Source organism: Ambystoma mexicanum, chromosome 4q, assembly GCF_040938575.1.
Source record: "Ambystoma mexicanum isolate Mex_15411 chromosome 4q, UKY_AmexF1_1, whole genome shotgun sequence".
NCBI classification, from domain to species: domain Eukaryota; kingdom Metazoa; phylum Chordata; class Amphibia; order Caudata; family Ambystomatidae; genus Ambystoma; species Ambystoma mexicanum.
Genome location: NC_090928.1, coordinates 487,824,597 through 487,896,685, shown reverse-complemented (window position 1 = coordinate 487,896,685; position 72,089 = coordinate 487,824,597).

The window sequence follows — 72,089 nt, the reverse complement described above, 5'->3', positions numbered from 1 at the left end:
AGCTTGTACACCAATCCCGACCAAATGAATGCCTTGACATCTGCTCCAGCTCCAACACGTGTCAGATTTGTGATACCTTTTAGGCCTAGCTATTTACACTGCCCAATATTTTCACAATGTTGCCTACATTACAGCACTGCTATGGTTGCTCACTCACCGAGAGACTAGAAATCATCTTCTCTACTCAATGCCATACTGCTTTTCAGGATATTACATATTGCAATGCTAGTGCAGAATCTATGCAACAAACTCATTGGTGGCAGTCAGTCCCTATTTTTTTCTTTTAAATTTAATTTATTTTTGTTGTATATTACTACTTTTCAAATTTCAAAAATATAATTTAAAAAAATACAATTCATAATTTCATGTCATTTCATTACATAAAAAATCACAAGTTAAAACACAGACTTTCCTATCGTCAAGATAAAAAGCATAATTAAGCACAAAAACATATATTATGACCAAGGAACTGGTAATTCTCCACAAATAATAATTTTAATTCTTTTCAGCAAAAAGGAGTCAAATGTTTATCTATGAAAGAGTCAAGACTGCACTAGTAATCAATTTATCTACAATCACCTAGATCAAATATAGACTTACATTTTCCATCTGATTTCAGATTTTAATTTCCTATGGCAAGCTTTCATGGATTTTCAGAGCAATAATAAAATGTATAGTTGCAATGTATATTATTATACTTTATTTGTTTAGGTTAAAAAAACTTTACATGTTAAATACACAATATTTATATGTTATACTACAAAATTATTTAAAATCTTTAAAAATCAGACATAAAATAGGTAAGGTAAAATTGCATACCTTATCTCATTGCATTACATCAAATTACACCAGTTATAATTCACATCTCATTAGCTAATTATAAGTTAACAGTCCCAACAGTACATACTAGCACTATTTTAACAATTTAATAATATGCTCTTCAAAACTTGGGACTACGCTCTTCATATTGGAGCTTTTCCATCCGTGTTCAGCTCTTATTGTTAGGCAATCCCTGTTAAAGCAATCCATTTAAAATCCATGTTTAAATCAATACCAACACATCAAATAATGAAACTAAAAATAAAACCATGGTTATTCCTTCTTACTTCTTATGAGTATTCTTAAATCTATGTAATTAGAAATAGACTCTTTTTGATGTTTGACCACAGTTGATACAAGGCTATATGGGCTCTTTGGTTCTCTGTATTCAAACAGTATTTCCAAAATTCTTCACTCTTAATACCCTCATATTCATGTGCAAATGGTCCTAGAAAGGTCATATACTCGACTCCAATGTCTGGGCATTCTGTGAATGTGTGTTGGGGAGTTTCAAGCATGTCTTTATTTTTACAAATACGACAGTATTGTTCTTCTCGTGTCAACTTGCAAGCAATGTTTAAAGAAATTAGAGTAGCATTAAAAATCATCGTCCACATTTCATCTTGATTTAATAACCTGTGTTGTTTAAAAAAAAGTATAACACATTTATTTTCTCAAGGCGCTTAGACTTTGGCATTTTACAAATAAATGTTTCAATGTTTCTTTTTTATCTTGCTCCTTGCAAAAGCGTCAACTATTGTCAAGCTCTTTATTTTTGGAATATGTAGCTTCTTGCATTATCTTTGGCCGTAAATTAAATCTAATTTGCATCAAAATGTCATTAAATATATTGGTGCCATATTCACGGGTTTCATTAAGAAATTTCTGGTTTTAAAAATGACATAGTTATTACATTGCTCCCATTTATTCATCCAATCCCATCTCCATAATTTAATTTTTGCCTTATCCGAGAAGTTATCCAATAGCTGATTGGTTATCTCAGCTTTCTTAAGTATTGCCTTACAATATGAGACTCATTTCCTTAACTGGATATGTTTTTCCCCTTCCAAAGCATTTCGCAATAAGGGTATTAAGGAATGATGGTTTCCATCTAATGTAATACATTTCCACAATAAGGACACTATTTGCCAAGCCACTATTGTTGTCAAGGATATTAGACCTAGCTTAAATCTCATGACTGAGTTTGGTATGGTCTTTGGGAGTTGGAGAACCTTTTTCCAAAAGATGCCTTCAAAAGCATTCCAATTTAGATGGCTCTCTGAGAATTTTGCTTGAACCCCATAGGTAATTGCTGAAACTATTTTTTGTTTATAAAATTGTAGTACCAGAGCATGGGTGAACTTCCCAAATTTGGCTTCTATTATCCTTCCCTGTGAATCTAAAATGTTCATATTCTGTATTAGATTCTCCCTAAATGCTGTCTCGGTTCGTGCAGTATTAATGTTGTGTCTACATTCTTAAATACTTTTACAATTGCAACTTCTATGGTTTTTTATCATTTTTTGATTAGATAAGTGATTTAGATTAGATTGATATTGAATTGATATGTTATTTATATTGTGTTCGTACACAAGTGTTTCAGAGCACGACAAGGCACGGGAGGGAAACAGAGGAGAACAAACACAGCGATCTTACTAGGCCCAGTGACACTGAGAATGCGCAAGTGCATGGAAAAGGGAAAAAGGGGAGAAGTGCATGCAAGGGGGAGAAGTGGAAAGTGCAGAGCAGAGGAGAAACAGATAAATAATAATAAATAGAATACATTTAAAAAAAGGCAATAAACAATGGGAGTGCAGCCAGCAAGTGGCAAGTGCTGGGTTAGGTTAGATAGGTGTGGGTTACCGTGGCTCAATATCAACAAGGTCCAGGCACCAATAGAAACATATATTTTAGCTGGATTTTCTACAGACACAGAACAAACGTACTAACAAGCAGAAAAGTATTTCAGGAGTGTGGTCCTGCAGACAGCATTCTCTGTTCTTATATGGTAAGAAATGTATAATTGTGACTTATCACCAGGTCCTTCACACATTGTGTGAAAATGTGAAAGTCAAAATGGCTCCTATAATTGAATTTTTGGATTGTCTTCTGCAAGACTACCACTTTGTGATTGGTCATGCGCAATGTAAAGGATTCCAATCGGCCGTCACACCGGACCAGGACTCTTGCCGTTAGCCTAAGATGTAGTGCTCAATTAGAATACTTTTTCTTTATTTTCAACAAATTCGAATTGAGCGGGCACCCAACCCCTATCACACCCCCTTTTACAAATACCCCGTGTCACAATGGATCATGAACCTGGCCTTTTAGTGGGAAAACAATATTTAATTTAAATATAAAGACAATCACACAGTTTGAATATTGGGCAGCAATCACCAATGGGGTGATAATTACAATGTAAACTAATGAAATACACTTGGTTGACCTCCTACAAGAACATATCCAAAGCACAAATGATTAGGAGCACTTTTTTTATTCTGGTAGATAGCACCTGAGTTAAGATTTCCCCGTGAAACTTTCCTCAAACCCCAATTAATTGAATTTTGATTGGGTAGGAAGGAGCGGCAAGGAGTCAGGGATACTGTGCAGCAAACAGAATCAAAATTTTAAAACGCTTTGCAATTGCATAAAATGAAACTCCGAATTGGTAATATTTAAATTAAATTGTGGTTGAATAAATGAGGTGAATATGATTTATCACAGTATCAGGGATATAATATCACTAACAACTACAAGGCAAGGGATCAACAAAGGGCATATAATTCAAAAAGCAACTTGAAAGTAGGAACACAGTGCAGCCAAATCACACGTTGAAAAGTTGCATTTTACACTTTTTCAGTTTTAAATGTCAAAATGTTTTTATTTTAAAAACAGGTAAAATAGACAGAATCGGAATGCGGTTTTTAGGCTGGGTGATAGATGCACATCACAGGGACAACATAGAAGTGAAAGCGTGGCTATAGCTGAATACATGGATGAGATTTTCAATGTGGAAAGAGATTCAAAGGCTCTGATCACAGCAAGGTGGTGGACTCTCCTAGCAGAACAACAGCTGGGCCTGTCTGGTCACCGGATCATCAGGGTACAGCTGGCATGCAGGTAGTGGGCAAAAAGCCGGTCTGGTCACAGGGTACTCACAAAAGGGTATCCCAGCTTTTCCCCCTTCTCCCTGAGTTAGTGGGATTTTGTTATGGGTTTAGATATGAAGCGTGATTCTGCCTGGATAGGAGGGCCTGAACAAACTATCCCTTTTCTGGGAGTGAAGTCTGGAATCTGCAGGGTGGATCTAGAATGTCTGGATACACAGGATCTGGAAAATTCGGAAGAGAGTTTCTCTGTCTCTGTCAGCTTCCCCTTTTTTATAAGGCGGGTGACTCACAGGATTCATTGTTGGGCAGGACTAAACTAGACCTACCCGAAGAACCAGATAGGTCAGCCTATGTTGGTCACCTCCTCCAGGAGGGGATTCTGTTTTTGGGGTTGTGTTTTATGAGGTGCAAAGTCATCCCACAGTCATATTTGCACTAAATCAATTATGGCATAAATCACATATGTATACAGTTGTGGCGCTTTTGCAAAATACATAGGCACATTGTTTATTTCATATAGAGCATGGTGTTCCCACTCCCAGGTCTGTATGACATTATTTTGCCTTTCTAATAGTTTTTCATGCTTTTTAGTGGGAACCGCTTTACCCAAAATCTCACAATTTTAGGTATGTGTACATATCATCATAGAGCATATTTCCATTCATTTTTAACATTCCATCATATGTACCTTTCCCATGATTCATGTTCTCCTGGCGTTTACGTCCCATACATGCTATGGACAGCCATGATATCTTGTTTGAAAGCCAAGGAAATTACCTTTAAACTGTAAAAATGTTACAGTACTGCATTGTCCGGTCAAGAATTAACAGTCTTTAAAGTTTATTCATAAAATAGCCTTTGAGCCAAAATGGGCTGGCCTTTGGACTCCAACTTGGACCATTTTTTTTCCAGGCTACCACCAAATGTCAGTTAAAAGTTTTCAAGAGCAGACATTAACACGTATGTATCCAAGATATCCCTTTGTGGCTCCTTTTGGGGGGAGGCCGCCCCTGTTGTCAAATGCCAATGTAAACTGAGCAGGAAATCTGTTTGACTGGTTCCCCAGTACAGACAATGCATTTAATTATTTATTTTATTTTATTTTTTCTGAATCAGAAGCAGGCTTGTTAAAATAAAACATTATCTAGATTTTACCCAAACCGCCCTTACATTTCTAGGCAAGGACAAGGCCTTAATCACATTGTACTTTTAAAACAGGCATTTTTCTCTTTTGCAAAAGCACATTTTGACAAGTGTTGCATTCTGCTGGGATGTCCCCTTCAAATTCGGTTTTCTCTCCCATCTGGATTCCAAACATTGTTTGCAGCCCTAGTCAGTTTCTCTTAAACAGCGGTATGTTCAAGGCAAATGTCCACTGAAATTGACATGCGCACAGAGAGCTAGGGTTTGTTTTGAAGGGTTTATTTTGGATACTTTATAGCAAAACACAAGCATTTTTCCATACAGCTTAGAGCAAAGTTTCTGGTGATTTCCCAGATCATGCCTGCCACAGCCTGTCATTCAGTGATAATGCTCTCTTCTGCTGGAGCACAATCTGAACATGGATGGGCATAGCAGGATCTGACTGATAAAAGCAGTGTAATGTTGAATAAATGGAAAGAGCATCAGAACGGCAGCATTTTAAATGTAAAATGTTTCCTTTTCCAATGGGAAATTTTGAGGAAGCAGCAAAGCAGCACTGCTTTTCAATTCTCTTCCTTGGTACATGTAAGACAACACACTGGCTGCCTTTCTCCGTGTGCTCCCTGCTGCATCTTGCCCAATAGGTGTTTGGCAAGACAGTGCAGCCATGATTTTGTAGCTGCAAAACCCAGTTTTGATGCGAGGCAATGGCGCTCAAAGGATCCAACACAGCCATTCTGCTGGTAACTGCTGAAATGCAGCTTGGAGATGGAGAGGAATTCTGCTGAGTGGGTAAATTTATCCAACAGCTAGAAAAATATCAAAATCTGACTGACTACTTTTCTTGACATCCACTTCCAGTGGAGTAACGTGATTGCTCAATAGCTGAAGAACACTTCTTCTGCCTTCGACACGGTCAACCATACCATCCTGCTCAACTGTCTCCATGACAACCTGTGTATCACCGATCAGGTTCTGGCCTGGTTGACCTCTTTTCTCTCTGATCAACCCTCCCAGGTCCAACTGGGGTCCTTCCTTTCAACTATCTCACTTTCTACCTGCGGTGTTCCCCAGGGGTCTAACCTCTCACCCTGGCTTTACAACCATAACCTGGCAACTCTCTCCCACCGCAAAGCCATTTTCTGCTCTAATTTTCAGTGCTATGCTGATGAATCTCAACTCCTTTTCAGGCTTCCCTCAGCCACGTCTTCCCCTTCTCTCATCTCCGATTGCCTGTCTGCCATTCAGGATTGGTGTTCAGTCAACAATCTCTGCCTGAATGGCACTAAGACGGAGACTCTCCTCATCGGCACACATTAATCCTTCTTTCTTGTCACTCTCTGGCTGGCCTCCCTTGGCCCCCCTCATGCCCCCACCTGTGAGGCCAAGAACCTCAGGCTCATCTTTGAATCCACGCTTTCCTTCTCTGCCCACATCTCGAGGTCTCTAAAAAGTCAAACTTCCTACTGCACCTCCTCAGAGGTACACTGCCTTTCCTCTCCTTCCCCCAGACACTCACTGTCTCTTAAACCCTGGTTCTCTCCATGTTGGATTATCAAGCCCTGATATCGTATCTCACCAGCCCCGAAATCTCTCCACTGGTTGCCAGTGGCTGCAAGGATTAAATTCAAGACCCTTTGTATTGTCCACAAGGCTTTCTGGGGCCTGGGTCCAAAATACCTTCAGCTGTCGCTTCGAAAATACCTTCGCTCCTCCACTTCTAACTCCCTTAGGGTCAGTCTTTTTTCTAAGAAATTAACTGGGGGTAGATCTCTGTCTTTGGCTGGGGCCTCCCTCTGGAAGAGCCTCCCTGCCAACTTCGGGAGAACCATCTTCGGTCCTGGAAGCACCTCAATACCTTCCTCTTTGCTTCTGCCTTCGCTCCTCCTCTCCCTTGCTGATCTGTCCAGTCTCAGCATTGTGCACCTGGTTAACCTCTGACTTTCAGACCCAGGTACCTGCTCATCCTGCCACCACCCGCACTGCCCCATGGCAATCCCTTGCACTGCGGTCTGAATATGTAACCCTACAGTCTCCCACCCTTTTTCTTTTTTTTCTGCTCTTAATAGACTCACCCTGTCTGTTGCCTTAAACCCAGCACTTGCCACCTGCTGGATGCACTACCACTGTTAGATGTCTTTTATTATTTTATTTATTCATTCATTATTTTATTTATTTGTATTCCTTTGCTCAGCACTTTCCATTTCTCCCCCTCCCATGCACTTTCCATTTTCCCTCTCCCATGCACTTGCACATTCTCAATGTCACTAGGCCTAGTAAGATCGTGTTTTGTTCTCCCTGGTTCCCCTCCCTTACCTTGTTGCGTTCTGAAACACTTGTGTACGAGCATGATACAAATAAAAAAACAATATCAATATCAATTAAACGATATCATACTGATCAACCATTTGCCATTGTGCTTTGCAATGTGTGGCGGGCTTCAAGGAAGTTCATGGCCACCTATGATTTGCAATTTCTTGTCCTTATATTGGATTGATGCTCCATCCACCGGATTTTCGCTTTTCTTGTGGTCGTGCCCTCTCCCTCACAGCATTACCTAACACACATGCCTCTGACATACAGCCACGAGCATAGTGGGACACTCACCATCTCGCTTCACACACCGTGATGTTAGGGCTGGAACCAGAGCTTACACGTGAGACGTTTTCATAGCAACGTTCCCACTCCGAGATAGACGCTGTGGACCAACACGCACATGCACAGGTTGTCCATGGCAACCGCCTTATACACACTAGCCCACGAGCCAGCGCCAGCGTCCTGCGATCGCGGACAAGTGCTACAGACACTCACAAGTTAAGCCTGCATTAGGGATATCCATTTGGCTGCCTGGGGTGTCCTGTTGGGCCCTGTCGCTTACACATGGATACGGATCTGCGCGGGGATGACGGGGTTCCTGGGCAGGGTGCCCTAGGTAGCAAGTGTAGCTAGATCTATATTATCTCTCAACACACACTGGGGTGTACAATACCCTCAGCAAAGCATTGCTTAGCTGTATGCCATGTCAGACGCTCCCCATCCAAGTAACAGCCCCATTTTGTTTTGGATCATTCTACCGCCCACGCAGCAGCCCAGCACTGCTGGCAGTGACTCTATTGAGATCCAGAAGCCAGCCTCAGAGCCTGGCAGCACGTTGATTGACCACACATACCGGCACGGGCCACAGACATTCTGAGGTCAGTAATATTCAAACAGCGCATATTTAGAATGCCAAGATACATAGTATAACACTACTAGGCGTTTAATTGACACTAAGACGCTTTTACAATTTATATTGTCTTTAGGTCTCAATCACAGAACACTCAAATGGCACAGGAATAGAATAGAATTCTGCAGCAAACTATAGTCATCTAGCCCTGAAGACGGATTTAGTATCCGAAATGTGTCAGCAACCATATCACATCATAAGGAGCCTATTAGATTGGAATTGAAGACTTTTGGGATGATGCAATTGTGTGAAATTTAAACACAATTGTGTATCTCATTATTTTGTTTTGTGTTCGTTATAAGATTGCTATGTGTAAAAGCCAATAGGAACAGTGTAATTTGATGCAAGTTCCTCACCTGTTATCAAAACATTTTTTGTCAATGGTTAATTGAAATTGACTTTCCTCTTTTATGTTTATGTTTACACTTACTAAAAATGATTGTACATGTATACTTTGTGGCGTCTGTTTTGTTGTGAGACACTTTGACACCCATTTAGTTACGCAGTAATTCAGTTTTATACAATTTATTGATATTTTCATTTGAAATTCAGAGCAATGACTAATGGTCACAAAAATATTATCTAAACTCAACACTTGGTTTAGGGTACACCCCTAAACCCTAGTGGGATAATTTACCTGGGATTGGTTACATCCCTATAGGAGTGCATTGTTGGGTCTCCTGTTAGTGTCTAACAGGTTATGTTCGTTTTGGTTCCATTTTACAGTCTTAGGTGGCCTTGAGACTGGTTGACCCATTTGCACCGGAAACAATACCTACACATCCAAATGTAGGAACATTTATAGACAATACTTCTATATCACGGAACTGACCGATCAACTGCGTTGTGCCCCCTTAAATCCCCCATATCTCATATTCCAATCATCTGACACTGATCCCTCATTGTCTATTGTGATTGACCTGATAAACTCCCAGCAAACGCTGCAGATGGATCATGTCAAAAGATGGTGGGAGGGTTAATTTCTTTGAGTTTAAAATGGTAATGCATGACACAAAGTTTTCAAATAAAGTCTTCTACTGTGTGGCAGCAGGATTGTGATGCGTTATTCCCCACGTAAAAAGATAATTGATACGGCTCATGTGAACTATCAATGTATTGTTGCTACACAACATCAAATAAGAGAGAAGGTCTGGTTTCCAGGTGTTATCAGAATGATAGAAGAGGAAGTGAAGCATCAAAAACATGCAAGTGACTGATCCTCTGCAGATGTAGTAATCCCATCTATCTATGGAAGATCTTTTTTTAGAGATTCATTTCACAAATGAATGCCACTAATTTAATTGCTGTATTTACTTATTTATTAGATTTTTTGTTCATCACCTGGCTTACCCCATTGTTAAGCATTCCAATCGGGCATCACACACCAGACCAGGACTCTTGCCCTTAGCCTAGGAGGTAGCACACAATTAAAACACGTTTTCTTTATTTCCTAGAATTTGGATTGAGCTGGCACCCAACCCGTCTCACACCCCCTTTTACAAATACCGTGGGTCACAATCGACCATGAACCAGGCCGGTGGGTGGTAATACAATATTTGTTTATTTTAAATTCAATAAAAATCTTACAATTTTAATATTGGGCTGCAATCACCAATAGGGTGATAATTACAAGGTAAAATGATGAAACACACTTAGTTGACCTTCTACTATAACATATCCGAAGCACAGACGAATGGGAGCAATTTTACTGTTCGATAGATTGCACCCGAGTTAAGATTTCCCCCTGTAATGCTCCCTCAAACCCTTATTAATCGATACATTTTGAGTGGATAGAAAGAAGCAGAAAGGAGTCAGGTGTACTATGGAGCAAACATAATTAAAATCCGACGTTTAATCATGAAATGGGAAGCAAAATTGGATTTGAAAACCTTTGCAATTGCATAAATAACACTTGGAATTGGCAAATAATTATTTTACATGTGTGGTTGAATAAATGGGGTAAATATGAGTTCTAAAAGTATCAGGAATGTAAGAACACCAGCAACTACAAGGCAAGGTATCAACTACGGGAATACAGTTCAAAAATCAACTTGGAAGTAAGAACACAGTGCAGCCAAATCACATGTTGGAAAATTGCATGTTCTTCTTTTACAGGTTTAAATGTCAAAACGGTTTGCAAAACGAGTGAAATAGACACTACTGGAATGTGGTTTTTAGGCTGGGTGATAGATGCACATCACAGGGATAATATGAAAGTGAAAGAGTGAATCTAGCTGAATGACTGGATGAGCTGTTCAATGTGAAAGGAAATTCGGTTTTAAAAATAAAAGCAGTGAACAGAGAAAATTGGTTTAAAAAGGAAAGGTTTCACTTAAACTAGATTTAGTGGCTAGAAAAGAGAAACGCCACCTGTGAAGTAGAAAAGTTAAGCAGCAGTTGTAACCCTTCAAGCAGTGTGCCTCTTTTCAGGGAGAGTTAATTGATGTAATCAAAATAGTACTAAGGACTTACAAATGACAGAGATGAGTGAAAGCATTGTGCTAAAACTAGAAAATCAAGGATCAGAATACACAGAGGATTCAGACTATCATAAACAAGTTATCAGAGTATAGATGGGATTGCTTAGAGAATGGACCCAAGACAAGGGGTGTCATTCCGACCCTGGCTGTAAGGGGTTAACGGCACCGGTAAAGGTGCCGGAGCCGTCAACCCCTTACCGCCTCATTACGAGTACTGTTTGCGGGACCCGCTAAGGAAGCCTGGTTTTACCAGGTGGCCTTAGCGGGTCCCGAGAGCAGACCAGCATGCTAACAATGGGCTCGTTATTAACGGGCCCAGTGTTAGCGTGCTCCCCATTCCCATTGAGCCCTATCGGGGAATAGGGACGTTTAGGGTCTGGGTTCCTTGAATGAGGAATTACAGGGCCCTCCAAGTTCGGAATGGCCTGGTAATTCAAGGAACCCGGACCTGGTACCCGGTAAGGGGATAACCATGCCATGAATAGCGGCATGGTTACCTCCTACCTCGTAATGACCCCCAAGGTATCAAATTGGGGTATATTATGTGTTGCTATGGGATGGTGGGATAGGGAGATACTCACAATCAGTGCTGGAGTTTGGGATTTGGGACAGCCAACCGGGTTTCTGGACTCAAAGGATCTGGTCATGGCACCACGGCGGGGCTCTCCTAGCAGAAAACAGCTGGGCCTGTCTGGTCACAGGACAGCAGCATGCAGGTAGTGGAGCAAAAAGCCGGTCTGGTCACAGAATACCCTGAAAAAGGGTACCACAGCTTTTCCCCCTTTATCCATGAGTTAGTGGGATTTTGTTATGGGGTTTAGTTCTGAAGGGTGGTTCTGCCTGGATAGGATCAGCCATGCTCTGGCCTGGCAGTGGATCTGGAATCTGGCAGGATGAATATGGAATATCAGGATACGCAGGAGCTGGAAAATTCAGAAGTGTGTGTGTTTTGTCTCTGTGAGCGTCCCCCTTTTATAAGGTGGGTGACATCAGAGGGTTTACCATGGGGGCACGCTTTGACTGGACATGCCTCTAAACAACTGGATTGATCAAGGTTTTTTGTTACTGCCTTCCTGTGAGATGGTTGGACTTAAAAGACATGACATGAGTTTTATGGTGTGGGTTTACTATACCCAGGCCCTCCCACAGTTAATTTTGCCAAAAATTAGTTCTGACCTAAATTGCACATTTTTACAATTGTGGCACTCTTGCAAATCACATAGACGCATGACATATTTCATACAGAGCATTGCAGTCCAACTTCCAGGTATGTATGACATTGTTTCGTCCCTCTAATAACCTTTCCCTCTTTCTGGTAGGAAATATTCCACTTACAATTCTGCAATTTTATATAGGTGTACCTATTATCACAGAGCATGTTTACATTAAATTTCGAAGTTATCCCATGAACACTTTTCCCATGAATTACATTATTCTATCGTTTGCATCCCATGCATACTAGGGAAAGCCACAATATATTGTTTTAATGCCCCCAAAATCATATTTAAACTGTTAAACCTTTGCATTACTGTGTTGTACGGTCACAGAAATAGAGTCTTAAAGTTTATTAATTCAAAACAATCTTTTGCTCCAAATGGGCTGGCCTTTGTCTTCCAAATGTGGTAATTTCTTTCCAGGCCACAACCAAATGTCAGTTTAGCCCTGTGCTGCCTTGGAGTTTGTCTTTGAAGCTCTCTAGTTTAATTTCAGGGTAGGGGCAACTTGAAATTTCAAACGTAAGTGTCCCAGAAATCCATTGTACGAGGCTTGAGCCCAGCCACAAAGTCTGACAAGCTTGTGAGATGCTTCCTCTTGGTCCATTCATAGTTTTCAAGGGGCTGGCCCCTTTGGGGGAAGGCAAATCCTGTTCCCATAAAGCAAATTTCCTTTGAAGCCAGGCCAGGGAAAACCTGTCTTTCTGGTCCAATAGTAAATTCACTTATTTATTTACTTATTTTCTTTCTGAATCAGAAGCAAGTCTGTTGAAATAAAACATCCCATACATGTTTCAAACGAAAACCCCCTTACATTTCTAGGCAAGGACAGGGCCTTATTCCACTTTACACTTTTTAAACAGACATTTTTCTTGTTTGCAAAAGCAACCCTTTTTACACGTTGTTTAATTCAGCTGGGATGTCACTTTCAAATGTGGTTTTCTCTTACATCTAGATTCTAACATTATTTGTAGACCTAGTCATATTCTCACAAACAGAAATCTGTTAAAGTCAAAAGTCCACTGAAACTACTGCCGGAATGGCCCATATGGGTGAGGTGTGATATAGGAAAAGTAGGAGAAATCGTAGAGGACGACAACATTAGACCCTATGAGGATCTGGCTTTCTCCTTTAACCTCCCAGAGTCGGAACGATACCACTACACGCAGCTACGACACGCTCTACAACAACACCTCCCTGCCCTCTCCAACATGCCGGACAGTACCCCACTGGAATGAAACATAATTGAGGATCACATCCAGGCGAAGGTCACCACAGTGATGTACAACGTTATAACCTTCTTTGCCACACCAGAATTAACACGGCTGAAAACAAAGTGGGAAGAGGACGGGAAATTATGCCAGAAGACTGGGTCCAAATCCTCATGTACCCCCGTGAAACTGCCATCTCGTCTACGCTAAGACTAGTACAGCTTAAAATACTCCGCAGGATCTATTACCCGAGAATAGACCTGTACAGCTGGGGTACAATAACAGAGCCTAACTGTTTTGGCTGCCATGAAGAAGAAGGATTTTTCTTTCACATACTGTGGGAATGCCCACACATCAGTCACTACTGGCAAAAGGGCTGCGATATCCTTACGAAGGACCTGCTACAAACAATCCCCAGAGACCCTAAACTGATGCTATTAGGATCAGACAGTGAAATAGACCTGCCCATGTATGAAAAACTATGCTTTATGACCACGACTGCGATAATCAAAAGAAATATAGCCCAGCTCTGGGGTGCAGCACAACCGCCACAGGTAAACCAGTGGATCACAGATGTACAAATTTGCATAGCCATTAAAAGAAGAGTCTATAGAGCCAGGGGATGCCCTGAAAAAGCGGACAAGATTTGGCAACGCTGGGAGGACATTGTATGATCCCTCGAACCATGCAGCCTAGCTAACAGGAGATACGAGATACGGACAATACAGCGGAGATCTCACCATGTGAAATGTTATGCAATGTATGCAATCTATGTGAGCATGTTTATCATCAAACGTTAATGTTGTTGTAATGTTATGTTCTGGCCCGCTTCGGACCAGCGGTTTTGTGTTGTAAAAACCAATAAAATATGTTATCAAAAAAAAAAAGTCCACTGAAACTGACATAAGCAAAGAGAGACAGGGCTAATTTCAAAGAGTTTATATGCAATATTTTGTAGCAAAAAGTCAAGCATTTTTCCATACGGCTGAGAAGTTTCTTTGTTATTTCACAGATCTTGCCTGACACAGCTGTCATTCAGTGAGAAGTGCTTTCTTTTGCTGGAGCACAACCTGAATATGGCTGGGAATCGCTTTGTCTCACTGGAACCAACTGTGTACTGTAGAACAGATGAAAAAGAGCATCAGGCGCAGTCACTTTAAATGTAAAATAATTCCTTTTTCAATGGGAACTTTTGATCAAGAAGCAGAGCAGCGCTGCTTTTCAATTCTTTTCTTTGGTGCACATAAGGAAAACACTGGCAGCCTTTCTCAGGGTGTTCCAGGTTCCATCTCGCTCAATAGGTGCTTGGCAAAGACAGCGCAGCTATAATTTTTGTAGCTGCAAAATGCAGTTTTGATGCACGGCAATGGTGCTCAAAGGAGCCAGCACAGCCGTTCTGCTGGTAACTGCTGAAGTGCAGATTGGTGATGGAGGGGAATTCTGCTGGGTGGGTAAATTTACCCCACAAATTACCGCCCGACTCTCCCGAGACTTCTTGTTGAGGGAGAGTAGGGCAAAAGTGGGGTTCATCAGGTGGAGGCCTTCTTCCATCAGGGAGTGGTACACAATCCTCCCGTTGTCTTTCTTTGGAGTGTGGAGCAACACTCACCGATTTTCCTTCAGTCTTTCCTTGGAATGTGGAGCGACACTCACAGATTTCCCTTCGGTCTTTTCTTTTCTAGGTCCCCGGGGAAGTCCTCTTCAGTAATCAGCAGTGGAGTCAGTACTAATCTAGTGAATAAATAAGACAGGTTACAACATTTTCCCACTGAATGTCTTCCCGGATGGTTGACAGCAGTGGGACACACATACCTCACAGTCATTCAAGCACTCGGACAATAACAACACATAATTCCTTACAAGACACAGATAACTATTGATATTTTTGCTAGGGATTTTGGTGATGCCCTTTTAGACTGCCAATGAAGGAAAGTACTCTCTGTTAGATAGAGATACCTATGGACCTACCTGTTACCTTTTGGTTCTTATTTTTCACCTGTTCCCTTCTGGTTCTTCTTTTTCTTGTTCTCATTCTCCAGATGTCTCCTCTATTTGACTTTCTCTTGGCTCCTCAATCAGCTGCGTCTGGGGTGACAACTTTTCAACTGATTAATATGGACCCATTTCTCTTCTGCCAACTCTCCTTTGGGAATGCAGATTCTGTAGGCGACAGGTGAAACTTTATCTACAATTTCAAAAGGACTGCACCAGCTAGGGAGACTTTTCCGCTCCTTGATCTGGTTCCTTTGAAAATTGTACAAGTAGACCCTTTCTCCTACTTGGTACTCCTTTCTGGTTGTTTTTAAGTTGTATTGAGTCTTTATCCCCTCTGCTGATTTGTCCAGATTCCCGCTGAGCATGCACAAAAGCATGTTGAAGATGTTTTCTTAGATTCTCGTCATACTCATGCGTTGTGGAGGCGTTCATCAGAATCTGCTCTTGTGTTCTGTAGAGCAGATGCTGAGGTAGCACCATCCTTCATTCAAGTCATTAGCTCAAATGGACACATCTTGGTCGCAGAAGACGGTGTAGATCTGATGGCCATCAGGACATGCGGTAATCGGATGTCCCAACTTGACCCAGAATCTGCCACAAACTTTTTTAGAGTGCTTAAAATTGTTTTATTTTACCTCTCAACTCCTCCACTACAGGACCCGCGGTATGCAATGTGAAGTTTACTTTTTACCGCAAGTGTCTCCTACATCTTTGTCATCACTTTCTCAGTCTGACTCAATCCTTTGGGGTAGGCCAAAACGCGAGAAGATGTGGTGGATCATCAGGCAAGCTGCTGTTTCTGCCTTGCAATTTGGGGCCGGGAAACATTCCACCCATTTGGTAAACAAGCATGTTACTGTTAACATGTACTTGTTCCCCCTAGAGGAGCGAATCACGGGCACAATGAAATCTACTTGTAAATCTGACCAAGGCAGTGTCATCCCCTCTTCTGGAGGGGAGCTCGGTGTGTGAGCTAACTTGGCTGAAATTGTGCACACACAATACACCACTTCAAATATTGGTCGAGGTCCTGCCCCATGTGTGGCCAGTATGCAACATTCCGCAAGATTTCTAGAGTAGTATGAAACCCCCAATGACCAGCGGTGGCAGCGTCATGGGCGTGACTTAGAATCAGGCTTCGGAATGAGGTAGGTACCACCCACTGGTCACAACCATTGGATCTCCTTATCAACAAACTGTCTTGAATTCAGAACATTTTGGGACATTCCATTAACACCCTGAGGTCCTCTTTCACAATGTAATCAGTATCAGAGGAAAGTTCTCAGGGTCCTCAATGTGTTGATAACATTTTCTAATAATTGGATCCCCATTTTGTGCCGTGATTAGATCAGCATCTGGGGTCTCCTTACTCCACTGGGCAGTTGAGAGTTCATTGTGAGCATTTGTCTGGGACCTAGTGACAGCAGTGACCTGGATTTCCCCCAACAGGGACTCGATCTCAAGGAGCTCCCCCTGGATGGCTCTGGTTTTGGCCAGCTGATGTGCTAGGTCATTTCCAGTTTTGTCTGGCCCCTCTATTCTGGAATGACCCTTGATCTTTTTCCAATAGATGGTCATCCCATTAGATGTGACCAGATCATCAATATTTTGTATTAGCTTGCCATGTTTAAGTGGTTTGTTATTAGCAAACAGCATGCCTCTGGTTTTCCAATTAACCAGGTGCTACACAAACCCGTTCTGGACATAATATGAATCGGTGGTTATGACAAGTTCATGGCTTTGGTGTTGGATGGCAGTGAGGATGGCCTGATGAACTGCCATCAACTCGGCCAAATGACTACTGCAGGGATTGATTTTGTTCCCAGCGGACAGTTGCGGGGCATCATTCACCCATGCAGTCTCAACGCCAGCCACCAGTTCCTTTTCCCTGTTGTTGTCAACATGGTAGGAGCACCCGTCCACATAAACTGTGGGCATCCCCTGGCACTTGTCCTCTTCATAGAATTTGTGTGGGGAATTCAGGTACACCTCCATGTTGTGCTGGGTTTTAAGACTTTCGTCCTTGAGACAGTTTTCTCTGCCACAATCATGAAAGTCAGCCAGACCTTGCGCAATGGGACTCTTCTTGTATTGGCCATATCTGACCTCCACAGGAAAGCCTTGCATTGACAGAATCCAGGAAGTAATTCTGAAATTACATTTCTGGCCCGGATTCTGTTGCTTTGGAGGTATTGCAAAGGTTGGTAGGGAGTCTCCACTATGATGTTCTCCCCCTGGATGAATGGGCAGTAATTTTGAGTGTTTTTTCAATGCCCACAGCGTTGCCAGGAGTGCCTTCTCACACTCGTTGAATTTTTCCTCCACAGAGGATAAAGTTTTGCTTGCATAGGAGATGACTTTATTGACCTTGTCATCCTTTTAACATAATACTGCATGCATTTGAGAACTCTGTCTCCAAGAAGAACTCCTTGTATTTGACAGGGTAAGCTAGAAACGGCGCTTGTGAGAGACTCTTATGAGTGTTTTACTGCCTCAGCTTGTTCTGAACCCCACTCCCACTTGACCCTCCTTCAACTGATGGATCAGGGATCTTGTAACTTCTGTGTAATCCTCAATCAACTTCCTTCTGTATTTGGTCAGTCCAAGGATGCTTCTTAGCTCACGAAGAGTCGTGGGGTCTTTTAGTTTTTTGAGTGCTTCCACTTTCTTGTCCTGGGGACAAAGACCCTCAGGAGTTATTTCATGTCCCAAGAAATTGACACAGGTCCTGCACCACTGTGCCTTCTGGAAGGACAGTTTTGCTCCGACAACGCTCAACTGGGTAAGAACATAACAGATTTCCACTATGCGTTCCTCCACAGTTGAGCTTTTGATGAGGACATCATCCCCATAGGCCAGGTTACCCCTTTCACCTAAATCGGGCATGGCCTTATGTAAGAAGATGTTGAATTCATTGCCGGAGTGTATGTATCCAATGGAAGTCCGGGACCACGTGTACTGGTGCCCCCTGAAGGTAAAGGCCAGCTTGTATTGGTCTTCCCTACTGATGGCACGGTCCAGTATCTACTTGTCAGGTCAATAGCAGTGTATACCTTGGACCCTTGGATCTGGACCAGCCCTTGGTGAATGTAGGGAAGAGACCATCAGGACACGTGGACCCGTTTATTTAGCTCCCTGAGGTCTGCACAAAGTCTCCATTGGCCATTTGGTTTTAAAATCCCCAACACTGGATTATTGAAGGTGCTGTGGGCTGGACGAATTATCCCACGGGACTCTAGATTTTTAATTATTTCCGCCAGGGACTCCATGGGTGCAAGAGGCAAGCGATATTGCTTCACAAACACAGGAGTCATTCCAGGGTCTGTGCAAATTGTAGTATGTATCTCGGTGCGACCACAGTCGTACGTGTCCACAGCAAAGAGATCTTGGAAATCTAAGAACACCTGTTTCAATGTTTGCTTTGCTCCTCGGTCTCACAGACATCAGCTAGGTTGACCCACTCTTCAACCATTTGCCTGAAGCCTGGAAAGACATCGGGTTTCACTATCTCAGCGGCCTTCTCCAGCTGAGTGGAGAGGTCTCTGGTTACAGTATTGACCTGGACAGAGGGTTTCAGGTGGGAGAGGCAGTCATTGTGGATCTGGAATATCTCCTCATCCTGCCTGATGTCACAGATCACCTCTTCCTCCCCGTAAGGGCAGGAAGAGTACACCAGGAAATGTCCCCCTTGCCGGGTGAAGATCCTGTCCGGTGGTATGTCATTGTCACTGTCATTTTCAAAGCAGTGCTGGGGAATGGGTCCTATCAGTTCATTTCCTAGATGCATGGAAAAATGTTGGTCATCAACCGCCATTCCAATAATGGTGCCTGCGCCCAGAGTGATACTCCTGAGGTCGCTGTTATCCACCAATAATGGAATGGTGTTATGTTCTATGTTGACTAATGGTGTCGGGTTCAATCCCAACCTCTGCTGTTGGAGATGGGCATTGAGATGTACATATGCGTCAGGATTTTGCAGTTCTTGTCCTTACGTGGGAATTGTCGGGTCCATCCTTGGATGGTGACCTCCTCTCCAATTTGAACTTCAACCAAATACGGCAGCAATTGGGCTGACCGAAATGCTTTTTCTGAATCATCAAAGCCCATGGTATTGCCCCCTAGTAGGGAACAGGCCTTGTAATTTATAAGGTCCAAATTAATTGCAAACTGATTGAGAATGTCACTGCCTAAATAGAATGCAGCAGGGACATCTTGCACAACCCAACAATTATGTTCTATGCTTTTGTCACCTATAGAAATTTTGTACATACATCTCCTAGGCAGGAGATGTTTGGAATTGGGAGTTTCCAGGCCCATTTCCCATTTATCAATCAATTTAAATGTGGGAATGGCTGGATCCTTTGGGAGCTTTCTGAACATGGCTTCACCGATGAAGCTCTTTCTGTTGTTCACGCACACTTGGGCGAGAACAGACTCCTTCCCCTCATTTAACTGAATAGGGAGGAAAAAACGTTCTCTATTATTCTGAATGTCAGCTAAACTTTAAGCTGGTTTTTCATCACTTTTAACTATAGAATTGGGATTTGCTGATTGTGAATTGGTATAAAATTTCAAAGTATTTCCTTCGGGTGTGGAATGCCACTTGAAACTTGAAGGAAGGTTGATTTTCAGGAATGGAGAGGAGTTCCTATCACCAGTTTGTTGTCCTGCAGCAATTACTATGATGTCAGGTATTTGATTATTTTGGAAATTAAACTCAATATGATCAGACTTTTATTCAACCATGTGGCATGTGCCATTTAAACTAACATGGTTGACACTTTGTTTTAATTTTATTGGCTGGTTAGTCTGAGTCCAGAGGACCTTGTTCACACAGTCTATTAGGGGAGACAACCTGCAAAGGATGTCATTCCCTAATAGACAGGGGATTCCTTCTGGAGTCATGACTATGACCGGGTGTTTCACCTTATGTGGCCCAATTTTTATTTCCAAATCCGCAGTCACCTCGACAGGAATTTCATTCCTGTCGAAGTTCTGGAGTTGTCCAGGAAGAGGAGTGGGAGGGATCTGGTGTCTCTCCCCCCTTCCTGAATTTAGTTGCTCAAAGGCTCTTTTTGACAGAAGAGTGGCTTGGGATCCAGTATCCACCAGTGCTGAAAATGCACATTGCGCTTGCACTTGAATGGGGGCATAGAATCTCCCCTCCTTCTCCTCAAGTGAGCAAATGTAATGGGCATTTTGGGCAAGCTGGGTGGTTAATTTCTTTATTTTGGACTCTGACACAGTGGAGTTCTGGACAATTTTCTGTGCCGGAGTCTGGGAATCTGTGATAAAAATGTGGCATCCTGAAATAGATGGGAATTTTGGAATCCCCTTTTTCCCTTAGCCCTGTGCTGTCCCTTCTTACCTGGTAGTAGTCACTAGAACCAATTTGTGGGCAGGATCCCTCCATTAATGTTTTTTTATCAGGATGACAATTCTGGGGTTCAGGGATGGGTAACTCTGAATCGGTCCCCACACCCACCCAGTCTTCATTCAGATCTCTTGGGACCCATTTTTCTTTTGGAGGAATTCCCTTGTCCCTGAAGGAAAAGATTCTCTTCCCAGAATCCTCTAAGGATTCTTACCCTTCGAAGTGCAGGACACTAACTTCCTCCACAAAATGGGGCGTTTTGCTGTCTTTATTTCTCCTACCAACCCTCTGTTCCCTGGGTTGCAGATTTTCAGGGGCAAGAGATTTTACTTCCGGTTCCGGGGTGTCCAGGGGCTTTTCACGGGTAAGGAAGGAAGCTTCCTCTAAGGCTTTACACCTCCTGCCTTCTCCTCTGGGACCGGTGAATTATCGAGGTTCTCTCCCCGTCATTGTTCTGGGGTGCCAGACCCTTGGGTTGTGGGGTTCTGATCCGCCATGTTCATCTGAGGGTTCTGCTGAGCCCTCAACATGCGGCCCAGTTCCGATGTGAGGTTCTAGACCTGGCATTCAAGTTGGGACACCCGTTCCGGCTGGCACAGAGGTCTTTGTTTCTACCTAGGTGGTTCACAGGAAGGGTAACTATCCCTTCTCCCGGAGTACCCTGGGTATTGGGGATTTTAGGAACCCTCCACCCTGGTCCTCCCCTCTCGCATATTGGGTAGTCTGGGCTCCTGAAAGCGGGGAAAGAAAGGAGGGTTGTCCTGCAGATAGGGGTTTTATAGATACCGGCAAAAGAAACTTAACCCAGGATTTGGGGGATTACTTCCCTCCTTAGGGAAGTTAGGAGGGAAGTTTCTTGTGGCAGTACTCACTTGGTTGGACCCCCCCCCTTGGGCTGGGGGAGTCCATACATACGCCAAGATAGGTTGGTTGCCCTTGTACCTGGGATGTATGTGATCAGGAGATTTAGGAGTCCCATTGCTGGATTACCTCCCTGACTGCCACCTGCTGCTGATTGTCCAGAAGGCCTTCTTTGTCTCTGATTTGACTGGTTTTCGGAAGGGGTGTTTTTAGGCCGCCACATTTCTATGTCCGAAATGGGGGCAACCTTCACCTCCGCCACTTTAGCAGCAGCAGGGGTGTTGGTTGTTTTTTTTTTAATCTATTTTCTGCAGGTTTTTGGACCTCATAGATCTGAGTAGCCTGCTCTATTACCTAGTCCAGGGTCCTTTTCTCATGAAAAACCCTCACCAGCTGGGTCATTATGTATTTTGGGAGTGCATTAAAGTAGGTAGTTATTTTTTTTTATTTTTTTTTATTTGTTTTAGTTGTCTTAACAACTTTTCAAATTTTTATAACACATATACATCATAATTTCGCATTCCTATCTAGTAATATCACTAATACAAGAACAGCTAAAAAAATACATACAATTCACTATAACAATTTTGATGTATAACAGAAAAAAATAACTACCATCAATTAACATAAAATACATAAAATAGGAACAGAAACACTATATTGAAATATAAAACTGTTTTCCCCCAATATACAAGTACCCGCACCCCATTGATCCATCAATCTCTAAGAATAACTTATTTCAATCTAGATTTCCTTAGATCCTGGTAGCACCATTGTAAATATTAAAATATGGCTGTCTGTATCCTTGAACGAGTGCTTGAAAAAAATAATTGCCACATTTGGTCACTTCCCATATAATTCTGAAGTGTTATCACCTGCTCAAAACACCTTACCCGAACCCCACTTAGGGCTTCACACTCAACTAATAGATGTTGTAGAGATTCTCTTTGTTGCGGTACACGACAATAGCGGCAATAGCCTTGCTCCGGTGCCAACATTTTTCTTTTACAAAGTAGTTCTTGCGTATTCCATAAATTTAATCTGAACCTTAATTAACCCATGCGTACTTTCGGCGATGGACATTTCAATAAATAGCTCACCATAACACCGTATCTTTTCATTCCAAATAGAAAGATGTTAAAATATTTATATTGGGAGCATCTGGTTAAGTTCTTGGTCCAATCTAATCAATACATTTTAAATTTTGCCCTATCAGGGTTAGATATCAACAACTCTATAGTACATCGGCCTCAACCAATTTATCCAATACATGATTTCGCCACTCCACAACAAATGGACTTCTAGATTTGAGCAGATGATAAGCTATGCCCTCCAAAATGCTGCCACTTTTCAAGACTAACAAACATTTGCGAAGAAAGGCACACTGCTTCCACGTTACCTGCGAATACATGGATAAGAGTCCAAATTCATGACGTATAATTGCCATTGGGACACCATTTGGTAAGTATAATATCTGTTTCCAATAAGTTGCTTCTAGCAAGTCCCAATAGCTCCTTTTTTTTGGACTATGACCCTCCACACTGTATAACATGATTGGTAACACCTTAATTTTGTAAAACAGCACAATGGGCCTCATTACACGGACGGTGGTAAGGGTTTACCGGTACCGGTAAGGGCACCGGTACCGGTAAACCCTTACCACCTTATTACGAGGTCCCTTTGCGGGACCCGACCTTAACGGCTGGTGTAGACCAGCCGTTAAAGTTGGGACCCGCAAAGGGACATTGGTGCTAATTACGGTACTGCAATTTGCAGTACCGTAATTAGCTCTTTCCCCATTCCCATTGAGTATTATGGGGCAAAAATGGGAATGGGGAAGGGCCCTGGAGAAACGGGGAATTACCGCCCTGCCAACCTTGGAATGGGGTGGTAATTCCCCTTTCCTCCATGGTGGTACCGGTATGGTACCGGCGGCAACCATGGTGCTAAAAGCACCATGGTTTACCGCATTCTGTGTAATGAGGCCGAATGTGTTTTAAAGAAAATTTCCCAAACTTGTTAATTAGAACCCGTGATTGAGAAAGGAAGTGCTGAAGTTTGTTTCTAACGGTTATCACCTCCTCCTGCCTATTTTTTACATTATTAATAGATACCGCTAGATATTTATAATGGGTAACACTTAATAATTGACAGTCTTGTAAATTCCATGAGTACATTTGTCTCTTTGCGCTTAGATTACTGCTGCACATTATTATTTGAGATTTCGCTGTGTTGACTACTAAAATATTTACTTGTACATAGGCCTCCAGCTGTACCAACATTTGTTTGTGACAGCAGAACTAGGTTTCCGCATATAGCAGATACAGAATTTTCTGGTCCCCTAGTCTAGGCGGATCCGCCTTACAATTAGTGAATTCCTCACCCAGATCCAGAATAAAAAAATTGAACAAAAACACTGCTATGGGGCACCCCTGTTTTAGTCCTCGTTGCATCACAATTAGAGGTGAAACCTTACCATCTAAGGTAGTACAAACTCTCATTGATGTATTCGGATGAAAGAGGATTATTAACGACACAAGGGATTCCAGGCAGGCATGTTGTTTCAACTTATTATATAGCAGGATCCTATCGACGGAGTCGAATGCCGCTCTAAAATCAATGAACCCCACAGCCTTCTCTCCGCCTCCTGAGCTTGGATCATGCTCAAGGTAATGATATTTGGTGTAATTCCCAAGCCTTTTACGTACCCTGATTGCAACAGATCTATTAGATTTTTACTCCTCACCCATGATTGTAACTGTTTAAGGATTAATCTGCAAAATAATTTGCCAGGTATATCCAAAAGGGAGATAGGCCTATAACTGCTCGGGGCCTGTCTATCACTTTTTTTATAGATTGGAACAGTGATAGCTTGCGTCCAAGTCGCAGGTAGGTTCTGTGTTATATTCACCTTTGTAAAGATCTTATATAGAATTGAAGCCCACATTTCCAGGTGTCGTTTAAGGACATAGGGCCTCATTCCTACTTTGGAGGCAATCATGGCGCTATTTGCGCCATGACAACCTCCAATACCAGTACCGAGCCCGCCCTGGTTCAATGGGGACTTACCGGTCTATTCCAACCTTTGCGGGACCGGTAAGTCCCCATTGAAAAAGCCATTCCCCATTCCCATTTGAGCCCCCATAGGGCTCACTGGGAAGGGGAAAGGCGCTAATAACGGTACCGCAAATTGCAAAGGGTATTCTCTATGTGAAAGGCAGTCCGTATCCCCAATTGCTCCAATGTCTCACTGTCTTTTACCGGGGCATACAGCTGAGTAAAATGTGAGACCCAATCATGCGTAGGCACTGCAGTTGCCTGCATAACTACTTGCAGGGCTGTTACCGTGTGGTTTATGGCAGTTGACATTTTTGAAATGTTTTTGCTGGCTAATATTTTTAACATGTTAGCACTATCTTCCTTGTACATTGCTGCTCGATGTGTCTTAACCCAGTTTCTATAGCACGTTCTAATCCTGTTGATTAGATGATATCTAGAAGGCCTAGGATCATTTCTCAATTACCTCAAATCTTCACGTAGCTGGGCTTTGTTTTCTCTCACAGCCACATCATAACTGTGAAGGTGACCCCGAGAAGATTTTACTTTAAGACTTCACTGTTGAAATACCTGTATTACGTCAGAGTATACATGTATCACATTTCGAGACTGATTACACTTATCCAGTTGGCCCAGACTTCACAGTCTATCCAGTTGTACTACCTCCTTCTCTACCATCAAAGCCGGTTCCCTCCAGCATTCACCGCACAAGAACTTTGCAATGAATCAAATTTGCTACCTTCAAGAGCGACTCCCGCCCCCCATTCAGCCATAAGCATATTATGATCGCTTGCCTCCGATTTAATTACGCAGAAATTTGTCATCGCAGGCCACAATGCAGAGTTCACATATATGTAATCAATGATTGACTTACTTTCGCCTTTTTACCATGTCTCAACAGGTGGAATATCAGGAGCAAAAGCCCCAATAAGCACAAACAGGCCTCTGGCCTTGGTTAATGAGTTTCATTTTCTATATCTTACTTTATTTCGCTTGTCTATTTTCCCCAGACAGTTTAGACTTAGGTCTACCGCCATCACCAATGCCGTAACTTTTTGATCTTCCGCTACCAAGTCTAAGATGTAATTTAGATCCTGAAAGAACTTATCATCAGACATGGCAATCGGGTTCTAGTATACATTCAAGATCGCATGCCATTCATTTGCAGACATGACTTTAACCAACAACATATATTTGTTAGGTGCTGCCCAGAATTTAGACGTCAGCCCCCTCCCCATTTTTAATGCGGTCAAGATACCGAACTTGGCCAGCCTACTGGGGGTTTGTAAGCAGAGTTTAAATGAATTTCATGGTTTTTCCAAATAGGTAGTGAGGAGAGCCAGGTCTCTTGGAGGAGTATTATATCCCATTTGCTTAACTCACTTTGGTCATTATTAATCAGGTATTTAAAACCCCTTGTGTTCCAATTTAAGGGTGATACCCTGCTCTCCCGCACCTCCTCCTCCCGTTAATTCTGGTTGGACGGACAGCGACATACACAAGATATTTAGTTATGTTAGGATTTCTTAGTTATGTTTGTTTCATCTGACATATTCGATTGAAGACCCCCTTGCTCATTAGTCAAGGGTTTCAAGGCGTTAGTTCTAACTTCCACATTTAGTGTAAAACCCAATTTGAACAGATCTTCTTTTGCCTGCTAAATTAGGTTTTGCACTACCCGAGATTTTATCCAAAGTATTACCGAGTTCAGGTATCCCATACTGGTGTATTCTACTAGCGCTAAGTCAGAGGAGACAATGGGCCTCATTACGACCCTGGCGGTATGGAGTGAACGGCGCCGTAAAAGGTGCCGGCGCCGTTCACTCTGTACCGCCGCATTATGAGTTCCCCTCGCGGGACACGGTAAGCACGCCTGGGAAAACCAGGCGTGCTTACCGGGTCCGGCGAGGGGAAGAGGGAGCAAACAACGGGCCATCTCGTAATGGCCCGTTGTTTGCTCCCTCTCCCATTCCCATTCAGCCCTATGGGGGCTGAAATGGGAATGGGGAAGGACCGTGTCCGGGTCCTTGGAGGGAGGAATTACCGGGCCTTCCGAACTCGGAATGGCCCAGTAAGTCCTCTTTCCGAGGACCCAGACCCCGACACGATTTCGGCGGCAGCCATGCCACCAATAGCGGCATGGTTACCTCCGAACTCGTAATAAGGGCCAATATCCTCTAATTGTGGAATCTCTGAAAAAATGGCCATCACTGCTCTTCTATTTAAATCATATTGAGTAGATGGCGGCATTCTACATGCCAGAACCATGGAGTGAGCCGCTGGGGCTTTCCTGGATGGGATCATCAAATTTCTAGGCTCACTCTGTGGTATTCTGGTGTTAGGGCCTAACTGCATTTTTTAGAGGGTTTTGCACCTTATTCAGCACACTCTCAATTAAGCGTATAATGGCTCCAGACATATCATTCTGGTCACTACCATGTTCATTTTGCGTATTCTTTACCAGTGATTGCATGTGGCCCAGGGGGACTGCACTGGTCGATATCAGGAGTTTCCTCGACGTTTCCTCTCCGCCCTTCCCCTTAAACTCTCTTACCTCCCCCATGTTACTCTGCATCTCCAACACCTCGCTAGTATCTTTCTTGTTTGTTATATTACCCTGTTACTGCGTGTTACTTCCAACCAACTTCAGGTTATTTGATATAGGGGGAGTCAAAATTGGGGGGCTAACTCCAGCCATGTATGCATCAACTGCTTTTCAGATTTCTGCTCTCTGAGTAATCAGTGCCATGTCGCTTACCACTTGATTGTCTTGACTAAAGACCACTTGAGCTCTCACCGGCTCCTTATTTACCACTTTCCCCTACTCGGAATTCTTTGAACTTAACACCTCCATTAAGTCATCCAACGGAGGGTACTCCATTGCTTGTATAGGAACAAAGTTAAGGGTTTCGTTTCTTCTAGCCAGCGCACACTGATGATATTTTTGTTTAATGGCCTGAGATGCCATTATAGTATTTCGCTTTGTTAAAGAGATGGCTTTAAAGAATTGTTTCATAGAGGTTTTGCCTATGTTTTTTGGAGCTTGTTGATTTTTTAGACTATTTTTTCTTTTTTATTCTCCTGCACCCCTGCAGTAAATATCGTGAACGTCTTTCTCTGAGCCTCACTCTTACTTTGTTTAGCAGTGACTTGTTCCGATATTGTGTTTTTCAATTCTGGCGGAGCTGAGCAACCTAGTGCCTCGACATGAATAATTTCCTTAATACATGGTACGGCAGACTCAATTTCTTTAGTCTCCTTTACTTGTGCACTCTTTTTGATAGACACGTTGCTAATTAACCTACTTTCAGTTTGACACGCTACCGATGACAAACCCCTATTTGATCCTACTTTTAATTCCTTTTCTTCCGGCAACCTCTCGATAGCAGTCGGCCTCCGTGATTGCCATAGCAGAATTTTTTGTAAACTTTCCTTGTGGGAGTATAATTTTGGTTCACATATTTGCAACACCTTAGTGAATTAATGGATCGCTAAATTCATTGACTGAAAAATTATCCCCAGTAGGTTGTCAGACTGCTGTATAATAAAAGATGTATTAGTGCTGTGATTGGCCGTAATCAATTTAATTGGGGACGGAGAGTCATCGGAGGCAATGGTCTCCCCTATACTTTGACTGCTTTCCGAGAACATCACCGGCGAACCCGAGAGGTTCTCAGGCAGCAAGTTATTTGAAAAGACCGAATCATATGCTTCTAAATCAATTACTACCACATCATTACTGGTCTCCTGTCGCAATACTGTAACATTTCGTATAGACCCTGTTACCGGCACAGACTCTATTATAGCTGTATCCGTTAAGGATCCCTCCTCCATAGATTGATCCTTCCGCTCTTCTATAACATTCCCAGGCACCATTGCATTATTGTGTATCACAACACATTTCTTTACAGTGCCCGGAGAATATTTTCTTAACCCTCCCCACTCAGGGGTACCTTGCGTAGGAATTACAGTTTTGGCTCTGAAAGCCGACAGTGAACCATTACAGAATTGTCGAATGTCTGCAGTCCCCAGTGTTCCATTGTTGCTATCACTGCGTCTGGGCGTGGAACATGCATGGGAAGCCAGCCTTTGCTTCATTGGTAGAGAAACTTTGCCCTTTCTCAAAGGGCTTCTTACCGGCATCCCAGTTTTCAAAGTTTGTAGGATCATTGATGTTCGCTATGCATGCCGGGCAATCTGCATGTAACAACAGGTGGAGGTGAAATTAAACTGCGGAAGTGCTATTCCGATGCGAGAAGTACACGGGAGACCCCGAGACCTCGACGCCTCAGCGAAGAGACAAAGAGGTACTTCCTAGGTACTTCTCGCTGGTGCGCGCGCGCTGGTGCACGTGCTGTCCCAATTTTATGCTGACACTTCCTTAGGGGCGTGGTTTGCCACTTCACATATATTACGAACTTAAAGAAAGTTGCAAATAGATTAGTAAATACTAATCACAAAGTCCTTAGTAAGTCCTCAATCTCTATGCATGTTGTTGAAGTTGCAAATACCATTGTAAAGGCTTTACAGTACATTCCAGTACGTTCCAAGTAAACAGCAACTCTGTCCACAGCCAGTCGGCAAAGAGGTACTTGCCAGATACTTCTCGCTGGTGCGCGTTATGAACTCTCTACTATCCGTGCGCATCCTCCTTTTAGTTTGCGCAAAGACGTGTTTAGCTCCTGCACAAATTCTCCCGGGGCCTGAAATTGTAGCACGCTTTTTAAGCCTCTTGGGGGTTTCTGTGGGCGGAAAAGTGCTTGTAGGTGGACCATCTTGAATGGTTTTGGATTTCCAGTCCAGCAAAGAAGCTGGAGTACTCCGGAGAGAACGTCCATTTGGCATAATCTATGCAGTTCTGGCTATATTTAATGTGAAAAGTGTCCATCATTTGTTCATAGAGTTCCAAATGCTCCCAAACAGAATATTTTGCATTCGAATGGTACAGTGGTATGAAATTCCTAATAGCCTTGATCTGCCTAATGGGGTCTTTCACCAGTGCTCTCTTTTGTTTATTTGCCTTCTTTTTCCACGTCACCTGATTCCACTTTCCCTCAGACACAGAGGCGCTACTGTTTGAGGTCGCTGCATGATCTTCTAGGTGCTCCCTGATTCTGTGAGCTTGTGAGGGGCTCACAGAATGGTGGGGCCTAGATCCCCCCACTGCCTTGATTCAGAATGCTCTTTTGGGCCTCATTTCATACTGTTTTTGTGCAAATCGAACCAAATGGTCATTTTGGAGATAGTGCTTCTGCAGATCTAATTCCCTGACTTTCTCCTCATAGAAGGTTTCCTGGTCAGAGACAACAGACCTAATATATTTGTATCTATACAGGGACATCCGTCCATCAATCTCTGAGGGGCGGTAGCCTAACTGTTCAAACATGCTAGGCCTATTTAAGTCTGATTGCCCCATGACAGCCAGTTCATGTGAACCGGCGGACATGAAGTCAGCAGTGCACTAAGTATTACATGGGTTTGAGTCCCTTAGTACAGAGTGCATCACACTGTGATCAGGGGTTGCCCTGTCCCTCTCTACTTGTTCAGGGTCCCTCAAGTTTGGTTTTAATCCTGGCATACTCTTTCTCCGACCTCACTAGTTTCTCCTTCTCAGCCCCTACCTCTTGATAGTAGGCTAAGGTCTGAACATTTTGCTTGGCTATCAGGGCTTGACTGGCCTCTGTGACCTGCTCTTGAGCTGCTACCTACTTGTGGAGTCCATTGTTCTCCTCACAGAGGGCCTCCTTGTCTCTTTGCGCTACCTGTATGGTCTGGGAACACTGAGACAATGTCTGTTGCAGGAGATTCACCTCTTGAGTTTGCACATTTTTAGTTTGGGTGTTTTCTTCCAGAGGACCTTCTACTCGTCTGGTGTGCTCCATTAACCTTTTGTATTCTAATTTTAGTTCATTTCGTTTCTGGAGACCTAACTCTTTTTCCTGTAACACTGTTCTTAGGTTGCTCACTTCCTGATATAGGGCATCATTCTCCTAATTTAGGGTGCCCCTCTGTTCCGCCAGGTCATCCCTTTGGTGCGTGATAGTAGTTAGTTTCTGGCGTTCTTGATCAAAGTCTGTCCGGAGGTGAAGCTCTCTACTTATTAATTCATTACTCTCCTCTTCCAATTTGTCAACCTGTTTTTGTAAAGTGATTATCGGCTCTGAGTCAACCTTTTCCAGACACTCTACTTTTAATGCATCTAATTGGGCCTCCTGGTCAGATTTATCCTGTTGTCGTAGAGCCAAATCCTCTTTTAGCTGTTTAATGTAATTTTCCAGTCCAACCCCAGAATCTTGACTTTTTTGCAATTTTTCTTCTCCAATTTTAACTCAGTCTGAATTTGAGTTAAGAGTTCAGATTTCTTCATGTTTTCTTTATTTCATAGAATTCAGATTGAGCTGGCACCCAAACCGTCCCACCCCCCCTTTTACAAATACCCCAGGTCACAAAGGACCATGAACCAGGCCGGTGGGTGGTAATACAATATGTATTTATTTTAAATTCAAAGAAAATCATACAATTTTAATATTGGGCTGCAATCACCAATGGGGTGATAATTACAAGGTGAAATGAGAAAACGCACTTAGTTGACCTTCTACTATAACATATCCAAAGCACGGTTGAATGGGAGCAATTTTACTATTCGGGTAGATAGCACCTGAGTTAAGATGTCCCCCTGCAATGCTCCCTCAAACCCCTATTAATCGGATTCTGAGTGGATAGAAAGGAGCAGCAAGGAGGAGTCAGGTATACTATGCAGCAAACATAATTAAAATCCAACCTTCCCTCATGAAATGGGCAGCAAAATATCAACAAAGGGCATACAGTTCAAAAATAAACTTGAAAGTAAGACACAGTGCAGACAAATCACATGTTGGAATATATAATTTTCTTCTTTTACAGGTTTAAATGTCAAAACGGTTGGAATAATCACAATCGGAATGCGGTTTTTAGGCCGGGTGATATATGCACATCACAGGGATAATATGAAAGGGTAAGAGTGACTCTAGCTGAATGACTGGATGAGATTTTCAATGTGAAAGGAAATTTGGTTTTAAAAATAAAAGCAGTTAACAGAGGAAATTGTTTTAAAAAGGAAAGTTTTCACTTAAAATAGATTTAGTGGCTAGAAAAGAGAAATGCCACCCGTGAAGTAGAAAAGTTATCCTGCAGTTGTAACCCTTGACGGAGTGTGCCACTTTTCAGGGAGAATTAATTGATTTAATCAAAATAGTACTATGGACTTACAAATGACAGAGTTGAGTGAAAGAATTGCGCTAACACTAGAAAATCAAGGATCAGAATACACAGAGGATTAAGACTATCATAAACAAGTTATCAGGGTATAGATAGGATTATTTAGAGAATGGAACCAAAACAAGGTATCAAATTGGGGTATACTATGTGTTGCTATGGGATGGGGGGATACTCACAATCAGCGCTGGAGTTTGGGATTTGGGAGAGCCAACTGGGTTTCTGGACTCAAAGGATCTGGTCACGGCACCACAGCGGGGCTCTCCTAACAGAAAACAGCTGGGCCTGTCTTTTCAGGGCACAGTGGCATGCTGGTAGTGGAGCAAAAAGATGGTCTTGTCACAGGATACTCTCAAAAAGGGTACCACAGCTTGTCCCCCCTTCACCCTGAGTTAGTGGGAATTTTTTATGTGGTTTAGTTCTGAAGGGTGGTTCTGCCTGGATAGGATCAGCTATGCTGTGGCCTGGAAGTGGATCTGGAATCAGGAAGGATGAATATGGAATATCAGGATATGCTCAAGAACTGGAAAATTCAGAAGAGTGTGGGCCTCATCATGAGTTTGGCGGTAACCCTTAAATGTGGCAGTAATGCTATTACCGCCGCATTTAATGGTCCACCAAATCACGGCCATGGCAGATGTCACCACAGCTCTGAGCTGGGGGCAAATGTGCCACAATTTTGCCAATTTTCAGCGCTATTACTGCCTGTGGCAGAAACCACTGGCAGTAATAGCGTGAAAATTCCCCATTGGGCCCAATGGGGAATGGGGAATTCCCTAATTGGCCCAATGGGGAATGGGAAATTACTGTTCTGCCAAACCCATGATCCGGTGCTAATAGCGCCAGGGGGTTTGGCGGTAGGGCTAATAGCCCCAGCGGTAAGCACCCAACTCGTGATGAGGCCCTGTGTGTTTTGTCTCTGTGAGCTTCCCCCTTTTATAAGGTGGGTGACATCACAGGGTTTACCATGGGGGCAGGCTTTGCCTGGACATGCCTCTAAACAACTGGATTGGTCAGGGTTTATTGTTACCGCCTTCCTGTCAGCCGGGACTATTTGATCACGGCTATATAAACTACACCCTAAGGACAGAACACGCTTTGGGTTATTCTGCACTCCTGCAGCATAACGCTCACCGTGTCTGCTCAGCTCCTGTTTACCTGGTCTTCAGCCATGCCTCAGGAACCACGGACTATCAGCACCTGTTGGAGAAAAGGAAAGAGAGATAAGCAGAAGAACAGTGGTTGTGTCCTTACCTAAGAGAAGCAGTCCTCTGAGTCCATCCGAACGGCCTTCTCTTCTGCTGTTCTCCGGAACCACCACACCTGCAGAAAGAGACACAAGAAGGAAGAGCGAATACTCACCCAGAGGTGACAGTCTTCCAGGATTCCATCAAGCGGTTCACGCGACCGCTGCTCCGCAGTCACACCGCACCTGCAGAAAGAGAAAACGAAACATCAGGTTAGTCGTGCAAAGGAGAAATAACCATTTCTAAATACATCTCGATGCCGCACTCTCGTGCTAATACTCACCTGCAGAAATACGGCGCCGCGTCATAGTGAGGAGTCCAATTTTTCATCTGGCACCTCCAAAACCACACCTGTAAAGGAATAAGCACAATAGTGAAAACTTTGGCAACAAAAAAACACTTAAGCAAAACTGATACCAAGAACCGATTGGTACAAAGACTTACCTACAGAGTCACAGCTGGTCTGGATTTCTCTACAGGCTGCAGGATCAGTGATGCAACTAGATCCAGAGAAAAGCCTATGAATGTTAACGCGCCCTTGAAATCAGACGCAGGCCGGAGAGTCCACCATTAAAACACCTAAGGTGAGACATAAGCACAGAGGGAAGCGCAAGGAGGGTAAGGGAGGTAGGAGTCTTGCCTATCCAACGCAGCAGGTTAACATCTCAGTTCAAAATTCTGGGCAAACGCCCACTTGTGAGAGAAGTAGTGAGACAGAGAAAGACATGTGCAGATGTTCATCGCTCAGCTTCGTGCAATGCCTCTGTGGAGACCAGGTGAGCGTAACAGAGGGGCTTCGTGAACAAGTTATATAGGGTGGGTGCTGTGCAAGAGACCTCTGGGACTCTGCAGTGGATGGTACTGGTGGGGGCTGCATTGGCTATGTTGGAGAATACCTTCATTGCACTACCCTTCAAGAAGGAGGTGAGCCAGTGAGCTGCTTCTTTGGAGAAGTTAGCTGAGTGGGTGAGGTGTGATGTGAGTATCTTATGGTCCACAAGATCGAAAGCTGCCGAGAGTTCTAGGAGTAGCAGGAGGGCTGGCTTTCCTTTGTCCATGATTTGTGTGATCTGTCTTTTTAGTTCCACCAAGGCTGTTTCAGTACCATGTCTTTTGCGGAAGCCGGATTGTCTTGACCCAAGAATAGAGTGGGATTCAAGGAAGTGCTTGATTTGGCTATGGGCAGCTCTATCCATGATCTTGAGGAGGAAAGGCACGGTAGTTATTGGTCGATAGTTGCTTGGCTGGGTGGGGTCTAGAGTGGGCTTTTTTAGAAGGGGGCGTACCCAAGCTTCTTTGAGGCTGGTGAGGATAATACCAGTTCTGAATGAGGCATTAATGAAGACATGATATGATATGATAGGTTATTTATGACACGCTTAATACCCGAAGGTTTCTAACCGGGGATCAAACCTGTGTTGCTCTGTGTTGTCTTGCTTCCACGGCGAGCACGCTGCCCCTGAGCTATCCTCCCAAGACAGTTAGTATCAGAGCAAGGCTGTCGGCGCAGTCCCTAATGCTCTTAGGAGGACAGATGTCCCCTTTGCTAATCGAGGGTTTTAGGTTTTTGAGGATGTTGATGACTTCAGGTTCAGTGATGTCTCTGAGAGAGAGGAGGGGTTTAGTGGAGTTAGTTGGAGAGGGAGTGGAGTCAGATTGATTGGCCCCCGGAAGGTGGGGTAGGGCTTTGTGAGGCTCCTGTATTTATTTTTGCAGGAGGTCAAATTTGTTCAGCATGGCAAATTGAATACTGGCACACCAGGCTTTGTCTTTGATGATCTCATCTGGGGTATTGGGAGGAGAGGTGATTTAGCTTTAGCTTTAGTGATAGCACCTTTGTATTGACGGGAGATCAAGTTAAAACAGTTCTTGGTGATGTTGCAAGGGTTGATTTGCCAGTTTTTTAGTGCCTCCCTCTTGCAGGAGCGCAGGGTTTGCAGTTCTTCAGTGAACCAGGAGTTAGCGTGGAGAGATTTATTTTCTTTTTTACTTTCTAGTGGAACTATGGCGTTGATGGCCTTATTAACAATATCTTTTATAGCATTTTTTGGCTTCATTATATACTTTCAATTGATCTTCATTTGCATCAACGAGACTGTGTTGTTTTTGCAATGTAGTCTGGAATATATACAGAGACCTCTGCAATTGTTTTTTTTTAAAGTTTTTATTTTAGAAACAAATAAACAGTACAAACCAAACTAGCAGCATTATTTGCGACAGACACATGAACATCAATTAATGCGTACTACTGCTCCCCCAATCCCTCCCCCCCCAAGAGCTTGCGTTTCTCATTCTGTATCTGCTTCATGCGGCCGGGTATCACTTTCTTCCGAAGCTGCGGAATCCATTACTGTGCCAAACAGTCCTGTTACTAACACTCTCCATGCCATCAGGTTACCCACCTCTTCTTCACCGCACTTGCTACATGCCTCCTGCCATAGTACCGTTTCAGCCTCCGCCCATTTTTGCAAATCCCGCCACCATGCCTCAACCCGTGGCTTGTGGCACTGCTTCCAGCCCATGGCAATCCTTCTTTTTGCAAGCACATATGCCAGGTCCCTCAGTTTCTCAACATGTTTAGTATTCCGTGGTCTGGGAAACCCTCCCAACAGGCAGGCCCAGGCCGTATCTATATTGAGCGTGACCCCTTTATCCGCTAGTTTTTGTGCCACTTCCACCCAAAAACCTTCAATCACTGGGCAGGACCAGAACATATGTGTCATATCAGCGTCTTCTTTATCGCATTTTGGGCATGCTTGTCTTCCTGCATTTACAAACTTAGATATTCTCTTCGGGTTCATATAAGCTCTGTGCGTTATGTATAACTGTATTTGTTGCAATCTAGCGTTTCTGGACATTTTCTTGTGGTATCCCATAGCACGCTCCCACATCCCATCGGTCATCTGTGCCCCAACCTCCGCTTCCCAGTCCAGCCTCAAATGCGTCAAATCCTTCCCCACCCGGGTCATCACCATCACATTTCATCTAGAGATCTCGTGACCGCCTTCTGATGTGTCATATATTGTCCCCATAATGGCGTCTGGCTCCTCCGCCAGTACAGTCTCTGGCCAGGTTTTACGAATAATCTGGACTAGCCTAAGATACGTGACATATTGGCCTCTGTGCAAGCCTGCCTCTTCCCCCAGTTCTTCGAAATCCTTAATGGTCCCCTCTTGCCATACATCTGCCAATGTGACCAGCTCGACCGATTCCCAATAGGTCCTGATTATCATTCTTAGTTGGTTGTCTTCCCCTGCTAAGGCCACTAGCAGCACTTGTGGGGAACACGGGTACGGGTTCTCCATCAGTCGGCATACTCTACGCCACATCTTCCACCCAAGCCACATTATACCCGGGCGTTCTTTCATTTCAGGTCTAGGCAACCAAATAATCTCCTTTAGGTAAAACGGAGTGCAGTCCTGTCCAAACAGCCTAAGTTCAGGAGTTACCTCATCAGAAAGCCATTTTGTTACATATTGCAACTGACCAGCCACATAATAGGCCTCAAAGTTTGGCAGCTTAATGCCCCCTCTATCATAGAAGTTCTGCAGCTTCCATAGCGCCACTCTATTTCGAGTGCCATGCCATAGGAAGTCTCTGCACATGCCATTCAGTTTGACAAAAAACTTTTTGGGTATCAAGTACGGGATATTACTGAAGAAATGTAACAGCCTGGGCAGGACCACCATTTTGAGCATCGCCCCCCGTCCCATCATCGCCAGCGGCAACTTCTCCCAAAACTTCATACGTGTTCGGATTTTTCCCACAGCCACCTCAGTATTATGCAAGTGTTCCTCCTCTACCGTGTGATACACATCTATTCCGAGGTAGCGTAAGGAATCAACCGACCATGGTACAGACAACATTGGCAACCGCTCCAGAGGGGCTCCTCTGTAGCTCCCCAATGGGAACATGCTCGATTTTTGGGGGTTCACCGCTATGCCGGACAGTTCTGCATACCTTTCCATAACCTCTAGAATATATTGAAGATTTTCTTCTGGATATTTCAGATATAGTAGCAAATCATCAGCATACAATGATATTAGATGTTTCTCTCCCCCTATCTCAATACCTATCATGTCATATTTTTTGTCTGCGGTACACTGCCAGGGGCTCCAGAGCTAGAATGTATAACATCAGGGACCAGGGGCACCTTTGTCGGGTGCCCCTGCTAAGTTGCCATCTCTCAGATATCACCGATCCTGTGCGCACCCTGGCCAGTGGTTCACCGTATAGCAATTTTGCCCACCTAACATAGCCCGGCCCCATCCCGTATTCCCTCAGGGCCTCCAGCAACCATGGCCACCTCACTGAGTCAAAAGCTTTGACTGCGTCTAGGGACACAACCGCCATTTCCCCCTTGCTCCTGTTCCCCTCTTCAATCACCCGGTGGAGTCGCCTATGGTTGTGGGTTATATTTCTGCTGGGGACATAACCTGTCTGGTCCGGGTGTATCAGTTTGCTAATAACTCTATGCAGCCTATTGGCCATATCTTGCTATCCTGGTTCAACATTGACAAAGGCCTATAGGAGCCGCAGCTATGCCCTGGCTTGTTGGGCTTAGGAAGCGGCACAATTAACGCTTCTCTAAGCGATTCCGGCAGCCGGCCCATCTCAAAAGACTCATTGAGCATCTCTAGCATAGGGGGGAGTACTTCCTCTCTATATGTTTTATAAAACTCGCTAGGGAATCTGTCCGCGCCCGGGGTCTTACAGGTGGGCAGCTGCTACACCACCTCATCCAATTCCTCTAAGGTAATCGGTGCGTCCAGCTCCTCCCTTTCTTCAGCACTAATCTTAGGTAATTCCATGTCTTTTAGAGTTTCTTTTATCTCCTCTCGGTTGTCCCCTCTTCTGTCCTCATATAATGTCTTATAATAGTCTAAGAATGCCTCGTTGACTCCCTCTTGGGTGTCAACTATCTCCCCGTCTTCTCTAGTTATCGTCCTAATCGGGGGCCTGGGGGTTTCGCTCTTATATAACCACGCCAGCAAGCGGCCAGTTTTATCCCCACCTGGATGTTGCCTCTCAACATACTTCTTATAATTAAGGTTGCAGAGCCTTTCCCAAAGCTCTGCACACCGCTGCTGTAGTTCGAGTACAAGTTCCGCATCCCCTCCTGCCCTGTTGCTTTCCTGTTCCAATTTCACTTCCGCTTTCTCTAATTCCGTTAGGACCCCACCCTGTAGGCCTTTTGATTTAGCAATAGCAGCACCCCGCACCACCACCTTAAAGGCTTCCCAAAGCGTGCACGCTGAGTCCACACTGCCTGTGTTTTCCTCAAAGTACTGTGTGATCGCATCCCTGATATCTTCCCTGAAGACCGGGTCCCGGAGCGCCTGCGCCCGGAGGCGCCACGTCGGTATCCGCGCCCTGGGGCGGCAGTGCTGCCAGCTCAGAACCAGAGGCGAGTGGTCCGACAGGACCCTCGCTCTGTAGTCTATTTGGGTGGTCTCTATCACCACATCCGGCGTGGCAAAAAAATAATCAAGTCTCGTATGCAGTTGTTGCGGGGCTGAGTAATGCGAGTACTGTGTTTCATTAGGGTGTTTCAGCCTCCAAACATCTGCCAGACCGAAGTCGTCGAGTAATGTCTGCAATACCCTGGCTGCTGGGGTGGGCCTATCAATCTTATCATCGGATCTATCTGCCTTGGGGTTGAGCACGCAGTTGAAATCTCCTCCCCAAATAACCGCTCCTCCCATACACGCGCCCAGATGAGTACACAGGGTTCTAAAATATGCTGCAGTATTTTGGTTGGGGGCATACGTATTTATAATGCACACCTCTCTATTCTCCACCAAAGCCTTTAATATGACCAACCTCCCCTCCGTGTCCACCACCTCTTGTGTAAGTTGGAGCGGAACGTGCGGTGCTACCCAGACCAGCACTCCCCTAGCGTAGGCAGAATACGGAGAGCCTACTACAGTACCTCTCCACTTCTTCCCCACCAGTTCCAGTTTTTGCCGGGTCTGATGTGTTTCCTGCAACAACGCAATATCAATCTTCTGTCTTTTCAAGTACATCATGACTTTGTTTCTCTTTAAGTAACTGTTGAGTCCCCTGACATTCCATGTTACGATCTTAAGGTCCCCCATAGCTCATGAGTGTCCTCTTCCCTTCCGTGTAGCGAATCCGCTTCGCCCACGTGATACAGATACAGCTCTCCACCTTTACTTGTAGCTTCTTGTACAAGCTCAAACTACCCATAACTATGTACACAACATATTCCCAACTTTCCTCCCCACCCTCCCCCCCTCCCTTCCCCCACTCAACACACCCCAACTGTTGCCCAGCTCCGTTCTCGGAACTCAGGCACCCCCACATCTAGTCCTGTAAGCACCAAACAATGCCCAGAGCAAAGTAGGGTGAAGTCGCCCTAATGGCCACTTAACTAAGAATACTGTGGGGTAAAGAGATCCGCTCTGCAAGGCTCCCATTAATTCAATAATAATTACAGTGCTCATAACATCTAGTGTAACAGTCTGACCTCCTCTGCTGAAGGTTGCACAAATGACTATATTCAAGTCCCATGGGACCGTGCCTCACCATCTTGTGGCATCCTCCTCGTGCATTACTTATCTCTTTCATGCTCTTTCTCCGTCCGAACTCCAGACTACTGGGGACATCCCTGCGCATCGAGCCATCCCATGGCATCCTCCGGGGTCTCAAAAAACAAAGTTTTGTGTTTATGTATAACTTTCAATTTTGCCGGATACAGCAACATGTATTTGTGGCCCGCCTCTCTCAGTCTCCGCTTTACCGTCCCAAAGTTCATGCGGCTACGCTGCACCGACAGTGTATAGTCCGGGTAGGCCGTGATGTTTGCCGCTCCTCGTATAATCGTTCCTCCCTTGCGGAAGTGTTCCAATATCCTCTCCCGGTCCCGGTAATTAAGAATTTTGGCTATTACTGGCCTAGGCGGGTTTCCTGGCGACGGCCTCCTTGTTAGAGCTCTATGTGCCCGTTCCACCGCAAATCCTTGAGATAGGGCACCTCCGGGTATCTCTTGCAGTAGCATGGACTCAATGAACTCCGTGGGATCGTGGCCCGCCAGTCCCTCCGGCAGGCCCACGATGCAGATGTTGTTTCGTCGGGCGCGTCCTTCCGCCTCCTCCGCTCTGCTCTCCAGTTGCCCACTCTCTGTATCAGGGCATGCAATTCGGCCTTATGGGAGGGACAATCCGCGGTATTCGGGCTCACTTCCTTCTCAAGGGTCTCCGTACGCTCCGCCAAGGCCCTGATGTCCTGCCGGAGTAGATTAACTTCCTCCTGCACCTCTCCGACCTTAAGGTCCAGGGCCGTTTTAAGCTCAGTGACGGCTAGTTCGAGTTTGGCTTCCCAGGCCGCCTTTAAGTCTGCAATCGCAGCTAGGACTTCTTGGTTGGTGCCCATTGCCGTCATGCTGCCTGCAGGCGACTTATCCTTGCTCTTGGTATTTTCTTGACCAGGGGACGACTTAGCGAAGTCGTCCAGGGTGGGCTGCTTCGCCTTCGGCCTCACTGTTCTATTAGACATGACCCAGAGGACCTGTATTCTGCACAAGTGACAAATGCGCACCCAGTACGCCTCTTTTGCTCTATCACCGTGCGGCCTGCTCCTTCTTTTGTTCCGGACATTGGTCGGCCATTTTGTGTCGTCTTTTGTCTCCGGCGCTCCTTGTCTTTTCCGCACGGAACTCTGCCGCCGTTCCTCTTACACCTTCCAAAGTTCACCAAGCGTGGTCCACTCATTCACACACCGACATGTATATTTTCAGTAGTCATCTGCCCATTGTTGCGCACTTTTACGCCCGGATCATTTCAGGATCTCGGGAGCTCCTCCAGATCACGTCCTCCTACATGGCCCTCGTAGCCACACCCCCAGAGACCTCTGCAATTGTTTATTTAATATTCTCATTGATCACTTGCTTTTGCATTGAGTGTTACTTCTGATGATGCCTTTTTAGCAGTCTCTATAAGTGTTTGTGCAAGGTTCATTTTCAACTTATCTGTCCTGTACCAACTTCAGGTGGAAAAAATGAATTGAAAGATTCACAAACATATGTCACGCTTTGTTAGTGGTAGACATGTGTATCTTCCATAACGACTGGTCTATAATGTTTTCTTCCCAGTAATGTGCCCCTTATTTCTCCTTTTTGTCACACATTTCGTTCTTCTATGACACACATTGCCCATGGAGAAAATATCTAGTGAACGCATGATCCCAAGCCATTCTTGACTCAACAGCTTCCTCCTTGAACATCTCTACACCAAATAGTTGATCACAAATCCCAATCAATAACTACTAATCAATAATAAAAAAATTAATGTAAAAGAATTATATTTCCCACTTCCCAATTCTCAATGTTTTATCAAACCTCAACTCCACAAATATGCAACAGCATTTTTAATATGCCTGCATCAGTTTTGTATGAAAAAAGTAACCTAGATTCTTGGTAGAATTATTCAGCAGGGACATTATAGTTCATCACAATGATACATCAGACAAACCTGGGACTTGTGCATGAATGTATTGAAATTATTGACATTATTCCTTTCCCATCTCGAGAGGGAATATATTTATTTTTCTAAGGATTCCTATTACACTAATATAATATTCCCCCAATATGTGCTCAGGGAAAAAGACAGACAAAGTTTCATTGATTTAAAAAGTACAATTTGAAGCAATGTAATTCACTTAGTATTCTCTGAACCCATTGACAAACTTTGACTTCAGAGAAAAATATTTACTTTAATGTGGTTTTATGATGCTTGGACCAATTCAAATAAAACATCTATGACACCCTATAAGTTCCTAGTTTGAGCATAGATACAATTGGTTAGCTTTCTGCCATTGGGCCTCATTCCGAGATTGGTGGTAGTCATGGAGCTATTTGCGCTATGACTGCCACCAATAACGGTATGGCACCGGTATAGTTCAATGGGGACTTCGACCTTTGCGGGACCAGTAAATCCCCATTGAAAAAGCCATTCCCCATTCCCATTTGAGCCCTGATAGGGCTCAATGGGAATGGCGAGGGCGCAAATAATGGGCTCGTGAATGTCAAGCCCTTTATTTGCGCCCTGGTCCCTTAACGGGTCCCGTCCACAACGGTTTGTCAGACCAGCCGTTACTGGAGGGACCCGCTAAGGGACCTTGTAGTAGGGCAGTAAGGGATTACCGGCATCGGTCTCCTTACCGGTGCCCGGTATCCCTTACCGCCCAACTTGGAATGAGGCCCATTGAATTGGTTGCAGATCGTTTTACTTGCTTGGGTTCAGTAATTGTGTTTCATTTAGTAGTACGGGGTACAAAAGTGCATACATCTCTCATCCTCACAGCACCCTAGTTTCAGGTGTTTATTAACAAATGTTTTATATTTCAATTACTTTATTACTATGGCAAGCACCAACGACAAAAGCTTGTCATTCCACATTTTAATTTGGGATGCATGGGGCCTCCAGAGATTCCAAATTCCTGGACAAACTATTATGGTGGAGCTACCCAGTATTTTAATTTGAGTTCTGAATTACATACATTTTGTATTTATATTCCCTGTTTCAGTGACATAGCTTGCAAACAGGGTTCTTCCAAAATACATTAATTTGCTATCTGGGATTTGATTGATTCTTGGAACATTTGTAAAAATATTCGGGGATAGTTTTACTCATTTACATTTTGTATTACAAATGTGCAGTTCAGGTAAATACATGAACTGGCTTCAGGCAGCACAGCCAGATATGCTCTTCCTTTCAGCATGCCCACCTGCTCCAAAATACCTCCAAGGTAATCCTCTGAATTTAGTGCCATCCTGCTCCCAAAATACATCTGAGGTACTCCTCGACATTCAGTTCCATCTGAAAAAGGTCTTCTTAATCCCATAATCTACTTCCAGTTGGAATCACAACAGGTTTACTTCTGTGGGCTGGGCTCTCATTATTTTCTGATTTCCCAAAATGCTCCCTTCTTTCTATGAGTTTGAGTTTAAATATCAAGGACATTCCACCCATGCAGTATTGTTTGATGCAGGGTTTTTGGATTGGACAGGGCCTGTGATTTGCTCACACACAATTGGGCCTTCCTCTTTCCATCCATTGCCCCATTAAATTATCTTTGTCATAGGTGGATGTGCCAGCTGTGCACTAGCCCTCCTTTCAGGAATAAGCAATCAGAACTGGACTGGAATAATAATATTTCTTGCAAATACTTGGTGTGGATATCCAATGTTGAGCAGAATTATTTATTCAGATTCTCAGGAATATTCTGTATCTCGAGACAACATTTATCTTATTTTCACTGCGAATTTATGGATACATTACACATTTGACTATATCATGTTTTATATGCATATCACTTTCCTTTGATGCCGAATGTAGAGCTATCTGTGTTTTCCACTTCAGGAATATGCTTCTGAATGTATCATTATAATGTTTTTGGTACTTGACCTCTGAATTAAATATTTTATTATAGACTTTGATATATAACTAACTGGCATTTCAATTGTATGGGGCTTTCCCCTACCAATAGAGACTATGTTCTGAGAATGAAATTCTGTGAAACAATGAGCCATTTTAATAGGCATTTTAATGGCCCCTACACATTTTTCATGAGTCCATATTGCTCTACCAAGTTCAGAGCTAAGGGTCTGTATAAGAATCTCATTTTCTTGAAGGTATATCTCATGGTCTACAATACACCTTTCAATGTATTCCCACCGTGACCTTAAACATTAGCTTAACAATATAACACCACGAAAACCCTGATCCTGGAATTAATTATGTCCTGTTTTCACATGTTGTATGGTGACCTACCATATCAAGTAAACACAGATGGGCTAATGGGTCTGTGAATGCTTGGTTTCAAAAGAACAGTATTTTGTACAAACATATAGGGTCAGGTGAATTGAAGTTCACAGATTATACTGACAGATGTCAGAGCTACATGAGATATATGCTGCCACATGAAACAGAACAATTTTACACTTTACATCTTGTCTACCTGTAATAATACTCAAATAATAGATTGTTCTATAACAAATTGTATATTAATTCTGTGACATATAACATGGAAGCAAACATTTGGAAGAACATTTAAATGACATTGGGGGTCATTACAAGTTAGGAGGTAGCCATGCCACTATTAGCGGCATGGCTACCCCCTTACAGGGTACCAGGTCCGGGTTCATTGAATGAGGAATTACCGGGACATTCCGATCTTGGAGGGCCCGGTAATTCCTCATTCAAGAAACCCGGACCCGGTACATCCCCATTCCCATTCGAGCCCCCATAGGGCTCAATGGGAATGGGGAGGGTGCTAACAACGGGCTTGTTAATAACGGGCCCGTTGTTAGCACCCTGGTCTGCTTGCAGGACCCGCTAAGGCCTTTGTAGGTCCTGCAAGCAGAACTCGTAATCAGGCGGTAAGGGGTTGACGGCTCCGGCACCTTTACCGGTGCCATTAACCAATTACTGCCTAACTCGTAATGGCCCCCATTTTCTTGTATTCAAAAACGCCTACAACATAGAGGGCCTCATTACAAGTGAGGCGGTAAGAGGTTAACGGTGCCGGTAAAGGTGCCGGCGCCGTTAAACCTGTACCGCCTCATTACAAGGTCCCCTCGCGGGACTCGCTCTGGACGTTTGGTCAGACCAGATGTCCTTTGCGGGTCCCGCGAGGGAACCAGCATGCTAACAACGGGCCCGTCATTAACGGGCCCGTTGTTAGCATGCTCCCCATTCCCATTGAGCTCTATGGGGGTCAAATGAGAATGCGGATGGTCCAGGTTCCCTGAATGCGGAAATACCGGGCCCTGCAAAGTAGGAATGGCCTGGTATTTCCCCATTCAGGGACCACGGACCCAGACCCGAGTTTGGAGGCAGCCATGACCTTGTTAAGGGGGCATGGCTGCCTCCAAACTCGTAATGAGGACCAGAATGTTTTTCATTTGACTTTTATTGTCAATTTTACATATATTGATAATTCACTGTAAAGCAATTCTGAGGTCACATTAGTTTGCATTACATTCAATCATTTAATATTTGATAACGTTATTGCTTTCAGAAATGACCTGGGATGAAGTAGCAGTTGAATTATATGGTCCCTTGCATGGTGGTCATTGTATTGTTGCCATCATGGATGCATGTTTAGGTATTCTGACATTCAGGTCATTTCATCTACAGTTCCTGCTTCAGAAATTCAGGCATTAGAAGAAATATTTTCTGCTTGTGGGATTGCATCAGTTTGAAATTGAAATGCGTGCTGCTTTGGTATGTTTCAGACATCATAAGGTCGCACCTCTGTTCCCCCAAGTTTATGGCTAATTGAACACTTCATGAGCAGTCTTAAAAGAGTTGCTTAAGCAAACATGCTTAACAAGGGTTCTTTGCCTCAAGCCGTTTGTCAGTTCCTGAGAGATTACAGGAACATACCACATGGCACTACACTGTTCATGGCATGTTGGTTGGACCATTAGATCATGACTCACACACTATGGAACTAACTTGCCTCAGAACTCTGAGTTGAAGAATCTTTATGAACTTCAGAAGCAGAAGTCTGAATCAGATCATCTTTGAAGAGCAGCACCTACTGGCCTACAGCAAAGTGGTAAGGCAAATGTTTGACACCAATGACAAATAAAGCTCTCACCTATTTTGAGACTCATCCCTTGACTGTAACACAAGTGAAAGTCTCTATGGTAAACTCTGAAAGGCAGCATAAGCGTATTACATGAAACGTGTCATATTTGAAGAGGTTTAAGGGTCATGATACTTCATTAATTGGTAATAGGAATGATAACATTTATGCACCCTCTGTTGCTACATTTGTACATTATGTCAATTTCACCTAAAAGGGATATTCCGTAGCAAGTCTCCTTAGTTGATCCCATTGAATTGTCAGGTAACATGACCAATTAATTCAACATATGTCACTATTTAAATTCTTGGGTTGTAGTGCTTTATCCTTCTCATTATGTGGGTTTGTTCACTTATGGTAATGTTAAAGGATGCCATAGGTTATAGGGGGAGAAAAAGTAAAATGAAAGTTGGCAGTTCAATGATGAAGCGAAATTTAATCTGTCCAAAATGTCATTACGAAGACTAAAAGAACACGATAAAAGCAGGATATAAAACACTTTCACACATATAGTACAATAAAAAAGGGGTATGAATTAATTTCCTAACAACATGAATTATCCTTAATGACAATGCTTTTTTGATATAAGGATACATGGCATAGGCAACATTTTTACCTGGCAAATAATATAAAATCGTTTATGTACCAAAAACTGACATTACATTACAACCCTTAAATACATGTATGTAAACCTTAACTACATGGAAGCATGTAAACCTTTCCTTTCCTCCAAAAGTTGCATCACTCTGGCTAGAGCCTTAGTCTTATGCAAAATCGACTATTGTAATGCACTATATCTAGGGGCCAACAAACACATCACTAAGAAACTGCAGATCCTGCAGAACAACGCTCTCAGGACTGCCTTGAGCATTCCTCGCAGACAACACATCTCCACCACAAGAAGGGACAACTGGCACTCCATCAAAGAAAGAATTCAACTAAAAACAGCAGCTCTAACCTATAAATGCCTCAATAATTTAGCCCCTCAATATCTCTCTGACAGATTGGCATTGAAACAATGTGCCAGACTTACCAGATCGTCCAACTCCGGATGCCTACAAGTTCTTAGAGATAAACTCAAAAAAGCAGGCTGTAGTAGCTTCCTGGTCCTGGCTTCCCAACTTTGGAACGCTCTCCCCTCCAGTCTCAGAACGAATCAATCGTTCCGTAGCTTCAGAAACAACATGAAGAACTGGCTCATCACCAATGCGGCTCCTTACTAGCTTACCAGCCCTCCCCGTGTACATATGTTATATATTCTTTACTCCATTTAGTTATGCTATATAACCTACACTGCTCTTTATTGTCATTGTGTGTAACTATGAAACTGTACATGTACATATGCCAGAGAGTCTGGATTGCCTTTTATTGTCACTATGTGTAACTATGAAACTACATGTTCTTGTATTGCACCCAGATACCTATGGGTGAGGCGCACATTATAAATAAACAAACAAACAAACAAAGATGTTATGTTCTTGAACTTCATATGTGTGTGGCATTATTCACAAGGTATTATATGCCAACATATAAGGCAAGTTTCATGCTGTTTCATGCAACTTTCATTAGTCCTGCTGCACCATGTAACTCAAATTTTGTCCAGAACTGCCTGCAGTTTTAAAGTATGCCCTCACACTCTTTGATTTTTATCTAATAGAATTAAAATGATGTTTTACTCAATGCTGTGTGCTGGGGCTCAATTTCCTGCTCCTAAACAAAGATGTTAAATCTCTCTTTTTGTAGCAAATGGCTGGAGATAGCCGGAATGTGTACTGTCTTGTTTTTGGACTGCAGTGTTCATGCCAGTGGCAGTCATTCTAGTCTCATTCCTATTTCCTCATGCTCTCCCTCTCAATCAGGACCTTTATTTACATGTTTGCCACACTGTAGCCCCCAATGGATATTTTTGGATACATGTATCATATTGCAGCTCTCTGTGTCTATGGTACTAAGGCAATCTTGCAGAAACTGATGATATGCAATTGTCTTGACATAAGGTGAATTGGGGCCCCTTGGGAGGATAGGGCATACCATGGCCTAGGGACCATGGCCAAGTAGCCTAGGCTTGTGTTTTTAACATATTTAGCTTAGTAAACACCTCCAGCGCACAGCAATGCATAAACAAAATTACAATGTTCAATTCATTTAATTTGCCATACAAAACCATTATCTACTGTTCCTAGCTTCTCAACACTTTGTTTGATATAAGAACCCAATTCAGATTTCAATTCAGTGAAGGATTCCCAATATTATGAAACTAAAAACAATATATTCATGTTTGTGCATGATTAATACATGTATATTTCAAAACCTTTTCCATATTACATGTTCTTGCTGTATGCAACATGGTATGCAACATATCTTAAGTTTCAGGAATCCCCTGGGGTTTCAAAAATGTATACCTACATATTAGGAAGTGTTCATAACAGAAATGATTGAAGGAAAAAGGATTTTAATCCAAATTCGATGAGACAACCAGATGATATAGTGACAAGCCTCCCACTGTCTGTGTTGTTATCGAAAGAGAATCAATGACAAGATCTGACCAATGAGAAGCTTTTGCCTCAAATATTTCTGCATGAGTGAACTTGAACAGCTATTTAAGACCAAACACAAAGAAAATAGAAAATGTCAGGAAAGTCTGAAGGGCAAGGGGCATATCCGACTTGAGAGGTGCTGACTGGGAGTCTAGTTGTAGCTAATGTGCATTCCCTTAAAAATTGTTTGTTCCAGAGGTAGCATGATACAGAAAGAAATCTTGCCCAAGACAGGACTAGATTGCCTGAGATGGATTCGGAAATCAGGGAATGAACTAAAGCCAGAGCTTACCTTGTGGAGATGTTCTTTATCTTCAGATGTCCCCACATTCCCTGTGCTTTCAAAAGACAAATAAAAAGTGAGCACATTAATCCCTCTTCGTTAGATATATGTCCCTCAAATTAGTTAAACCTGCAAAAGCAATACAAATTCCTCCAGGGAAATCATCCTTTACCAGTTAGGTCATTGAAAGAGGTCTGGACAGTCAGGAGACATTGAGGAGATGTTTTTGAAAAATAAAATGTCATAGAATGTTGTATATATGTATGACATATTTTCAGATTTCCAATAGATTATTTAACATCTTGACCTGTGGAAATCAAAGTGCATAAAAAAGACATCCTGGGTGAAGTTATAAACTTAAAGTGAAGTAGGCAGGAGATTCGTTTGTCTACATCTTTTCCAGCAAAATTATACTAATTTAAATGCCCCTTGACACGTTCTGAATAACATTGAGTAGAACAGAAAGGACTCCCCATTAAGCAGACTCCTAATGTCAAGTGGAATGTGAAGTTTAATTCATGTTCCATCATAAAGTTACATTCTCATGCTTGCTTGGCACTTTAATTGAATCTAGATGTTGTGCTCTCCATATATTAAAGCTTCTATTTTAACTCACACCTTTAGACAAAGTAGTACAACATTGCATTCTGTATTTTACATACATGCCCAAGCTAGGTACCAACTATACATTTTATTCAGAGTTGGAAGGTCTTGGGAACAAGCAGGTACATTGTTCCCAAGTGCCAATGCTTGTATTTGGTTTTAGAGAAATTACATTTAAATTTGTATAAGAGGTTTTTCTCCGATTTCAACCATTGCCTCTGTGGTTGGATAAAAAAGTACAGTGACAATTTGTATGTCCATTGCATGTTGCTGTATTTGAATAGTTATTCAGATTTGTTTATATAGGAAAGGATGTGTGTGTGTATTCTTGACCTATTTAGTGCAAGGACTTATTTTTATTTTTATAGGCTAGTGGCCTGTATTTTTTTTGTAACAAATATTGTGGTTAATTTTCTAATCATAGAGTAAGTGACATTTTTTTCTTGATTTGATGATTTTAATAAAATCAGGGGGTATCTTGCTTTTTGCATATGCAGATTATTTTGACAATTAACAAATTGCCTGACAAACCCAAACCTAGAACAACTCACAGAAGAGTTGACCAACCTTGACATCACTATGTCTGGCCTTATATCACGACTGCAACACTGCACCAAAAGCCCTCAACAAATCCATTAACTCAAATATCAACATACATGGCTCGAGAAAAACAACAACCCACAAAACCAGCTCCTCTTACAAGCAAGAATGTAATGTCAGCAAACAAGTCAACTGGAAGTATGAGAAAACAAGGTGCAAGTCCAAACCTCATCCAAACTGACTTCACTTAAAGAAGTCTGGACTCCCGGCAGGCAAATTATAATCCCACCAAAAGCTCCTTACAATCTATAGACTATAATCAAAGCCAAAAATGACAGCAAGACCCTTTTAAGGCAGTCAAGCAACCCTCCTTGACCCGTTAATCTCTCACTCCATCAGCATTTCTAATACAACGTGTCAATTCTTTGTTGACAAGATTAGCAAGATAGCCATAGCATTGATGCTGGCACCAATGTAGTCAATGTCCCATTCACCCCACCCTTGACAAGCTCCCGAGAATCCAACAAAACAAAATCCTACTCAGATAACATCTTGCAGCCTCCATTTTCAACATACTGACTATGGAAGCCACGTATCCTATCCAGGCAATACTCAATGCATCGAGCATGGCATCTTCCAACCTCACGTAAAACTACAAAAATCTTCAATCTAATCAAGTGGGCAATATTAGACAGTGATTACCTCAACCACTATTGTCCTATGACATGCCATGCCACACCTTTTTTGTAAGATTCTTAAAAGAGTGGTGCTCATACAAATTAACACAGGTGCCAGTACCAAATAACTTGTAATCAGGCTTCAGGCCTACATGCACCACAGATGCAGGCACAATTTAATTATTAGATCATGCACTAGTCATCCTTGGCAACCAGCACCCCTGCCTGCTGATACTCCTTGGTCTCTCAGCAGCCCTCCAGTATACCATCAAGTCCTGATCAGTGCTCCACTCAAATTCTTGAACAATGGACTGAATATCCACAAATGGTTCACTTCCTAACGAGCAGACTGCCATTGGGTTGTCCAGATGGATACCTCCAGACCACGGCCTTTAGCTCTCTCCTGTGAAGCCCCAAAGGGATTGTTGGGTATTTTGTATAGATTTGAGGCCTAGCGGTATTTTCTTACCGCCAAAATGAAAACAATTCAGTAATAATCACTCTTTGCATTCAGATTAGATTTGGTATATAGTACTACAGTATACATACATTATTTCAGCACACAGATACATTTAGTGGTATACATTATGTTGGTAGGCGTTATTGGTGGTATTTCTGGTGAGCATAATTGCTTTGTTTTATATGTGGCCCCAATATCCAGAACCCCTTATTTTTGTTTAGTTTGTTTGTGTGATCAATAGAGAGGCCTTAGGCTTACATTTCAGGAACACCACATTTTCAATTGGAGTGCCACCATGGGCTGTCCTCACTGACTTATCTATGGCAGCGAGCTAACATGTGGTGTTCATCACCAATTTATCTACATCGGTGAACTATGTCCAGGGCCTCTCTTTCTGCTGACTCATGTACCTCCAGCAGCAGGCTATTTCATTATGTTATTATTATGTTCTGTTCAAAAAACACACACTTATATACTGAATGGAATCATGCACACAGCTACCGCCAAGTCTAATTTTTAGCTACCTTAAAAAATGAAAATTGCACTGTCTAAACCTCTCCCCATATTATCAGAACTGTAATGGTAGATGCACAAATAAAAGAGAAAAATAAAACACACTATCCGTCTGCTTTCAGATATTTTTGTGTATTATAAAAAATTGCATTTCACCACGATCTTACTCTTTTCACAGAAATAAATGGAAATTGCACAGTAGCAACATTATCTGTAACAAAATGAGAAGAGAGCGGCGAGAACATATTCAATTTGCAACATTAAACATGTTGATAAAACACTGGAATTCCCTCTTCTACTCTGACTGAATGGTTTCGCACACATACACACTGCCCCCGCACTCTGCAATATAATTACCAAGCCTGTCCAGCATGTGAAATTCTTCGTCTGGTCGCCTTCTGGAAGTCCCTTTTAAATCACCCCAGCAAGAAAGAGCATCTGCCGTCACTCAACCCGGGGCTTATTCACTGGAACTCACAGTCTCTGCAGCAGTGCACTGGGACTGCTTTTTCAATCAGGAAACTCCCCAGCCAAAAGCCAGGTCTTTCTCCCAGCTGTGTAAAATGTCTTCCCTCTCTTCTTCCCCGAGGTTCATTAGAAAAGTTCTGTTACAGCCTACCAAATGAGTTCAACCAATGAAATTCAATCATGTCCTACCCTCCTTCTCTTGAACAATGGCTTGGTTTATACAGTTGCAACTGTAACAAAACTGATTTCCTGCTTATTCGAGTCTTTGCTTCCTGCAAATACTGTGGACAGAGCACAGATAGAAGCAAAGAGAAAAAAATCTGGATGCGCATTTAAAATGACTTTCAGAGCCTGTCAATTTTCCATCCCATTTTGCACTGGAGAACACATTATATTATTAATGAGTTAGAATCGTTTGTATTGTTAATGAGGTTAGTTCATTAATCTTCAAATGTGTCTCCTGCAACAGAGGAATTTCAGTTGAGAAAAAAAAATATGCTTTTAACTGTGAAATAAATTATTTGCATTTTAGATGTAGAAATCGTTTTTCACTGAATAGCCTGTTTTCATTTACATGTCCATGTCACCCTGGCAACACATGCCCTGCTGTACCACATTATAGCACTGCACCAAACCCATGCAGTGGTGCTGCATGAAAAAAATGCTAAATACTCTTACATATTCCATCCTTTTTTCTGAGAATTTGGCAGTCCAAGCCATAATTAGAGGAAAATCAACTTGCTCCCTTATTCTTTTTAAAAAAATTGAAAAACCACTGTCCAACCAACATAATATCAAAATTCATCTTTGGGTCCATATGTTCCTTCCCAATGGAAGTGTCCATAGTCCAGTGCTTCAATCTTATACTTGAAGTCAATCAAAAACAATAAGATAAAACAAATAACTAAAACAAAGAATTAACATAACAGATTAAAATAATTAATTAAAATAATAAATACGTGGAACTCCATACGCCAGGACACTTGTCTGCCTCTGATATGTCCCGACCAGCGATGTCACATCATTTGGTTCATTCGGGTGTTCTTCCATCTTGGTACTCTTGGATCCTTTTCTATAGAAGTCATCTTTTCTTTGGCATTCCAGTTATTTTGTCTTCACCTCCACCCAGAGGCAGGCATCATTCGATCTTCATCCAGGGGACTCCAGGACTCCATCGTCTCCCATGACCTCCGGTACAAATATGTTAATATTCTAAATCAAATAGAAAAGAAACAGATTAAGTATATAGCACAACACTAACTTCACCCTTTTGCCAAAAATAAAACATGCTTTGTAAAACATTTCGCCCTTTTTCTTTCGCCTTCTGAAATTAAGCTCAGGTTAAAAAGAAAACAATCATACATATAACAGCATTCAATATTTAATACATTTTCATTCTGCACACCAACCTCATAAACTTCAGCTTCTATTTTTTTTATATTATATATATATTTACATATATTACAGTGTTTATGGGCCATTATAATCAACCATCTTTATTTAACTTCTCTGTCACTGCCTCCTGACTGTACCCATTTGTTTTACCTTTTTTTGTTCAAGGGACTTTATCTGTTTCTACCCGCTCCAGATTTTTTATCTCATGTCTTGATTTGGTTTACATGCACAAACTGTTCTGTTGCTGTTTCACCTTCAGTCCTTAACATTTTGTAAACTACAGGAGAGACTTTATCTATAATTCGGAATGGCCCCTGCCAGGCTGCTAGGAATTTGGAATTTTTCTGTTTACTTTTTCCAAAATAAAATGTATACACTTGATCCCCTACACAATATTCCTTTATTGTTAACTTTGTATTATAATATGTTTTAGCACTGTCAGCAGCCCTTTCCAGATTTCTCTGTACAAAAGCAAATGCATGTTGTAAATGCTTCCTCAGCTCATCAATGTATTCATGAACTGTAGATGCGCTTATACGTGTTTGCTCATGTGTACTGTATAGCAGGAGTTGCGACAACACCATTTTCCTACCTGTTAAAACCTCATGTGGGCTAATACCGGTTGCTTTGGCAGGAGTTGATCTGATTGCCATCAAAACCAACGGTAAACGTAAATCCCAGCTGGAACCTGCTTCAGCTACAAATTTATTTAAAATGTCCACAACAGACCTATTACCCGGTTCAAATCCACCTGAAGAAGCCGCCCGATATGCGATATGTAGTTTCCTTTTCACACCCAGTATTTGCCATACCTTGCTCATTAGAGCAAGCACTTGTGAAATAACTTCCTCTGTCTGACTCAATTCTTGGTGGCAACCCAAACCTTGAGAACACATGATTCACTAGCAATGTGGCTGCTGTTTGCGCACTACAATCTGGTGCAGGAAGACATTCAATCCACTTTGACATCAAACATACCACACTCAAAATACAACGGTTTCCTCTGCTCGACCTTTTTAAAGGCCCTACATAGTCTATTTGCAAATCTGACCATGGAAGGGTTAGGCCTCTTTTCATTAGTGGAGCTCTGTGCATTGGTGAAGCAGGTTTAAATTGGGCACATACTAGACATCCTCTAGTATAAAATTCCACATCTTGGGACATATGTTGCCAATAAGCATAATCTTTTAGTATTTCCAATGTTTTTGTGAACCTCTGTGGCCTGCAGTTATGGAATCATGTGCATGGTGTAGCATTAGCCCTCTAAATGAAAGGGGTACCACCCATTGTATCTGTCCGGTTATGGACTCTCTAACCATGAGTCCATCCTGTAGTCTAATTCGTTTTTTATTCTTTAATAGCACCCTCAATTCCTCTTTTCCCACACAATCATCTTCAGTTAAAGGGTTTTGTCCAGGATCTATCAAATGGTTGTAATAGATTCCCAAAATTCGATCATTCTTTTGTGCCTCAATCAAATCTTGGTCTGGGGTGTTGTAACTCCACTGTACCACTGATTGTTCTGTCTCCTTTGGTGCTTTAGAACGTGTTACTGCATCAATCTGTGTTTCACCCAGTAAATGTTCAATAGGTAGCAATTCTCCCATCACAGCCCCAATTTTAGCCAGGTGGTCTGCCTTATCATACCCCTCCTTATCCTCTCCTGGAGTTTTTAAATGCCCACAAATTTTTCTCCAGTATATTGTCAAATTATTTTCTGACACCAATTTGTCTATGGCTTGTATCATTTTTCCATGCTTAAGTGGCTATTTGTTGTATGTAATCATGCCTCTCGCTTTCCAGCCAGGTAGATATTCCACAAAGCTATTTTGTGCATAGTCAGAATCAGTCACCAGGACAATTTCACTGAATTTATTATCAATTGCAGTAGCAACTGCTTTATAAATGGCTGCCAATTCCGCTACTTGACTGCTCCTAGCTCCAATTCTCATCCTATGCTGGGGATACCTTCACATTTCAACCAGACATTTCCTATTCCTGACACTAATTGTTTATTACTGTAATTTTCAATGTGAAAAGCACAACCATCAACATATACAGTTGGCAAGTCCTTGCATGTTTTTTCATCAAAAGCTTTGTGTGGTGATTGTTCAAACTCCTGTAAATTAGGTTCTATTTCCATTTTGTTTGATGCTTGTTGAGCTGCACAGTTGTGTAAATCTGCTAAACCTTGAGCAATTGGGCTCTTTTTATTTTGGCCATATCTCACTTCTACAGGAAAACCTTGTAATGCTAGCGTCCATGAAGTGATTCTGGACTGCGCTAGATTACCTGACCTAATTCTTTTACTCTCTAAGAATTGCAAAGGTTGATGATTTGTTTCAATAATCACCTTTTCTCCCTGAACAATGGGGCGGAAATGTTGTAGCGCCCACACAGTGGTTAATAGGGCCTTTTCACATTCATTGAATTTCATTTCAACTTGGGAAAATGCTTTACTTGCATAGGCAATGGTTTTGAGATTCAAATCATGTTTTTGTGATAACACTGCTGCCATACAATGTTCAGAGAAACCTATTTCTATCAAGAAATCCCTATCCTTTATGGGGTATGCTAAACATGGTGCCTTTACAAGACATTCCTTCAATTTGGCTACTGCCTCAGACTGCACTTTCTCCCATTTCCAGGGCGTATTTAGTTTTAGCAGTTTAGTCAATGGTTGAGTGATTTCAGCATAATTTTCAATGAACTTTCTGTTATAGCCTGTCATTCCTAATACACTTTTCACCCCTTTCACATTTTTAGGGTCTTTTAGTTTTTGTATGGCCTCTATTTTCTTCTTTTGTGGATTTAGTCCATGTTCAGTTACTTCATGGCCTAGAAAATTCACTTTTTTCTTGCACCATTGTGCTTTGTGTAAAGACACTTTGGCGCCTGCTTTCTGCAATTGGCCAAGCACATGCCTTATTTCATCAAAATGGTTTTTTAAGCTTTCATTTTTTATCAGGACATCATCCAAATAAACTATGGTTCCTCTTTTCGCTGCATCAGGCATGGCCTTCCTCAAAAATATTCCAAATTCACTCCCACTATTAACGTACCCGAACGGAGTTCTAACCCATCCGTATTGAGTCCTGTCAAATGTAAAGGAAAATACATTCTGTATCACCTCTGCCAATGAGACGCACCAATATCCAGAGGTGAGATCTAATGTGGTAAACACCTTTGAACCATGTACCTGAGCTAGGCCCTGATCAATGAAAGGCAGTGGCCATCTGGACACTGGTACTCTTTTATTTAACTCCCTCAAATCTGCACATAGCTGCCATTGACCATTTGGCTTTAACACGCCTAAAATGGGCGTGTTGGATGTGCTATGGATAGGCCTGATGATCCTAGCCTAGACATCCTCTAGTATAAAATTCCACATCTTGGGTCATATGTTGCCAATAAGCATAATCTGTTAGTATTTCCAATGTTTTTTGTGAACCTCTGTGGCCTGCAGTTATGGCATCATGTGCATGGTGTAGCATTAGCCCTCTAAATGAAAGGGGTACCACCCATTGTATGTGTCCGGTTATGGACTCTCTAACCATGAGTCCATCCTATAGTCTAATTCGTTTTTTATTCTTTAATAGCACCCTCAATTCCTCTTTTCCCACAAAATCATCTTCTGTTAAAGGGTTTTGTCCAGGATCTATCAAATGGTTATAATAGATTCCCAAAATTCGATCATCTTTTGTGCCTCAATCAAATCTTGGTCTGGGGTGTTGTAACTCCACTGTACCACTGATTGTTCTGTCTCCTTTGGTGCTTTAGAACTTGTTACTGCATCAATCTGTATTTCACCCAGTAAATATTCAATAGGTAGCAATTCTCCCATCACAGCCCCAATTTTAGCCAGGTGGTCTGCCTTATCATACCCCTCCTTATCCTCTCCTGGAGTTTTTAAATGCCCACGAATTATTCTCCAGTATATTGTCAAATTATTTTCTGACACCAATTTGTCTATGGCTTGTATCATTTTTCCATGCTTAAGTGGCTATTTGTTGTATGTAATCATGCCTCTCGCTTTCCAGCCAGGTAGATATTCCACAAAGCTATTTCGTGCATAGTCAGAATCAGTCACCAGGACAATTTCACTGAATTTATTATCAATTGCAGTAGCAACTGCTTTATAAATGGCTGCCAATTCCGCTACTTGACTGCTCCTAGCTCCAATTCTCATCCCTATGCTGGGGATACCTTCACATTTCAACCAGACATTTCCTATTCCTGACACTAATTGTTTATTACTGTAATTTTCAATGTGAAAAGCACAACCATCAACATATACAGTTGGCAAGTCCTTGCATGTTTTTTCATCAAAAGCTTTGTGTGGTGATTGTTCAAACTCCTGTGAATTAGGTTCTATTTCCATTTTGTTTGTTGCTTTTTCAGCGCACAGTCGTGTAAATCTGCTAAACCTTGAGCAATTGGGCTCTTTTTATTTTGGCCATATCTCACTTCTACAGGAAAACCTTGTAATGCTAGCGTCCATGAAGTGATTCTGGACTGCGCTAGATTACCTGACCTAATTCTTTTACTCTCTAAGAATTGCAAAGGTTGATGATTTGTTTCAATAATCTCCTTTTCTCCCTGAATAATGGGGCGGAAATGTTGTAGCGCCCACACAGTGTTTAATAGGGCCTTTTCACATTCATTGAATTTCATTTCAACTTGGGAAAATGCTTTACTTGCATAGGCAATGGTTTTGTGATTCAAATCATGTTTTTGTGATAACACTGCTGACATACAATGTTCATAGAAACCTATTTCTATAAAGAAATCCCTATCCTTTATGGGGTATGCTAAACATGGTGCCTTTACAAGACATTCCTTCAATTTGGCTACTGCCTCAGACTGCTCTTTCTCCCATTTCCAGGGCGTATTTAGTTTTAGCAGTTTAGTCAATGGTTGAGTGATTTCAGCATAATTTTCAATGAACTTTCTGTTATAGCTTGTCATTCCTAATACACTTTTCACCCCTTTCACATTTTTAGGGTCTTTTAGTTTTTGTATGGCCTCTATTTTCTTCTTTTGTGGATTTAGTCCATGTTCAGTTACTTCATGGCCTAGAAAATTCACTTTTTTCTTGCACCATTGTGCTTTTTGTAAAGACACTTTGGCGCCTGCTTTCTGCAATTGGCCAAGCACATGCCTTATTTCATCAAAATGTTTTAAGCTTTCATTTTATATCAGGACATCATCCAAATAAACTATGGTTCCTCTTTTCGCTGCATCAGGCATGGCCTTCCTCAAAAATATTCCAAATTCACTCCCACTATTAACGTACCCGAACGGAGTTCTAACCCATGCGTATTAAGTCCTGTCAAATGTAAAGGAAAATAAATTCTGTATCTCCTCTGCCAATGGGACGCACCAATATCCAGAGGTGAGATCTAATGTGGTAAACACCTTTGAACCATGTACCTGAGCTAGGCCCTGATCAATGAAAGGCAGTGGCCATCTGGACACTGGTACTCTTTTATTTAACTCCCTCAAATCTGCACATAGCCGCCATTGACCATTTGGCTTTAACACGCCTAAAATGGGCGTGTTGGATGTGCTATGGATAGGCCTGATGATTCCTCTCGATTCTAAATTTTTAATAATCTCTGCCAATGATTCTAAACATGCCAGCGGTAGTCTATACTGGCGTACAAATACTGGACTTCTGCTACACTCTTCCGGAAGTGTGGCCACATGTAAATTAGTTAACCCGCAATCATAGACATCTTTTGCAAATACATCTTTAAATTCCATAAATATCTTCCCCAATTCCTTTCTATCCTAATCGTTGTCACACGCATCCGCTAAGGAGATCTGCTCTTCTACCATTTTGGAAAATTCTGGAAAATGCTACGGTAGTGGAATCTCAGTGCTTTCCTCTAGCTGTGTGGCTGTGTCTCTTTGTAAAGCTGCCACGTTAAATGTTTTGTCATGTCAGCTTCCATTTCAATGGGCTGATTTTCTATTTAATTTTCATTTAAGTTAAATTTTATGCAATCCTCTTGATGACAGCACACTGTCTCGATTGAATCATAAGGGTACACAGAATGAATTCTAAATATCCCTTTGGGCTGAGAGTCCAGGTATTCTGGCAATTCACCCTTGGCATCTATATACTTTTCAGGTATATTTCCAATCACCATGGTATTTAGATCTGCTGTGTAATGTGATTTTTGTACGGCCATTCCTAATGGGGAGTTTTCCTCAAAGTGTATATCTTGACAACCCTTATTATTTACCATAATTCTTACAGGCACTTCACCAATATCTACCAATGGAATTTATTCATAATCCAGGCCTTGCTGTTTTATGGATTCATTCAGGCACACAAATGCATCAGAGTCTTTCATCTGCTGTCATTTTTGCATTTCAGTGTTATTGCAAACTGTTTTGTAAATGCAGGAATAATATTATCTTTCCTCATTTGTAGTTCAATTGCATAAGGAAACAGTTGTGCACAATGATAAGCCCTTCTTTTGTCTTGAAATTCAGGTGCCGGCCCACCTAGGCGTGACCATATTTTTTGATTAAGGAAATCTAACACCATACACATTCTGTGCATGATGTCATTGCCCATGTAAAAATCATTTTGTGCTCCACTCACTATCCATACATTATGGTAAATTGTTTTCTGCCCAATGCTAATTTTAAGCATGCATCTGCCTGCAATTCGGTTTTCAAAGTCTGGGCTGTCCAACCCAGAAACATATTGGTTTTTGATCCTAAATTTCGGGATCTCTTCCCTCTCCATTATCTTTTGCAACAATTTCTCATTAATGAAGCTCCTCTCCTGTTCAAGCGCTAAAGTGGCTTTTATTGTTTTAAAACAGTCATTTATACCAACATGAACCCATGGTTGCTCATCTTCCATGTGTATTTCAGCAAGAGTGGTAATGTGTTTTTCTGAATCTTCTTTAGGAGCAATATTTTGTTTGAATATCTTTTCTTTTAAATAAAAGTGTAATGTGTGCTCATCTATGGCAGTCTGTCATTTTTCCTTGGGTCCAAGTATATTTGTACAGATAGTTTTTCATTGTCGCTCTGCATTTTGTCTTCACACATTAATATAACAGTGACACTAGGTATGCAACTATTCTGGAGATATACCTCCACAGCATCATTTGTTTTGGCAACGGTGTGACATTCATTTCTGTTGCTGTTTTGTGATTTTCTTTTCTTAGGTCTCAATGTTTTTTTGGTTAAGGACCACAGCACCCCATTCACCCCATCTATGAGAGGAGACAATCTTTTCAGGCAATCTGACCCCATCAGAAATGGAATTTCACAAATAGATGTGATCAATACCTCTTATTTCATTCTGTGTTTTCCTATTTTTATATCAACCTCAGTTATACCTATAATGGGCACCTCCTCCCCGTTAAAGTTATGCACTGGACCTTGATTTTCCTTCACTGTGATTTGCTTCTGTGGGGATCTCCCTTCATTGATACTCTTTACCAGCTCCTTGGACATAATTGTGGCCTGTGTGCCAGTGTCAATAATTGCAAATGTTTGGCATTTTTCTTCTACAGTGATGGGAGCATAATACCTGTCCTCAACTTCCTCTAATACACATAAGAAGTGTGAATTCTTACTGATTTCAGGACTCACCTTTCTCAGGCCTTTTTCACTTTTGGCTAAGCACATTGGTAAATGGAAAGACATTTTTCCCTCCTTTTTACCCACTTCTGCGCGAGAGCCTTTATTCATTTCTCCATGTTCAGAGGTTTTTTGGAGTGTGGCCACTGTTCGCCCATCTATCCAGGTATCATCAGAGGTCACACTACAAAACTCCAACTGAACATGTGTAACAACACCATTCAATAATCTGTCATTGTTTAATTCTGTGCATTTGTGATCATTTAGTGTGGTACCATCCCTTTCAGCCTCTTCAAAGATATGTGGCTCTAAGAATTATTCAGGTGATTGACCTGTACCCTCCTTTTGAGTATTTCCTTTTTCTGCCTGTGTTTGGTCATTGTTCTGAGTGTCCAGGGAAGAAATCATAGCATCCCCAGTTACTCCCTGTTTACTGGTATTCCCCATGCATGAGTCATTTTTCTTAAATCTGTCTCTTTGTTCTTTTGGGTTTTCAGGTTTCCTTATTTCATGTGTACAAATCTTCAATGTTTGATTCAGTTCTAGGTTAAATCGTACCTCTCTCTTAGAAGTATTTGCACTTTCTGTTACATGTTCATTTACTGGCAGCTTTACTTTTAAATCATTAGACATCTCAGAATCATTATGCAAAATTACATCAGAGCAATCTGTCTTTTTGGTACTGCAGGTATCATGAGCACTTAGTCACTTTTCAGAAGAAGCCCCCCGTCATTGCTATGGCCATCAGCCCCCTCCTTTGATGACTGTGTTTGTGCTGTACAAAGCTTCCCTATTTGCTCAGCTAACATTTTCACTTGGGCCTCAAGGCACTGGAACCTTTCCATCTCTCTAGAATCCTCTCTCTGTGGCCTAGATCGATATTGATTGCTTTCTCCCTGATTGGATCTATTCTGATACCTCTCAGGTGAGTGATTTCTATTGGGATAGTTTCTGAACTCTTGATTCATTTGTAGAGGGGAGCGGGGTGCACCCATCCTTTGGTTGTAGTCCCCTTGTGGGGAATCATTGTACTGACGTGGAGTATAATTCATGTTCTGTCTCATGTCCTGTCTCTCATGTTGTGGGTACTGGCCCCTATGATGATTCCCATTATCAGCAAATCGATCCACATATCGGGGTCTATCCTGATTACCATATATCATGGTATTGGGATCAAATTTGCTCTGTGTCCCCAATGTCTGGTAGGGACCATCATTTCTTTGATCTTGATTTTGTCTTTGATTATGGTTCATACCTGACATATCAGGCCGATAGCCTGCCCGGGAACTATCTCCTAAATACTTAGGACTGATGTAGCTCTCCCTATTACTAGGATCATGTGATTGAAACATTGGTGCTGAGTGTGATGACCTTTCTTGATTAACCCTTTGTTCAGGTGCCAAATTATTTTTACCTGGACTTTGAGCAGATTCAAGGGACATCTTGGCTGACCTGATTTCCATCACTGTTGCTGAGGGTTCTTTAGATTTAGGTCTAGTATCTTTCATTTTATCACTTTCTCTACCCTGACAATAGAGTACCTCATATAGTTTTGTGCTTTGATGCACAATCCACTCAAGGGACTTGTCACGATCAAATTCACGAACCAATTGGGATATGATGTCTTTCTGTAGCCAATAGGAGTAGGCGGTTTTAAATTCATTATAATTGGGGTCAAAAGATACATCAAAGCGAGAAAATGCTCTTTTTAAGTCTTGTAAAAACTGGCGAGGTGATGTATTAGGCCCAGCAGTAAGTGTGTAAGCAATTTTCTTTGCCTCCTGTAATGACTGGAAAGGAGAAAAATGACGCCTAATTTCTTTTTCAAACTCCACCCATATCATATTCTGCTGTTCATTTAATCCCTTTATGATGCTGGCCGTCGGAGCATCTAAAGTTAAATGAAAATATTGTCTGTACTGTTCCTTAGGTATCTGGAGTGCTTTAAAAATGTCATGAACCACTTCTAAGTGATCCTCAATGCAGCATTCCCCTCATTTTTTAAATGGTTTGATCAGAGCTTTAATAGATTTCATTATTTTTATGGGGCTACTTGTTGCAATGCATGGAATTGCACTACTTGGTGACTGAATCCTGGTTCCAGGTGTATGGGATTGGTGGCGGCCCCCAATGGGAGTATCAAATCCCCCAAGGGCGCTGCAACCAAGTTCAGTCACCGGCCCAGTCACTGGAGCACTAGCTCTTTGGGCAGAACTAGAATTCACCTCCACTCCATTGAATGTAGTACCCTGCCGCCTCTCCTGGGACCTGAGAATGCACATTTGCTGTTCTAAGTCCTTGCACTTTTTAAGGAGCCTGTCTGCTTCATTTTGCAGATAGTTGTTTTCATCACTCATTTTATTTATTACCTCCTGCATGTCGAACATTTGCATTTGGCATTCATTGAATTCTTTGTTTCTCTTGTCTCTTTCTTGAATCATTGTAACCATTTCTTGCTCTGCACCTTGGAGATCACTTTCTTTTTCAAAATGTTCTTTTTGTAAAATCTGCATTTCTGAAACAATCTCATCTTTATCCTGTCTAATGTGATCCACTAAGGCTTTTAAGTGTACCAATTCTTGCTCACTGTCTTCAAACTGTTTCTTGCTTTTGGACAACTGAATATCAAAATCTCTGCATTTTAATTGCATGTCTTTTTGGCATCCTTCTAATTCTGTTCTTAACATCTCCTCTTTTTTACTTGCCCCATCTAAGTCAGTCTTTAACCTGTTAATTAGCTGGGTATCATTTTCTTGCATTCGCAGGGACCTATTCAAAATAAACCATATTTTGGCGCATAGCCGTATTAAACAGTCTTTCTCTGCACTTTTATCGGCTGCATTCAATAACCTTGTAAGGCAGACCTGAATTATGCTGCCTTCTGCAAAAAATAGTTTTTCTTTCTGCACCTCACCCTGAATGCGGTCATGCCATTCTGAGGTACTGTTTAATGACCACGTCCCATGTGCAAACAACTTTGCCTCTAAATATTGCACTAGGTCTGAGAATGTGGTTTCCCTTTGTGACATTCTGAAATTCGTTTTTGGTGACACACTGTTATTTTGAAATGGGTTCCCTTTAATGTACAGATGGCAGTGTGAGACACACTTGCCACGCCCAGTAGGTGCTCTATGATCACTTTCCCGGCCTGCAACGCACCAGAAATATTTTGGGTATTTTGTATAGATTTGGGGCCTAGCGGTATTTTCTTACTGCCAAAATGAAAATAATTCAGTAATAATCACTCTTTGCATTCAGATTAGATTTGGTATATAGTACTACAGTATACATACATTATTTCAGCACACAGGCACATTTAGTGGTATACATTATGTTGGTAGGCGTTATTGGTGGTATTGCTGGTGAGCATAATTCCTTTGTTTTATATGTGGCCCCAATATCCAGAACCCCTTATTTTTGTTTAGTTTGTTCGTGTGATCACTAGAGAGGCCTCAAGCTTACATTTCAGGAACACCACATTTTCAATTGGAGTGCCACCATGGGCTGTCCTCACTGATTTATCTACGGCAGCGAGCTAACATGTGATGTTCATCACCAACTTATCTACATCGGTGAACTATGTCCAGGGCCTCTCTTTCTGCTGACTCATGTACCTCCAGCAGCAGTCTATTTCTACTGAATGGAATCATGCACACAGCTACCGCCAAGTCTAATTTTTAGCTACCTTAAAAATGAAAATTGCACTGTCTAAACCTGTCCCCATATTATCAGAACTGTAATGGTAGATGCACAAATAAAAGAGAAAAATAAAACACACTATCCGTCTGCTTTCAGATATTTTTGTGTATTATAAAAAATTGCATTTCAACACGATCTTACTCTTTTCACAGAAATAAATGGAAATTGCACAGTAACAACATTATCTGTAACAAAATGAGAAGAGAGCGGCGAGAACATATTCAATTTGCAACATTAAACATATTGATAAAACACTGAAATTCCCTCTTCTACTCTGACTGAATGGTTTTGCACACATACACACTGCCCCCGCACTCTGCAATATAATTACCAAACCTGTCCAGCATGTGAAATTCTTCGGCTGGTCGCCTTCTGGAAGTCCCTCTTAAATCACCCCAGCAAGGACGAGCATCTGCCGTCACTCAAACCGGGGCTTATTGACTGGAATTCCCAGTCTCTGCAGCAGTGCACTGGGTCTGCTTTTTCAATCAGGAAACTCCCTAGCCACCAGCCAGGTCTTTCTCCCAGCTGTGTAAAATGTCTTCCCTCTCTTCCCTCTCTTCGCTTCCTGCAAATACTGTGGACAGAGCACAGATAGAAGCAAAGAGAAAAAAATCTGGATGCGCGTTTAAAATGACTTTCAGAGCCTGTCATTTTCCATCTCATTTTGCACTGGAAAACACATTATATTATTAATGAGTTAGAATCGTTAGTATTGTTAATGAGGTTAGTTCATTAATCCTCAAATGTGTCTCCTGCAACAGAGGAATTTCAGATGAGAAAAAAAAATATGCTTTTAACTGTGAAAAAAAATATTTGCATTTTAGATGTAGAAATCGTTTTTGACTGAATAGCCTGTTTTCATTTACATGTCCATGTCACCCTGGCAACACATGCCTTGCTGTACCACATTATAGCAATGCACCAAACCCATGCAGTGGTGCTGCATGAAGAAAATGCTAAATACTCTTACAGGATCCATCCTCTCACTCATGCTTCAAAATCTACATGGAGCCCCTGGCAATCCCCATTGCTAGACCCAACATCCACTTTTTTCAAAACCCAGATGGTGCACGCCTCTACCTGAAAGTTTCCTTCAGTGGACAAATGCACCAAATCAAGGATTTCCTGAAACGTATCTCCTATATTAAAGTGAATCCTTCCAAAATGAAATCCATGTTTGCCTCCATCAACACTCACATTGAGACCTGGCTTTCCACAATGAATCTCAAGGGATTCAACCTGCTACTGGCACCATGCACCATGTGGGTTTGCACAATGACACCCACCTCTACTTCAAAACACACATAGCAAAGACAACTCAGACATAATTTTGCTAACTGTACTTCATCTGGACAATTAAGCTTTTCCTCCAAGACGCAAACTTCAGTTCCACAATAGAGTTCTGTCTCACCTGGATATAGGCAATGCCATGATAAATGGTCTGCTCAGCACCACCTTACATCTCCATGACATGGCCTGTCTCATGAAACGTCTTCACAAGCACAACCAGATAACTCCCAAACTCATTAAGCATCAATGGATACCCCAGCAGGCATCACCTTCAAAGTCAGTTGCATAATATTAAAACTGGTCACCTTGCATACTCCATCTTACCTGGAAGACAAAGTCATCATATCTGCCAGTCACCAAATCATCACTAAGGGTCAGACGAGAACACTATAAATGCAAAATAAGTCAGTAAATAAAAATGATCAATTTAAGCACCAATAGTGATTCTAATCAACATCAGACTCACTTTCACCCTCATGCAATTCAGAGAAGAAATTAACACCATACACTTCAAGGAGCACCTTCTACACATTCTGTAAGAATCAACTCAAACCCACCTTTCACAGCCCTTCCCGTTACTCCTTCACACCCCTCTTACCCATTGTTGAATGTTCCTTGTTGATAGTAAATGTTAACTATTCCCAGCTATCGTAATTTGGTTTGATTAAATTAAATGTTTTGGTGCAAGGAATTCCGGCTGTGAACCCCTCTGATGAACTTAGTTCAATTGATTGTCAAAGCTAGGTTTGTGCTTCAAAAACACCCAAAATAAAATAACAAAATATCTCCATCTAGTATTCTGCCAATCAATGATCCTTGTTTTGTTCAGTGTACAGTGTTTCCATTTTCTAGAGATTGGGAGGAAAAGAAAGCGAGGGAGACAAACACAGAGAAAAAGAGAGAGAGAAAGAGAGAGAGAGAGGGAGAGAGAGAGAGAGGGAGAGAGAGAGAGAGAGAGAGAGAGAGAGAGAGCGAGGGAGAGAAAGAGACGGAAAGGTGATTGATAGGGTCAACGTTAGAAAGTGAAAATGGGAAATGTCTACAGAAGCTGGTGTGGATTGTGGTGAGGAGGCTCTGGTGTCGATTCATGGAATTAATGTGCGCCGAAAATTCCCGCGCAGAGGTGCCAAAACGTGTGAATCGCAGTAAAAGTGCGAAAATCGCAGTGCAAGTGCGAAAATCCCAGGGAAAACAGCGCACATCGATTCATGGAAGGCCGTGTGCGAGAAAAATATCGGATGTGCGCTGAAAAAGTGCGCGGCGCACGCCAGCGCACAGGATATCTAACGGCGTGCACCACGGCCACAGCGAAATCGCACATAGCGCGGCGCACACAACAAAAGTAGGCGTAACACGGGGCGTAACACTCGGAATGGGGAACAACTCTTCAAAATGTGGGCGTCACGGGGGAAGTACAGGAGGCGAGTGGCGGAAAGCCCACACGCTCGCCTACAACACGTATTCATGGAATCCAATAGGGCAAACCAGTGCACAGGCCCAAACACGTCCGCCACAAGAAAGCAGCCCCTGAAATAAATGTGCGCCAAAATGTGCACCAACAAAAAGCACCTATATACAGCTATGATGAATGTCACATACTGTTGCCCTCTAAGACAAATGACGTGCAACGATTTGCCTGGGTACGTGTATTCCGGGGTGCGTGGGAAGTCCCACACGCGAATTGCCTGGGTCCGTGTATTCTGGGGTGCGGGAAGGCCCACACGCGATTGGCCTGGGTACGTGTATTCCGGGGTGCGCGGGAAGTTCCAGACGCTAATTCTGCAGGGAACCTGTATTCCGGTGTGCGTGGGAAGTTCCACATGCGATTGGCCTGGGTACGTGTATTCTGGGCTGCGCGGGAAGTTCAACACGCAAATTGCCTGGGTCCGTGTATTCCAAGGTGCGCGAGAAGTCCCACACGCGAATTGCCTGGGTCCGTGTATTCCGGTGTGCGCGGGAAGTCCCACACGCGATTGGCCTGGGTACGTGTATTCCGGGGTGCGTGGGACGTTCCACACATGATTTCAGCAGGGTACGTGGATTCCGGGGTGCGCGTGAAGTTACACACACTAATTCTGCAGGGTACGTGTATTCCGGGGTGCGTGGGAATGTCCACACGCGATTACAGCAGGGTACGTGTATTTCGGGGGTGCCGGGTAGTACTACACGTGAATTGACCGTGTGGGTCCTCCCAGGTGTTCCCGCTACACCCTCCACAGCCCCTGCAGGCAGCCCACACCACAGGGGGACTACTCTGCACCCCTGCTCATGTCCCGCAGGCAGCCCATCCACCATGGCCATGCCCCCCCAGCCAACCCACATGTCACCTTGCACTACTGATCACCAACACATGTCTCCCAGCACCCCCACCCACCAGCATCCAGGGGCACCCTCCACCAGGCCGCCACACATGTCTCCCACCACCCCCACCCCCCAGCAGTCAGGGGCACCTGCCAGCAGGACAACACACATGTCTCCCACCACCCCACCCCCCAGCAGTCAGGGGCACCCTCCACCAGGCCCCCGCTTATGTCCCCCTGGACCCCCACCCCCAAGCAGCCAGGGGCACCCTCCATCAGGCCCCCACTCATGTCCCCCTGCACCCTCACCCACCAGCAGCCAGGGGCACCCTCCACCAGGCCCCCACTCATGTCCAACTCATGTCTCCCAGCAGCCCCACCCCCAACAGTGCAGGGCACCCTCCACCAGGCCCCCACTCATGTCCAACTCATGTCTCCCAGCGCCCCCACCCCCCAGCAGTGCATTGCACCCTCCACCAGGCCCCCACTCATGTCCAACTCATGTCTCCCTGCACCCCCACCCCCCAGCAGTGCAGGGCACCCTCCACCAGGCCCCCACTCATGTCCCCCTGCACTCCCACCCCCCAGCAGTGCAGGGCACCCTCCACCAGGCCCCCACTCATGACCCCCTACACCCCCACCCACCAGCATCCAGGGGCACCCTCCACCAGGCCCCCACACATGTCTCCCACCACCCCCACCCCCCAGCAGTCAGGGGCACCCTCCACCAGGCCCCCACTCATGTCCCCCTGCACCCCCACCCACCAGCATCCAGGGGCACCCTCCACCAGGCCCCCACTCATGTCCCCCTGCACCCCCACCCCCCAGCAGCCAGGGGCACCCTCCACCAGGCCCCCACTCATGTCCCCCTGCACCCCCACCCACCAGCAGCCAGGGGCACCCTCCACCAGGCCCCCACTCATGTCCCCCTGCACCCCCACCCACCAGCAGCCAGGGGCACCCTCCACCAGGCCCCCACTCATGTCCAACTCATGTCTCCCAGCACACCCACCCCCCAGCAGTGCAGGGCACCCTCCACCAGGCCCCCACTCATGTCCAACTCATGTCTCCCTGCACCCCCACCCACAAGCAGCCAGGGGCAACCTCCACCAGGCCCCCACTCATGTTCAACTCATGTCTCCCAGCACCCCCACCCTCCAGCAGTCAGCGGCACCCTCCACCAGCCCCCCACTCATGTCCAACTCATGTCTCCCTGCACCCCCATCCCCCAGCAGTCAGGGGCACCCTACACCAGGCCACCACTCATGTCCCCCTGCACCCCCACCCACCAGCAGTGCAGGGCACCCTCTACCAGGCCCCCACTCATGACCCCCTACAACCCCACCCACCAGCATCCAGGGGCACCCTCCACCAGGCCCCCACACATGTCGCCAACCACCCCCACCCCTCTGCAGTCAGGGGCACCCTCCACCAGGCCCCCACTCATGTCCCCCTGCACTCCCACCCACCAGCATCCAGGGGCACCCTCCACCAGGTCCCCACTCATGTCCCCCTGCACCCCCACCCTCCAGCAGCCAGGGACACCCTCCACCAGGCCCCCACTCATGTCCAACTCATGTCTCCCTGCACCCCCACCCCCCAGCAGTGCGGGGCACCTGCCAGCAGGCCCACACACATGTCCCCCAGCCAACACGTCATCACAATCCAGATCCCAGGCTCCTATGCCCACCTAAATCACACCCCACGCCACCCCAGTCCAAACACCCAACCAAGCTTTACATCCATTCAAAATTGAAATACCCATTACATGATAGATACCAAACAAGCAGTATGCGCATGAGTACAAGTCCGTCAGACCCACACAATGGCAACACATGACTGTGAAAATCCACATTCTGACAGGCATGAAACCAATGAGAGAAGTCCACACATTGAAGTAAGAAACAAAAATTTATTACAGTGTAAATTAAGTGAATGAAATCTAAACAAACAATAATGGCAACAAATATTAAAATGCAGCATGTCCACAAAAATAATAAATAACGAAAATGGTACTCCAAAATAACCGTAAAGAAATTGTGTCCAAAGTCACTGTCCAACAAAGCAAATCCAAAGGGAAAGCAAGGTGAAAATCCATTGCTCCATGGTGAAAAAAATAATAAAAGATGAAGGCCACAAATCCACTGTCAAACTATGTACAAAGACAAATCCATGGTCCATGATCCCAACGATGTAAATGAAACCTACAATAAAACCTACCTAACTAATAACTATATACAAAAAAGTGGGGCATAGTCCAAGCGCCCCAAATTAAAAAAAAGAAATAAAACCTAACACTAATTAACTATATACAAAGGCGGTGGGCTAGTCCAGTGGCTCACTCTGTGGTGTCCCAGGCCAGGGCATCATCGAACTCCTGTTCGATGTCCCGGAGGCGGTCCTGTTCCATGGCCCTGAGGGTCCGCAGGGACACCGACATGTCCTCCTCCAACTCCCTGCGGATTCCCTCGAGGCACTCGGCCCGACGCCGTCGTGCACGTGCCCTGCCCAATGAAGCCGGCACATCCTCCATCTGCTGGGGTCCAGTTGCTGTGGTGTCCACCCCTGCTGGACCTCCGACTCCCGACTGTGGCAGGGATGGGATCCCCACCAAGCTGGCTGCGTTGGTCAGGGCAGGTCCACAGGGGGCCCTGGTGGCATCTGGGCCGGAAGACGGCATGGAGAACGACTGGCGTATAGTCTCCACAGAGGAGGAGAGGGCCGCCAGATTGATCGGCACATGTATGAAACCCCGAGCACGGCCGATCCCAACTGGGCCACGTTGGCACGGTGCTCTTCGTGATGACATGCAAGCTCCTCCCGGGAAGCATGCACGTCATCACGAATGACACCCGTGCGCAATGCGACACCAATCAGGACCTTCTCCATACGGCCACGGGTCCCCTCGTCCGCAGGTGGAGGGGAGTCAGATGACATGGACATCCCCCTACCTGCGGACGGGCCTGGGATGGGGCATCCCTGCTGGTGCATGGTGGTGCAGTCACATTGTCAGGGACAGTGACATGCACAGGCCCCTCCACGGCGACCTGTGCTGCCTCCTGCCCCTGCCCCTGGACTGCACCACTTGCACCAGCAGGGATGCCCCCACCAGGCCCCATGTGCGCCTCAGTAGCGGCCTCCTCCTCCTCTGTGGAAACCACCAACCTGGATGGCTCCACACCGTCTTCTGCCATTGCAAGCCCCTGTGGGGGCTCACCCACCCCTTCCGCTGCATCCCCGCCGCTTTGCTCCACAGTGCCGTCTCCGCCCTCTTCTTCACTTGCCGCTGTGTAGAGGGAGACATACAACACAAGCATCAGGGTACTGTGCAATGGTCCCCTAGACAGGAAGCAATAGCAGATGAGTGGCACTGTCAAAGATCACTTCCATCATGTCCCTCCACAACACATGGGTCAGTGCAGGCAAAACACACACAGTAACAGGCATGGCACATGCTATGGACATTTGCATACATGTCCAAGGGACTGTCCAAACATACAATGTTGTTATGGAACTCACATGCATCATGGGTCATGCCTATCACATGCACACACATCAACGTAATTTCATCCATCTGGCCTTGTACACCCCAGACACAGTGGATACAAGGATAACTAGGCTGCATCTGTGAATCTGTACATTGTCACAGACATGTGTCATGCATCCATGGCATTCACAAGTCACAGACACGCAGGTCAGACACACAGACATGGATACCATACATGTACATGGCATCAGCACCCATCCCTCACCCCCACCCATGTCCAGGAACAGAGACTGGCATGCTCTCATGTGTCCAATCCACATAGGGCTCCACATGTTGCATTTAAACACATGCACCAACCATGTGGTTCACACATTACTGGTCTCACATGCATTACCATGATGTCCCTGCACACATACATGCGTACATGGCCCATGTCACACATACAGGCAAGCATCAGACAACCAGCACACTGCAACATGCCCTGTCTCACACAGCAATGCTTGCCCACTTACCGCTCAACTCCAGACGGGTCTGCCTCGCAAGGATCTGGGTGTGGAGCGCTGGGTCTACACGTTCCAGGACCCTCAGCTGGATGGTACTCATGCAGCCCCGGCCCC